This window comes from Heteronotia binoei, chromosome 21 (assembly GCF_032191835.1).
Source record: "Heteronotia binoei isolate CCM8104 ecotype False Entrance Well chromosome 21, APGP_CSIRO_Hbin_v1, whole genome shotgun sequence".
Lineage (NCBI taxonomy): Eukaryota > Metazoa > Chordata > Lepidosauria > Squamata > Gekkonidae > Heteronotia > Heteronotia binoei.
Window position 1 is genome coordinate 171,217,882 of NC_083243.1, and position 71,668 is coordinate 171,289,549.

The 71,668-nt window shown below is 43.6% G+C and overlaps 4 protein-coding genes across 5 annotated transcripts; all 4 read right to left on the bottom strand.

Moving 5' to 3' along the window:
* Positions 1-7,753: 7,753 nt before the first annotated feature.
* On the bottom strand, positions 7,754-9,105 carry LOC132589757 (olfactory receptor 9G19-like). 2 transcript variants are annotated; one of them, XM_060262481.1, is made up of 2 exons: positions 9,096-9,105; positions 7,754-8,682 (listed from the first exon to the last, which is right to left on the bottom strand). In XM_060262481.1, the coding sequence occupies exons 1-2, from the start codon at positions 9,103-9,105 to the stop codon at positions 7,754-7,756; spliced, it is 939 nt and encodes a 312-aa protein (XP_060118464.1). The 2 variants fall into 2 exon arrangements, with proteins under 2 accessions (XP_060118464.1, XP_060118465.1); XM_060262482.1 differs by lacking the exon at positions 9,096-9,105 and having other exon boundaries at positions 7,754-8,692.
* A 12,642-nt stretch (positions 9,106-21,747) lies between these two features.
* LOC132589695 (olfactory receptor 5AP2-like) lies at positions 21,748-22,704 on the bottom strand. The gene has a single exon (XM_060262425.1). It carries the CDS (start codon positions 22,687-22,689, stop codon positions 21,748-21,750), a length of 942 nt encoding a protein of 313 aa, XP_060118408.1. The 5' UTR covers positions 22,690-22,704.
* A 1,764-nt stretch (positions 22,705-24,468) lies between these two features.
* LOC132589696 (olfactory receptor 2G3-like) lies at positions 24,469-38,696 on the bottom strand. Its single transcript, XM_060262426.1, has 3 exons — positions 38,661-38,696; positions 35,575-36,522; positions 24,469-24,579 (listed from the first exon to the last, which is right to left on the bottom strand). Exons 1-3 carry the CDS (start codon positions 38,694-38,696, stop codon positions 24,469-24,471), a joined length of 1,095 nt encoding a protein of 364 aa, XP_060118409.1.
* A 10,334-nt stretch (positions 38,697-49,030) lies between these two features.
* LOC132589784 (olfactory receptor 5AR1-like) lies at positions 49,031-49,973 on the bottom strand. Its single transcript, XM_060262520.1, has one exon. It carries the CDS (start codon positions 49,967-49,969, stop codon positions 49,031-49,033), a length of 939 nt encoding a protein of 312 aa, XP_060118503.1. The 5' UTR covers positions 49,970-49,973.
* Between the last annotated feature and the right edge of the window lie 21,695 nt (positions 49,974-71,668).

The window sequence follows — 71,668 nt, forward strand, 5'->3', positions numbered from 1 at the left end:
CCACCAACGATTTATCTAGTGACCCCTGCCATAATATAAGTGTTCAGAATAACATCAGGAAGATCACCGCCGTTTAAACTATGGAATGACCCAGACATTTGGAACTGGTTTTAGATTGTTGTTTTAAATTAATGTATAATTTAAATGTTGTTTTAAATCACCTTATATTGTATATTGTATAATTTTATTGAACTGTTGTTAGCCGCCCTGAGCCTGCCTAGGCGGGGAGGGCGGGATATAAATAAAAATTATTATTATTATTATTATTATTATTATTATTATTATTATTATTAAAGTAATGTATATATTTGAAATTATATACCTGCCCATCCCCACCTACATGCATTTGGCATAATACTGAACAAGAACATTCCACCCTGGTCCCAATCTTGTTAATTTCACTGTACATGTTACTTCGGGCAATATGGCTGAGGGTATTAATGTTTTTGCCTTTTCTTCAGGCATATGGCTAAGGGCATGGCCAGTGTGTGGGAGTAGGCCAAGTAGGCGGCTGCCTAGGGTGCCACCTGGCCTAGGGGGTACTGCCAGGCATCCCCTCTCGCAGTGCGTGTGCTTCTTGGAGCCTGCCTTCCCCAATGGAAAGCAGGCTCCACGGACCACAGATGCTGCCCAGCCGGTTTTGGATTCCCCGGGTCTCTTACAGACCTGGGAAATGCAAAAGCGGATGGTGCTTGTGCAGTATGCTCCTTGGAGCCCAGCAGGGATAAATTAATCACTTGTAAAAGCTGAAGAATAGCCAATAACAGTTTCTAAAAGTTGGCTCCTGTTGAAGTTGTATGCTGCCACACATCCTTCCTTCTCTACTTTAACAGAGCCATGCAGTGGGAGCCATAGCTCAGTGGTAGAGCATCTTTCTCGCATGCACAAGGTCTTGTCACTGGCACCTCCAACTAAAAGGATCAAGTAGAAATGTTCATGTGAAGATCTTGTCCCTGGCATCTCCAACTAAAGGGATCAAGTAGTACTCTCACAATGTTTATTGCTTAATTTTACATTTTTTTTAAAAAAAAATAAAATTTAAAATAAAAACTGTAAATTAAAAACATAGTTTCAAGTTGCTTCATTTCTCTTACAATTCTCTGGGTGGGGCGCTAATGGGCAGCTTGCCTAGGGCACCAAAAACCCTAGCACCAGACCTGGCAAAGGGTATTAATGTTTTTGCTTTTTCTGAAGCAGGTAAAAATAGAATAAAATTTTCCTATTATGACTTCAAGCCATACAGAGAATAAGTCAGAATGGGCTAAATTACAACAATTTAACATAGAAAAAGTAAGCTTTTTCTTCATGCTGTGTCACTCACTGATTATGTTAAAAGCAATGGGATTACAAGAGGTCATCATTTACAACCCCAACCCCCCCCCCACACACACACTATATTTATGAACAGAATGACCAGTTTAAAAAGAAGTGGCCAGCAATAATGAATAAATAGTCATCGTGCTCAATGTTGTTCTTAATAGAACAGGCTAATGTGGAAATTGAGGCGTTAAGGGTAAAGATAATAGAAATAGAAGAAAAATTACAAAAAGATATGCCGCAAAGAGAATTTGAAAACAAAATGTCAACAATTAAAATCAACAATTAAACAAATGGACAGCAAAATTAAAGAGATCAAAAGTACTAAATCTGAAAGGGATGAAAAGGACTATTCAACAGTAGAGTATGTGGCAAAGAAAGAACAAAAAGAGTATGTGGGCTGATTCCACATACTGATAATACGGATACAGAAGATAGAGGCAGTACATCTGGGGAAGAAAGCAGAGGAGGCTGACCCTATTTAGACTGTTCCTCTAAAACAGAGGTTCCTAAACTTATTTGGCCTAACGCCCCCTTTTCAGAAAAAAAAATTACTCAGCGCCCCCCTGGAAGTCTACCTTCAAGAAGTGGACTAAAAGATGCAGTGACATATTTGCACACAGGGTAAACAAAGATGTTGTAAAGAAGACACTTTGAAGCTTGAAATTCTAAAAGTATTTTATAAAATCAACCACAGTAACATTTGCATTCACGGAGAATTTTAGAAATTTCTTTATAATTATTATCCCACCCTCCCTGTAAGTGGGCTCAGGGCAGATATCAGCAATTGAAATATAGTACACAATGCATCACTTCCATCATACAGAACAATGCAACAAAACCAATGAAGATAAAATATGAATGTATCAGTAAACAGGAAAAGCAACAGGCAGTCTGAGTTCAGTTGACCAATTAGTTCTGGCTTGCAAAACGTTGTGGTCAGTTAAGTTCCACTTCTCAGTCTTGTTCATCTACTTCTCTTTCAAAGAGATTCAGTTCCAACAAACTGGCAGCGCTGCAGTCTCCAACTTGAAAAGATATACACACAGAAAATTAAGATAACAAAGGATAATATTAAAATTAAAAATAGGGTATAATGGAGAATTGATCCATGGGTATCTGGGGCTCTGGGAGGGCTGTTTTTTGAGGCAGAGGCACCAAATGTTCAGCATAGCATCCAGTGCCACTACTCAAAACACCAAGTTTCAAACAGTCAGATCAAGGGGTCCGTTTCTATGAGGCCCCAAAGAAGGAGCCCCTAACCTTCATTGTTTCAGATGGAAGGAAAACATTTAAACAATGTGCAGTCACTATAAATGTGATTGCCAGAACTCCCTTCAGAGTTCAATTGTGCTTGTCACAACCTTGCTCCTGGCTCCACCCAAGGTCTTCTGGCTCTACCCAAAAATCTCCAGATATTTCTTGAGTCAGACTTGGGAACCCTACCCCCACATGAATAGTTGGGAAAAAGCCACCTTTGCAATTTCTTTAATTTTGAAATCATTACTTACCATCAGCAGTGCAGAGATTAGAGTAGTATTTGAAGCAGCAGCTGTTTATCTCTGTTTATCTCTTTCAGCTCCCTGGGAAGTAAGGTCAAAGCTTGGGAAACATGAAGTAATGAATGAAGAAAGCAGCCAGCAGTGGGCTCCTGGCTTTAGGCAATTCTTCTCTTAAGCCTTTATTGGCATAAAACAGATTTAGCAGTAAAATAGCAATATCAATAATATAAAATCCTAGATTATAGAATACATAGGGAGCTAAAATACATAAAATAAGTAAAATATATATGAGTCGAGTTTTGCCAAATTAAATAATTTAAACAAATAAAATGTGGTCATTCCAGAACCATTCTCTATCATATTTCCATGGCCTTTTGGAGAAATCTAGCCACCATTAAAGTTACCTCAGTGCAAGTGTCATTTAAAAGTTTGTGGACTTTGCCTGAATCAGCACAGCCCAACATATCTGCTAAGATATCTTTCAAGTATATACAACGAATATCATCATAAAGAGGACAGTTCAGTAATACATGGGAAATAGTTTCAATACACTTGGAATTACAAAGACAGTGTCTATTAGAGTACTCAATCCTGTTAAATCTACCAAATAGGATAGCAGATGGTAATGCATTACATCTCGTTAACGAGAACGCACACCATTGCTGTGGAGCTTGCAGAGAGGAGAAATACGATGCTAATTTCCCTACTGAGAGAGGAAGTTCGAAATTCAGCGAGGAGCAGGACTTGCTGACCAGGCTATATAACGTTTGCATTTCAATATCTAGAATTCTGAGCTTAAGTTTCAAAAAAAGCTTCTTTTAAGGATACCATAAGAAGTTAATCTAAATCAATGCCCATAGATTTTATTTTCCTCTCAATAAATACTAGCCAATTTGACAAATTAGATTCTGAGAGCAGTTGATATAAAAGGCTCTCTGAGTCAGAGTGGAAATGTAGCCATAGCCAGTATTTAAGTGACATTAGCCATGCTTGTGTTTCCACAAGATTCGTCCCTGTTTCTAAACACAAAACTGCATATGGTACGCACTTTGGGAATCCCAGAATTTTCTGTAGGAATTTTGATTGGACACCTTCAATGTTATTATCCAAGGCTGTGATCCACACTGGGACCCCATATAAAAGCTGCGGTATCACTTTAGCCTTAAAGATTTTTAGCGCGGCTGGGATAAACTGATTGCCTCTGCTGTAAAAGAAGTGCTGGATAGCTGCAACACTAACATTGACTGACTTAATTATACAGTTACAATGATTAGTCCAAAGTGTGTTATATTGAAAATGAATTCCTAGGTATTTGTAGTATTTTACTTGTTCTATCTCTTTGCCGCCTATTGACCATTTAGTTGGTTTCCAAGATTTGGAAAAAACAACAATTTTAGATTTGTCATAGTTCAATAGGAGCTTATTGTTGTTAAGGAAGGTGATACAGCGAACAAACAAACTCTTTAATCCAATTCTGGAACAAGATAGTAAGACTATCGTCTGCATATAACAGTAAGGGAACATGTCTGGCACCAAGTTTTGGACTATGATGGTCAGTATCTGACAAAAAGGGAGCAAGATCATTAAGAAAGAGGTTAAACAAAAAGGGGGCCAACACACAACCTTGTTTAACCCCCTTTCTTAACGGGATTTTTGACGTAAGATTTAGGCAATTCAGGAAACACTTAACTGCTTCTGGAATGACATGAAAGAATAAGGAAGTTTCTTTGAAGAGGCTTTACTACTATGGAGAGAGAGAGACTTCTTTGATGTAATGCCAATTGGTTATTGCTTACTTTTTTAATGATTGTGTCCTACAGGATTGGGTTGGGAGGGCAGACTAGACTGCCATGGTGCCCCATCCACAAGTCGCAGAAGCCTCCTGTCAAGAAATTGAGCGTTTCATCAACCATGTGTGTGTTTGTCTGCATCATTACCTGGAAAATGACAATACCCAAGTTCTAAGCGTTTGTGTGGGTTGCTATCAGCTTAAGCAAGCCTAGAGAACATGTTCTTAATGGTAAACACTTGTAAAATAGTAAATGCCTGTGAACTGTCAATTCCAACTGACAGGAGGCCATCTAGTTTGACAGGTATTTGACAGGAGAAGATCTAGATGGGCCCAGCTAAACAGGTTGTTTTGTACCAATGACTGGATGCACAGTTATGGCACTTTGACATCCAGTTAGGGATATAAGTGGATTAGTAAAATATCAAAACTCAGGAAGAGGAGCAGAAGATCAGTGCTGGCGCTAGGGGTTCCGCCGCCCTAGGCATGCCCCCCCCATGTACTCCTAAGGGGGGGGATATTCTTGGCACACCAGCGATGACATCATTGTGCCAGCCAGCAGGCAAGCTGAGAATCCCGGACAGCGCACACAAATGCTGTCGCACCGCCACTTTTCTTCACAGGGCAAATGTTGTCTGTGCTTGTCAGAGGCTTCAAAGGAAGCCTCTGAAGAGTGCCCTGTTTTACTGCTGCCTGCTGCTTTCGGGTTGAAAGTGGCTGGGTGGGCGGCACCTTTCCATTGCACTCATCAGCTTCTTTTTTTTTTAAGTTTAAATTTTTTTTATTAATTAATAAAAGAACACATTTCAACAAACATCAACTATAACACTAACAACAATAGAATCTACATCACAAGCCATCCTGTTATGAATATAATATGCAAGGTATATATCTAGTATAAAGCAAAGGTTAAGTATTTTTCCGGTAATTTACACAGAGCACTTTGTTCAGATTGTACATATGCAAAAAAGTGAAACCATTTCTCTACAAACATATTTTTATCCTTTCCTTTATCAGAGGTTTCTGAGTTTTGTATGGTATTAGCTAATTTGTCCATCAACTTTTTAGAAACCATTTTCGTTTAGAAGGTAAAATAAAAGCTTTCCATTGGTGAGCTATTAATAATTTTGCGGCTAAAATAAGCATAGAAGCCAATTCTTGCTTATGCTTTGGTATTTCCACATTTTTCCAAAGGTTAAGCAAAATGGAGTCAGGGGTGAAGGGCACCTTGTGATCAATTATATGTTCAATCGTGGGCAAATTTTTCCCCCAGAATTCCATCACAACGGGACATTCCCACCAACAATGAATAAATGAGCCCATAAGCTCTGACTAATGCAATGGGAAGGTGCTGCCGCCCAACCGCTTTCAACCTGAAAGCAGCAGGCAGCGGTAAAATGGGGCTCTCTTTGGAAGATTCCTTGGAAACCTCCGATAAGCACAGGCAACATTTGCACTGCAAAGAAAAGCAGTGGTGCAGCAGCACTTCCTGGGGCTCTCAGCTTGCCTGCTGGCTGGTGAGATCGTGCCACATGGGAAGGGGGAGTAATGGGGCACCCAGCAGCACCCCTGGCAGGGTGGTGCCCTAGGTGGTCGCCTACCCTGCCTATTCCTATGCACTGCCCCTGCAGAAGATACTCTTGTGCCTGGGGCATTGCAGTTGGCTAAAATCAACAGAAGCAACCACCTGGTAACCAGAGGACTGTAAGAAGCTTGATCCTCTGCAGAAAGCCTTGTGAGGAGAAAGCTGCAGGTTGGAACTCTTCAGAGAAGTTTGCGCAAATGCCTCAGGGCTCCCACTGTCCTGACTTAAATTGTATTGCTGAGAGAGAAACTGCAAGCAACCTTGAGAAGCTGCTAGCTGTAGCAAGTATTGGCTAGGATAGTTAGTAAGGTTTTTTGTTCCTGTGTTTCTTGTTTGTCTATTTTTTTATTCTGTGTTGTAAATAAACTGCATCCTTCTGATATTTTAAGTGGAAGGAGTTCTGGTCCTTATTACTAGTCTAATTGGGTGAATTTGCACTAAGTAGCAGACAAAAAGGAACCCTCTATTTTTGTTAATGGGATTTTTTCTCTAAATTAGAAATTCTGGATACCTCCCAGAAATGTGATGTTTTGACACCTACCACCCTCTTCTCTTCTCTTCTCTTCTCTTCTCTTCTCTTCTCTTCTCTTCTCTTCTCTTCTCTTCTCTTCTCTTCTCTTCTCTTCTCTTCTCTTCTCTTCTCTTCTCTTCTCTTCTCTTCTCCCTTTATGCTTCCACCCCCCCCCCTATTTTTATTCACTGCCCCCCAATTGCACCCAAGGCTACTACCGCCCCCGTGGATCATTCCAGCGCCCCCAAGGAGGCAATATCGCCCACTTTGGGAAACACTGCTGTAAAAGAAGGTATAAGGAGCAGTGTTTTTCTGGGTTTTACTCCACCAGGAAGTCCAAGATATAGTAGTAAATATATCTTTAAAAGAATTCACTCCAGGACAACTAATTGCATTGTCCCATATAAGATTATTTATAAACAAGAATAGACATCTTTAAATTAATCTGTCATGTTAAGAGCATTCTTTGACAATGATAATAAACAAGAATCTATGCAATTTAAGTGTCTTTTTTACCACCTATTTTGAAGAAGAAGAAAAAACAGTTTTTGGAGATATTGAAGAGTTAGAGCAGCATGTACCTAGGAAATTTAATTTAAGCAGAGAGAAGCAAAAGGCAATAGAGAAATTAAGGACTGATAATGACATAATATAAAAAGAGCAGATAAGAGAGCAGCAATAGTGATTATGGATATGGTTGACAATGAGAATGAAAATTCAAAACAACTAAGGGATGCGGATAATCACTGTGTACACAGTTATAAGAACACCCTATATTTGTATAGAACAAATGTCAGACTCCTGAAAATACATTAGATTTTATTTATCACTGTGAGTGTTATTGGTTTTTGGTTTATTCCATCACAGGCATGTTAATTTCATGCCTATATTTGCCACTTGGGGGATTTTTAAACTTGCGTTTTAAAAGTATCAGGCATTTTCATGTTATTTTGCTAAGATATTTTGGACTAGGAAAAATGCAGTAGGCCACCATTAGCACTGGAAAGGGTGTTCCCATATAGGAATGGGCACACTCCAAACCTCTCAGTTCAGAAACCTGTCCTTGTTGTGATCAGCTTCTTCACAGCATTTTTCACATCCTTGTTCCTTAAACTGTAAATCATGGGATTTAGCATGGGAAAGACCACTGTGTAGAACACGGAAGCCCATTTGTCCCTGTCCAAAGCATAGCTGGAGCTGGGGCGTGAATAGATAAAGAGGATGGAACCATAGTACAAAGTGACAGCTGTCAAGTGGGAGGCACATGTAGAAAAGGCTTTGCGCCTGCCCTCAGTAGAGCTGATCTGCAAGACGGCTGCTAGGATGAAGGCATAAGTGGCAAGAATGAAAACTGAGGGGGCAATGATGTTAGAGGTGAGGAGAAAGTACAGAACAGACTGGTAACTCTCTGTCACATTGCAGGAGAGCTTCACCAGAGGTGGCACATCACAAAAGAAGTCATCGATGATGTTGCCATCACAAAAAGTCAATGTGAAGGTTTCACTAGTGAGAACAATGGCATTGATGAATCCACCTAAATATGAGAGGGCCACAAGTCCTATGCATAGCTTTCTGGACATGGCAGTGGCATACAGCAGTGGAGTAGCAATGGCCACGTAACGATCATAAGCCATGGCTGCCAGGAGGTAGCACTCACTATATGCAAGACCAGCAGAGAAGAAAAACTGGGCAGCGCAACCCCCAAAAGAAATGCTTTTGTCCTCTGAGATACAATTCATCAAGATCTTTGGGGTGTAAACAGAGGAATACCAGATGTCCAAGAAAGACAGATTCCCAATGAAGAAATACATGGGCGTATGAAGGTGAGAACTGCTGAAGATTAGAACAATGAGTATCAGGTTTCCTGCTAAACTAACTATATATATTATCAGAAATACTACAAACAGGCTCAGCTGCAGTTTGGGATTATTTGTGAATCCTAGAAGGATGAACTCAGTCACTGTAGTATGATTTCTTCCTTCCATGAATTTCTTAGCAGTCATCTACTGGAGGACCTGGAAACCTGTAGGATAGATATTGTTTGTGATGTTAGCACCATATTTCACCAGAATGCAAGGTCTGTTTTACCAAATGTGTCCTGATTTTACAAGAAAAATAAATAGGGAAAGAGAAAAACTGAATAGGGAGCTAACTGGGCTCAGTTTTTAACATTAGTAGCTATAATTCTGGTCACATACACTGCTGCCCTTCAAAATTTGCCTGGGCTTTCAGCTTTTTAACTTGGAACAAAACCATGTTATCGATAAGGTCTTTTAAAACTAGCTTTTAATTTTTTGTCTGAATTCTTGGCTTCATTATTTTTCTTGCAATGAGCTTCTCTGTATATTTTGTAATTATCTCTCTATAAAAACAATTCAAAGCATCTAGTACCGACAGCCATTAACTTTTCTATTAATATCTCCTTCTGAAGGGTTCTGATTTCTTGAGATCAGAAAAAATAGTTCAGAGAACTGGAATGGAAACACATTGCAGCTATACTTTGAAGAGTCTGACAAGATAACTGTCCCATTATTTCTGTTCATGTATTTTGTTTTATCTAATAATAGTCACTCTGCATTGCGCAGTACTTTCTGTATAGAAAACAAATGAATCATGCCCATGCCATAGCATAACATACACAGATTTTTCACGGTATATAAGTGCCCTGGGAATTTGCCATGTCTTTCACCATTTTTGTTGTGATTTCTGATTGTCCTATTTTTCTTTTACACAATTGATATGCTACTTAAAAAGGTAAAGGTAGTCCCCTGTGCAAGCACCAGTCGTTTCCAACTCTGGGGTGACGTTGTATCATGACTTTTTCATGGCAGACTTTTAATTTTTTTACTGGGTGGTTTGCCATTGCCTTCCCCAGTCATCTACACTTTCCCTCCAGCAAGCTGGGTACTCATTTTACCAACCTCAGAAGGATGGAAGGCTGCGTGAACCTTAAGCCAGCTACCTGAACCCAACTTCCACAAGGATCAAACTTTTGTCATGAGCAGAGAGCTTGGACTGCAGTACTGCAGCTTTACCACTCTGCGCCATGGGGCAAGAGTGCTACTAGTATAATTTAAACTCACTTATACATGGATACCATTTATATGCAAGTGATGCAGCACTAACATTAGAAAATGTGCTAATTATTACAGGATAAATCTGGCATGAAGAAAGAAGAAATGGTGCAGAAAGAAAGACCTATAAACTTATTTTGAGTGGAAAAATGGAATCAAAAGAGGGATTTCTGAATTGCAACAGTTTTCAAAATTCAGTCTCATCATTCAGTGGTAAAGGATGCCAGGACTTAGTTTCATTTCTCAAAGCAAACAGCCAACAAAACCTTAGTCCTCCTTAGCCAAACTTCAGCCATGTCAATCAGGAGATGGCCTTAGTCAAGTACTAATCACACACAACTGGTAGCCTCAATTAGCAAAGGTACATCCCCACCTATATTAAAAGCAGAGATGGCCCATTCACTAGGCAGCTCTAGGTGGCTGCCTAGGGCATGAACTGGGGGGGTATCAAATTGGGCCCTCCTCTCCACCCCTGCCTCCAGGGCAATTGACACTGCACAGGAGAAGAGGGCCTGGGAGCCAGAAATAGGCTACATGGTACCTGACCTCCTCCACAGCACCCACTCCACCCCTCCACCTTCCCCATTCCGCCGCCCCTGTAGGCAAAGCTGGAGGGTGGGGAAGGAGTGTGTGGCAGCTTCCTGGCTGCTATTGCTTTGCTTCCATTTCTGGAAGGCGGAATGATGGCAAGCCGGCAATGCACAGCCTATCTGCTCCACTGTGTATGCCCTTCCCGCACTCCAGCTTTGTCCATGGGGGTGGCAGGGATGGGAGGTGCCTAAGGCCTCCCCTGATTAAAAGACACATCCCGCTAATTGCTTGGAGGCTTGAGTGCATCTGTGGTGAGAAAGAAAACTCACTTTGGTATGTGTGAATCTCCCTTGCTGAATTGAGTGTTCGTGATATGAAATTTTTAGCTGTGCTGTTGGATCTCTAATTGCTATTTTCTTCATGCAAGTAACTGATGCTGCTAGGCCCTGACCAGGATAGCCCAGGCAAGCCCAATCTTGCCAGATCTCAGAAGCTAAGGAGGGCTGACCCTGGCAAGTACTTGGATGGGAGACCTTCATGGAATACCAGGGCATGGATACAGAGGCAGGCAAGCAAGCCACCTCTCTGAAATATTCAAGCCACACTAGGGGTCACTAGAAGTCAGCTGTGACTTCCAGGCATGCATGTGTGCACAGACACTCATACACGCACATGAATACAAATACAACCCCCCCCCCCCATTTGATGCTACTGACAGGCATGAACCAGCACAATTGTACAAGGAACAGAAAATAAACTTCATGCCTTTGTGATTCTAATTTGTTTGTGCCATATCCTGTAATCATCCTTTAATTATGTAGGCTTAAAAATATACATATACAGTCAAAGCTGAATATATTTAAAGTCAACTTCAAACTTACTCTGATTCTCAAACATGTATTCACTTTGATGTCTCAGCTTTGATTGCCTTACCTTGCCAGGCCCAGCCAAAGAGAACAGAAGTTATGCATTCCAGATATTGCATATCTTTCAGAGACAGAAAACATTACAGTTGGATGAAACTGCAAGAAAACTGGATGCTGTCTTAAGGTGTGTACTGTTATGTGTGTTCTGTTGCTTGGATCAAATAGGCAACATAAATTTCAATGCAATTAAAAAAACAAACAAACCAAATATCCAATGTAATTCCTAAATGATTTTGAGTGTGTCAATATTCTCACAAGAAGCCATTTTCAGAGTACATGGGAAGAGTCCATTCCTTCTTCCATTGCTTCAAAGAATGCTGATGGGAAAGGTCTCATTATGTCTATTTATCTACAGTGTTGTGGGGGTTCTGAAGGGCTTAATCCCTGTAGCATTTCCACCTCAGATGTCTAGTGCAATTAAGACTTTACAACTGGTGATTGTTGATCTCATGTAGATCTGTAGTTATGCAATAATTTGTTTACTACTTGAGTTTTGTAGGCAGTATCTCCTGAGAACCAATTCCCTCCAGCTCATTACTTTACATTATGCATAGAACACCCTTCTACTACCATTATCTGTATTACTTTCAACTGAATTTAAGGACAGTTTGCATATTCCTTTAAGGATAGTTTGTATATTGAACATCTACATCATTTACATTGAACATCTACATCATGTCTGATATTTAGAGTTTTAAAATTTTGTTTTTGACAAATGTTTGCAAAAGTTATGTTTTATTCACAGTGCGGTTACCAGCCTCCAGGTGCAGCCTAGAGATCTCCTGCTTTTATAGCTGATCTCCAGCTGACAGAGATCAGCTCCCCTGGAGAAAGTGGCTGCTTTGAAGGGTAGACTCTATGGCATTGTATCATGCTGAGGCCCCCCTCTTCCCCAAACCCCACCCTCTCCCAGATCCACCCCCAAAGTCTCCAGATATTTTCCAACACAGACCTGGCAACCTTATTAACAAAATAACCCCCTCCCTGGCAATAATATTGTTGTTTTCAGCCATTTTGTTTGTGAATGTGACATGGCACTAGGGCTGTCAACAACAAAAATTGGTAATATCCGGATTCAGAAATATTTGGAAATAATTTTTTTTGTATTTTGGATATTACCGAATAGTAGTATTTGGATATATCCAAATATACAGATATATTCAGATATATACAGTATTCGGCTCCATTATACCCTATGGGCAATTGAAGTCAATGGCGAAATAGGGTATATTGGAAGCCGCCTGGAGGGGAGGGAGTTTGAGGAAGAGCCACCAAGTTTTCAGGGGACCTGCAGGGGACTCTCCCCTACAAAGCCTCCAAGTTACAAAAAGTTTGGGCCAGGGGGTCCCATTCCAGGGACACACAAAGAGGGTGCCCCTATCCCACCATTATACCCTATGAGCCATTGAATTCAATGGCAACATAGGGCATAATCAATTGCTGCTGGGGGACAGGGGTTTTTAGGGAGAACTCCCAAAACTGCAGGGAACTTGCAGGGGACTCTCCCCTACAAAACCCCCAAGTCCCAAAAAGATTGGGCCAGGGGGTCCCTGTCTGTGGGCTCCCCAAAAGGCCCATTGATACCAATGCTGGGGAAAACCCAATTAGCCACTTCCTCCAGTATAATTGTTTACTACTTATTTTTTTATTTTTTTAATATTTTCCAGCTCTCCTCCGAAATGACCCTGCTCTCATTGATCAGGGCATCCAGGGCTGCTATCAGCTCCACCAAGCGCTCCAGCATGGCACACGTGGAGTTCCAATGAGTGCTTACGTCCCCCATCAGGCAGTGATTGACAAGCCAATCAGTGCCTGTTTCTCCTCCAGCAAATGAGAGTCGCTATTGCTGTGGGAGAAGTGACTCACAAAGTGTTGACATTTCTGGAGCAGAAGCCGATACTTGTGAGTCGTCACGATGTAATCAGTATCCGTTTGGGATGACTGACCCAAAGCATCCTTTACCACATTGTGGAAGAGGTGGGCTGTGCAGGGAATGCATATCATGCCCTTGATCATCGCAATCATGTTCGTGCCACCATCTGTCACCATGTAGCCTGTGGTGACCCCACTGCCTACCCAGTCCTCTATTGACCTAGTGATGATGGCACTGATGTTGTCCCCCTGTCAATTGGTTTGGCAGGCAGCAAGGCCTTGCGATAGCCGGCCTGGGGGCCCTGACCCTGCCTTGCCACTTCCACCACCCACGTCCGTGGCTTGCCACCAGTGTGCAGTTAGGGACAGACACCCTTCATGAGAACTGTGGAGAGTCCACAGATCTGAGGTGAAGTGAACAGTTGCCCCGGCAGCATGGGACAAATGCTCCCTAACTACATACTTCATTGCCCTGAAAAGTTTTGGCACAATGCTCCTGCTCATTGTGGTGCGGTAAGGAACCTTGTACCGGGGGCAAAGAAATGGAGCATCCCTTGCAAGCCATTACTCTCCACGAAGGAGAAGGGACATCCTTTGGCGATCATCTTGGCAATGTACCAATTGACCATCACACTAATGCTCTTCTTCCCTGCCCTTGTTGGCATGCTAAAGCCACCCCCACCAAGTTTCCTGGTGCTCCCTCCTTATTAGTTCCGCCGGGCCTGCAAGACCATCCTCTTCCAGCTGGCTTTTTAATGTGGAATTATTGTACCATCGTCATAAAAAATTGTGTTATATCAAGATCGTAGCACCAAATTAAATTGTGGTTTTAAATTGTTAGTTTAATTGCTGTTTTAATGTAACTGTATATTTAATTAAGGAACATAACTGTTATGTAATTGGGGTATTTTATTATTGTAATGTTGTATTTTATGCTATGTAACCCGCCCTGAGCCTGCTTCGGCAGGGAGGGTGGGATATAAATTAAAAATTATTATTATTATCATGGAACTTCCTGGGAGAGCTCTGGAGGTGGATGCAGCAGGAGGACCTGAAACCCAGAAAGAAACCCCTGGACTGATATCCAGCAATGTGCTCTTGGAATACGACACAGCAATGCCCATCTGAACTGGGATGGCCTCTTTTCCACAAAAGAGAGGCAAAACTCGGTCCAATCTTTAGGCCCCTACGCAGGATGGCATGATATCAAGTCTGGTTCACAGGATTGGCAGACATTTTGGCTGTGCTGAAAGGCTAAAGAAACAACCATTTTGTGATCCTGGAAATGGAGAGATCCAAGCCCAGAAAGGACATATAGGGGGCAAAGCTGTAAAAATTCCTTCACCCTTTTAGGCAACCTCTTTCAAGTCCTTTTCTCAAAACATAAAACCTGCAACACATAAACAAATGATCTGTATGTATGGTCTGCTATTCCTCAGGAAAGACAGCAGAAAAAGAAAGGTTAAAGGTCAAGAGCCATATTGCTGTGTGAATGTGTGGTATAACTGAATGTGTGGTATAACTGTAATCTGGTCTCACATTTCTGTAATTTGGTCTCACATTTCTGCCAGGGAATCTAAGTTCTATAGAATCTCTATTTTTCTTTAATTACTGCTAAAAGCTATCAAAGTCAAACCATCTCCTGAACTCGTGATGAATGACTATCCATCCTGGCACATAGAGAGAGACCTATCACCTCTTGTGTGCTTCATAGGAACCAGTATCAGCAATAACAGGGCCATAAACCCATTTGGCCAAACTAATTAAGATTCCTCTTTTGGGGGTTTGCGCGTATGACACCCTGCTTTCTCATTGGATATTTGGTTTTGACACTCTGCTTTCTCATTGGACACTTGGACCTCTTGATGTGATGTAACTTACCCTAGAAAACAGGCCACCCTACCTGTGAAGAGTAGCTTCATGTGCATCTTTCCATCCTCCCATCCTCTTCCTGTGCATCCTTCCTGCCTCCCATCCTCCCAGCCTTCCCTCCATCCTTGCATCCTTCCTTCCATTCATCCCTTCCCGCCTTCAACACCCCCCCCCTCTCTTTCTCAGGAGAAATCTCTCTCTAGAGGTCTCTGGCATTCTCTGAACAGCCTACTCTGCAAGAACTAGGTATTGTATCAACCCCACCCCCTACTTATTCAACTAACCTCTGTAATTCCTCTAGTACCCTTGAAAATTATTTAATTGGGATGTAACCATTTGAAAATCACTTTCTATAATAAAACCCATTAATTTAACCAAAGGATTTCAGTGGTCTATCTCTGTAAACATTGACAGAGATCCTGCTTTACTCACCTCTCTGCCTTACTGCTTGCCTGCAGGTGGGTGGGTGACAGAGGAAGGGAAGGGACTCTGGGGGTGGCAGGGTTGTGGGTGCATTTGGAGGCACTCATAGCCAGGCTCCAAGAGCCTCCAAGTGCATGCGCCACCCTACTGACGTTGTTCAGCCTTCCTGGCAGCCTACCTAGGTCTGTGCTTTCGGCAGAACCACAGACCCAGGAAGGCTGAACGGGGGTGTGTGTGTGTGTGTGTGTGGTGGGTGCATTTGGAAGCCACTTGCCACCACCTTTTTTGTCCTCACCACCACAGGCATAGGGGTGGGATGGGGGGTCAGGTCCCAAGTTGCACCCTGGTGCTGCCCTTGGACAATAGAGATACACAGGAAGGAGCTTAGTGTGTGCCTGCCTGCCCTATCAACTCTGTGGTCACTTGCTTCTGGAGGCCTGAGACACAGGGATATCACACCAGGTACTTCCAACATGATCCAGCATGATTTGGATCCAACATGATCCAAAAATGTCTGCATTGTTTAATTTAGCATACTTTCCCCAATGTTATTTAAAATCTACATGCGCTTCCTCGCCCAGCTCGTGCAGAGCTTTGGGCTAGGGTGTCATCAATGACACCCAAATGTTTCTGCTGATGGGTGGCCAACCAGTCACTGCTCCCATGAATTTAGCTCAGGGTTTGGAAGCTGTGGTTAGGTGGTTAAAGCAGAGCCAGCTGAAATGGAATTTGAGTAAGACAGAGGTTCTCTTGCTGGGTGGGTGAGGAGAAGCAGTCGTAGGCTTGTCAACCTCCAGCTCTTGATGGTGTGCCCCTATCACTGGCTCCAACTGTCAAGAGTCTGGGACAGGATCCTAGATACCATCTTGTTTATGGAGGTCTAGGTCATGAAGATTGCCAAGCTGGCATTTTCTCAACTGCACCAGGTTAGGCAACTGATTCCCTACCTGTCTCATCCCGACATAGCCAAAGCAATCCACACAATAGTTACTTCAGGACAGATTATTGTAATTCACTCTATGTGGGCCTTTGTGCCTGACCCAGAAACTCCAACTGATCCAGAATGTGGTCATGCGGGTCCTTGTGGTCTCCTCAGATGGCACACATTCAACCTGTGCTGCACTACATCTAGTTCAAAGTCTTGGTTTTTATCTTTAAGGCCTTTAGCAGTCAGGGACCCACATGCCTTTTGGACTGCCTCTCTCAGTTGGCCCAGTGCCGGATTAAACCTTGTGGAGGCCCCTAGGCAATCAAAATCTTGGAGGCCCCCTCACAAATTATCTCAGAGTTGGAGCACCTGCCCCACTGCCCATGCCCCCTACTGCAGCCTGCAGGAACTGGTGGCTAAAAAGGCAAATGCAATTTTGGGTTGTATTATAGTGTCCAGATCATATGAAGTGATTGTATCGCTTTACTCTGCTCTGGTAAGACCTCACCTGGAGTATTGTGTTCAGTTTTGGGCACCACATTTTAAGAAGGATATAGACAAGCTGGAATGGGTCCAGAGGAGGGGAATGAATATGGTGAAGGGTCCGGAGACCAAGTCCTATGAGGAAAGGTTGAAGGATCTGGGCATGTTTAGCCATTAGCCAGAAGAGGAGGTGGCTGAGAGGTGATATGATCACCATCTTCAAGTACTTGAAGGGCTGTCATATAGAGGATGGTGCAGAATTGTTTTCTGTGGCCCCAGAAGATAGGACCAGAACCAACAGCTTAAAATTAAATCAAAAGAGTTTCCAGCTCAACATTAGGAAGAATTTCCTGACAGAGCGGTTCCTCAGTAGAACTGGCTTCCTCAGGAGGTGGTAGGCTCTCCTTCCTTGGAGGTTTTCAACAGAAGCCGAATGGCCATCTGTCTGCAATGCAGATCCTATGAATTTAGGGGGAGGTATTTGTGACTTTCCTGCATTGTGCAAGGGGCTGGACTAGATGATCTTGGGGGCCCCTTCCAACTCTATAACTTTATGGCTGGTAAGGACTGGGAGAGTTACTTTAAAATTTGCCATAAGCCACATATATGAGAATATCCTTACGTTTCATGTTGAAGATGAATAGTTAACATATAGTGTCTTAACACAGAACAGAATTCACAGAATCTGGCATGCACTGGAAATTAAGTGAGGAAGAGGAAGCATCAACCATTTTGTGACTCTTTAACTACTCTGATTGTCCCGCATTGGTCTTGTCAGCCACCAGCGAGCCTGCAGCAGACGTGGACTACTGCACCCTTCTTAAATCTTCGTTCGCGAAGTCAAGCCGAGAGAGAGAGAGAACTACTCTGATTGCAACTGCAAGTAGAAATCCTATTTAAAGGTAGGCATGCATACATATGCTATAGGAAGGAGGTGCTCTAAAACTGTACTGAGCATATTGGTATGGGTCACATGAGCCCAACTTCTTGTAAAGGTGCCTCATATTCACGTGAAAGTATTCTATGTTCTACAGGATACTTTCTATTTGTATTTTAAAACTACCCACAAATCAGATAGATATCATCACCCAAAATTGGTGACCAGAGAAATTCAGAGGAAGAAGAAGAAGAGCCAGAATGGCTGGTACCAGAGCAGCTGGTTGGCTTGCGCAGATTCAGCAGAGCTAGAGACTAAAGTTTGCTATCCATTATGAATACAGTATCAAGATATATTACACACATACAAAAACCTCAGATGAAGCATTCATTGAGTTTTGGACAATGACCAAGTTGTCTTCAACAGAATCTTACATAACCTTGTTAAACCAAGAAATGAACTGCTGGAACTTCCCAGAACATAACTGAACCAGAGGAAAAACAAACAGGTGACCTAACAGCAAGCATTCTGCCCATAAGCTGGAGCACAGCAGTAGCTGCAGATAACAGACTAGAGCAGGGGTGGCAAGACCTTGGCTCAGGAGCCACATGTGGCTCTTTCACACGTATTCTGTAGCTCTCAAAGCCTCCACCACTCCATCAGCCAGCTTGAGAAGGCATTTGTCTCTTTAAATCACTTCTCCAAGCCAAGCCAGCTGGCAGCTTGGAGAATGCATTAAAGGTTAAAGCCGCTTTCTTTCCACCTCCCCATCTATTTGCTTGCCTTCCTTCCTGTCTTGTAGCTCTTAAACATCTGACATTCGTGTCTTGCAGCTCTCAGACATCTGATATTTATTCTATGTGGCTCTTATGCTAAGCAAGCTTGGCCACCCCTGGGCTAGGGGAACCAATAGTTAATTAACAGCAATTTTATCCATAAATCAATCTCATGGTTACTTCTAGCCTTACAGATGAAATACCTAGGATGCTCTCTGTTGCTCCACCGCTATGTTGCTCAGCACAGCAGAGCTACCCAGCCAGGCCCGTAGTCAGAAAATTTTAGTTGGGGGGACTCAGGGAATAACATTTCAGGTGGAGGGGTCCTTGGGCCCAAAATGACATCACAAACTTTAAAAATAAATTAAAAAGAAGAGTGGCATTGGCAGCAAGGGCAGCAAGAGCAATGGGGAGTGCAGGGTGGTGGCAAAAACAGGCAGCGAAAGCAGTAGGGAGAGCGGGAGAGGCAAAAACGGGTGGCAGGGAGAGTGGGAGAGGCGAAAACGGAAAGCAGGAAGAGTGGGAGAGGCAAAAACAGGTGGCGGGGAGAGTGTGAGAAGTGAAAATGGGTGGCAGGGAGAGTGGGAAAGGCAAAAACGAGTGGCAGGGAGAGTAGGGGAAGTGAAAACGGGTGGTGGGGATAACAGGAGAGGTGAAAACAGGCGACGGGGAGAGCGGGAGAGACTGCCCGAGGCAGCTGCCTCTTTCACCTGGTGTGTGTGTGGGGGGGGGGAGCTGGCTCAGGGCTTCCAAAGATGTGAGCCCCATAGGCAGGTGCCTAGTTTGCTTTATGGTTAATCCGGCTCTGAGTTGGCCCCTGTAAGAGCGCTAAGCTCCAGCAATATGAAACTTCTGGTGGTCCCTGGCCCAAGAGAGATCCAGCTGTTCTAGACTAGGACCAGGGCATCCTGGCCCCGACCTGGTGGAATTCTCTTCTAGATCACATCCACACCCTATGGGATTTATTACCTTTGCATAGGGCTTACAAGGCAGGGATGTTCCAGCAGGCATTTGGTTGAGGACAGTAATGGTCTTGCACTCTCATACCCCTACCTCCCCCCTCATCCCTCTACATCCCCTCCACCCATGGGGCTGGTGGGAACTGAAATTCTTTCTATCATCCTGGAAAGTGTATTTTTTATTACTAATCTTTAAAGTTTTTTTATTTTTATAATCTCTTTGCCTTTGATGTAAGCTGCCCAGAGCCCTGCTTGCAGGGAAGGGTGGCCTAACACGTTGAATGTAATAAATAAATAAAGCTTTGATTCAATTACATTTTCAGAGTTCTGCAAGTCAAACCATATTTGTTTTGATTGTATTTGACTTGCATTGTTTAATTCACTTTTGAGCCATAGCAAGAAAGGCATAGTGTAAATAAAGACAATGTAAATCTCCAATGTTTTCTTACTGATGGAAGTGTTAAAAGAGCTCAATTTATGGAACAAGATTAGCATTCCAACCTCATGAAATAGCTCTTGTACAATTTTATCACAATGGGGACTCTGATTTGAATTAATCAGTCAGCCCAGTGCATATCTATTGTGTCCTTGGGCTGAGATTAGGTTTCTGCTGCCAGACTTACTATGAAAAAGAGTCAACTAAGCTTGAATGTAGGGATGGTTGTGGTTGTAAGTAGTTGATGTTCTCCAATAACTCCCCCTCCTTCCTGTAATGTTCTTGGATTCATAAACTTACATAAGAGAAATGATGACTGGCATAGAAAACATCTTTAATCAGAAGAATGGCTCAACAATTTGTACAGTGGTCTTCAGGCCTCTGCTTCCTTCAGGCCCCATGTGACCTTAGGGCAAAGGTGTTAAACTCATGAGGGCCGAATCTGACATAAGTGAGACCTTGTTGTGCCGGGCCATGTCAGGTTGAGTTGGGCCATGTCAGGCTGGGCCATGCATGTAACTATTTAAGATTAGGTAACAGAGATACAAACGTTATAAAGAACACAAACAAACACAATTAAATATATTTTTAAAAGCTTAAAAAAAGTTTAAAACATTAGCACTCTTTGGTCTTAGAAGGAACTGGGCAAAGGAAGCTGTGGCTCTTTCCTTCCTTCCCCAGGGGACTGGAGGGGGGAGCCTCAGCCAATAGAAGGAAAAGAGGCTTGGCTCAGTAGCTTTGCTGTGCAATTGAGAGAGCCTGGAAAAACAAGCTCTGCCTTCCCCCCTTCCTCCCCATGGGAGGAGCCTCAGCCAATGAAGAAAATAGAGGTTTTGCTCAGTAGCTCCTGTACAATTGAGCAAGCCTTGCAAAGCAAACTATTATGCAGAAGGAAACAAGATATAGGGAGAAGGAAGCAGATGACAGCCAGTTGCTCGAGGGCCTGATAGGACTGCATGTTTGACACCCCTGCCTTAGGGCATTTCCACATATTAGTATTTCCTTAATTAAGTTATGAAGTGCCACTTGTATGATAATGTTTCTACATCTTCCCCCTTAAGTATTAAACACAAAAACCCCACAAATAAAATAGATGTTAAAAGTAGTTACAATTTATATTACCAACATGAAGGACATAATGGTGACTAGTTTGCTAACATGTATGCAAGTCATTCTGAAGGTAATGTCTTCCAGGTAGAATGCCTCAACATAAATCATTTCTGTGGGAATCAGATAGGTCTTTCTGTTGCTGGTCAAGTTCCTCTTGGTTGGATGGATTATGATTCCATAGACTGATGGTAGGATAACTACACTATGAAGACTCAGGTGAGATTCCTGGGATAATTCTGATATTACATTTCTTACTGTGCAATAAGTTTCTATTGTCAACCTGGATAATACAAAAACACAACTATACATCTCATACTGTCTTCTATAGAAGAATCCTACCGTTTCATGCACACGCTATACCTGATTTGGGAGCAGGAAGATCCCAAAGGTTTCAACAAAATCATCAACAGATCATCAGTCATGATGCACTATGGACCTTTTACCCCAATGATTACTTGTACACACACATTTTCTCCCCCAAATGGGTGGAATAAGATAGGTCCGGAAAGACAGATGAGCGGTTAAAGAAAAGTCCTGTTATCTCTCCAGGCAAATTAGAGAGATGGGTTGAGGGACAAAGTAAGCATGCTGGGTGTATTGAAACTAGTGGAACCACTGGGTCTCCCCAGTCATGTACACTTCTTCTCATCTATTAAGTGACTGAATGCTTTGACTGGCATCCAACAAGATTTGCTTTTACCTGAAGTTATTTGTGTTTTCTTTTTTACCTAGGTAAATTATAGCTTAAGAAAACTGATATATTAAAACTTGTATTGTCACATGTGCTGGAAAACAGATCTTCCCAGAAATTTGTTGAAGGCATTCCTCACCTCAGTATTTCTCAAACTATATATCATGGGATTCAACATGGGAGTAACCACTATATAGAAGAGAGAGACTACTTTATCTAGGTTGTGAGTTTGTCTAGAGCTAGGACGTCCATACATGATACAAAAGCCTCCAAAGAAAATTATTATAACAATGAGGTGGGATGTGCAAGTGGAGAAGGTTTTCTGACGACTCTTGGAAGAACTGATTTTTAAAATGGTGATCAGGATGCAGGTGTAAGAGACGATAATGGTAAGCATGGTTAATACCAAATTGAACGCTACACACACAAACATCAACAGTTCATTGAGACTGACATCAGAACATGAAAGAGCAAACAGTGGAGGGCCCTCACAGTAAAAATGATTAATGTTATTTAGGCCACAGAAAGATAGTCTAGAAGCAGCAACCGTATGGATCAAGGCATTTGTAAACCCTGCAGCATAGGAAACAGCTATCAAGTATATACGCTTTCTTAGAGACATGATAACTAAATAGAGTAGTGGGCTACAAACAGCCACATAGCGGTCATAAGCCATCACTGCCAGAAGATAGCATTCGGTGGTGGCAAATCCGGCATAAAAGTAAAGCTGAGCGAAACAGCCAGCAGAAGAAATTAGCTTCTTCTCTTTTAAGAGATCGGTTAGCAACTTGGGGGTGACAGAAGATGAATAACAAATGTCAAGGAAAGACAAATGGCTGAGAAAAAAGTACATAGGAGTGTGGATTTGAGGACATAATCTGATTAAGGCAATCACACCCAAATTACCCACCAGGGTGATGGCATAAACAGCAATGAACACCACAAATAGGAAGATCTGTAGTTCTGGGATATCTGTCAGCCCTGTGAGCGTGAATTCAGTCACGAGTGTGTAGTTTCTCCTTTGCATTGTTAACACTGAGAAAATCAAAATTAAATACAAGTTACTATTGTATTTCCTTTTAAGAACTTGAACAGTACGTGTAATAAAGACATAATGGTCTCTTTCTATATTTATAAGTGATTTTTAGAAGAAGGAAAAAGAGTTAAGGATGCAAGTCCATCTCTGAGAATTGTGGAGGGATTAATGCACAGTGAAATGGGAGGCTTCCTCAGAAGGATATGTTACTTCTTGTAACAGTAAATGCTGTCTCCACATTGATTTTATAGCAACATTACTTCTAACAATATTATCTCCTACATATACCACAGATGTATTCATGAGGAGAAGGAAGGGTTTTAGTAATAAATGAATGCTTTAGGCAACTGATTTTACATTAATTAAAATGTACTGTCCTGGAACATGCTACCTGATTATGTTCAGAGTTAGGCTGTTATAGGAGAATCTCGGTAGTATACAATGGAAAACTCGAGTTACAAAATCACCTGAGGGTCTATTTGAACAAGGAATTCTACTAGAGAGGCACAACAAAGCAAAGAGGTTGGGAGCCTGAAGGACTAAGGAGGATCATAGCTTATTGTACCAGTGGCCTGAAACTTTGTTTTAAAAAGAACTTACGTAATGAAGATCAAAGGTTATTTTGTGTCAAGCACAACCTTCTCCAGTGGACTGCTGGAAAACTTTAACGAAAGGCAACCACCATGATTTCCTCCAGGAAGGTTTTTTTCTGGACCTCAGAGTAGACTCAGCAGATCCATCCTTCACCTGCAAAGAATAAATGGTTCTGTGAGAAACAACGATTTCCTTCATTTCTGATGCATTTTGCATGTGACACTGTCTTTGTAAAGAAATATGGTCTGTACACTTACAATCAGATATTTGTTCTGCTCTCCCTCTCATAGCAATGGACACTTTGATTTTGAATGCAAAGATAGTAGATCTCAGGCTCATGGGAGCTGTTGGTTTTTACAGAGCCGGTTTGGTGTAGTGGTGAAATGCACTAACTCTTATCTGGGAGAATTGATTCCCACTCCTCCACTTGCAGCTGCTGGAATGGCCTTGGGTCAGTCATAGCTTCTTGGAGAACTCTCTCAGCACCACCTACCTCACAGGGTGTTTGTTGTGTGGGAGGAGGGTAAAGGAGATTGTGAGCTGGTCTGACACTCTGAGATTCAGAGTGAACAGCAGGATACAAATTCAATATCTTCTTCTTTAGCACCCTGTGCTGACTTCCAGTCATATTGCTGATCTAGTCATATGCATGCCTGTCAGTTCCACTGAAGCCTGCTTCCCCCTCCCCCCACCCCCAGGAGAGACTAGCCATCAAAACATGAACTGTGCTGTGTTCATCAGTGTGTATATGGTTGGCTTCTGGAAATAATGACTGAAAGTCAGCTCTTTGCTGGCTAAAACTATATGCTTTTATGGGCTCAAGTGATTGGGAGAACTGGCCTCTGAGCTGAAAGGAGTCTCTTTTCCTGCAAATTCATTTCACCTAACAAGCCACAGACAAACTTTTATTTCATTGTTGTGTTGCAGACTTTCTCCTTTTTCTTATAATAGTAAGATCTATTCAACTGCTCTTGATTCATCAAAATAAATTTATTTCTAGTGCTGCAGTCCTTTTTATTTTCAAGCAAATCCTACCAAGGACAATGCAATTTAGTTCAAAGGAAACATATTGTATTTTCTGATTTCTGCATCATCATATTTGCCATCTTAATTACCACTGCCTAATAAGCATAAAATTAACACAAATTCATCTAAATGTTCTAAATTTCCTATCCTCTAAGTTTCCCAGCCTTGTTCCAGGAAACCTTTGGGTTCCTCAATGAGTAAGTCAGTAACATCAGCCAAGCTTATTTCTAAAACAGCTTTTCTACCACTACCTACTTTATCCTGCAATGAGAAGAGCAGGCAATTTGTGAGTTCAAAAAGTGCACAGGCGACAATAGTACAGGCCAACTGCCCTGGTTAGTGCCTTACATCAATTGGATCCCAAAATGTGCCTAGAAATTTTTCTCAGCATGCAAAGATTGAGTGGCACATATATATAGTTTCTTACCAGGCAAGCATTGTAGAAAGGTTCCCTTAAATGAAAAATATTTCAAAATGATTGCCTTAATCTTTCTCTTGTTAGTAATTAATTCCAGATACCATTGCAGGTTTTCTGATGAACTTCCGAAACTGCTTTTCTGAATGGTTCTTATTTCTTTAAATTTTTAAAAATACTTTGTCACACTATCTCTACGTAGAGGTGTGAAAGGTTCCTCCAATTAGTAATAGTGTGTTATATTTAAATCATCATATCCATAGCCGCAGTATTTTTCTCCACCCCACCACCCTGAACTGGCGAAGACTCCTTAATGTACTGTCTTTTAGATCAATAGCATAGGCAAAATTTTAGAAATATCATGTATTTTTCAAGCAGATAGAAGAATGGCTGTTCCCATTAGAAACAAATAGGAAAATCCTTCTAGTGGCATGAGGAAATCCAAGTGTATTCAGGTGACTAGCAGACAAGCTTCATTAAGAGCAATCTACGAACACACATTTATTCCACTGTCTTTGGAACTATAAAAGAAAAACCAAATCTTGTGGGAAAACATTTGAATCTGAGATCTATTCTGTGGAATATCCCAGAAATGCATCCACTCCCAGGTGCATTTACTTCTATTAATGATATACTGCAATGGGGGCCCAATTATAATCTTCAGAGTACTTAATGATTAATATAATACACAAAGCTGCAATTGGGTGACTTTCACATATAGAAATTGGAAATACATTTGAATTTATACATATACAGTTCTCAGATTTTAAAAAACTTATTTATTTCTTTTAAAAGAACAGGAAAAAAGAAGAAACTTAAAATCCAACAATTAAGCGATTTTTTTAAAAAAAATAAAAAATACATAAATACAAGACAAAATTATAACTACAATGATGGCAAATCTGTACATAGATTTCTATAAATGATTTCCAAACATCTAAAAATAAGTCTCTATGCAATTTTCTGTATGCCATGTAATCAAATGTTGATAGAATTCTAAGGATCCATGATTTACCAGATGTGGACTTTTATCTTTCCAATGTTGTCCTCCTCCTCTTGACCTCCTCCATCCTTTGCAGGTATATGCAAAGAGTGCACCCCACCATGTCACTACCAGAGGAAAGAGCGGCAGCCAGTTGGAAGAAGAAGAGGCTCAAGTCTTCTCAGCAGGGAGACGCAGAGAGGGAACAGGGGGCCCCTCCACAAAAGGCTCTGTGCAATGAGGGTGTTGTCGGTTGTGGGATGTTAAGAAGAGGTCATTTCCATGGGGAAGCCAACAGTGCCATCTAGAAAGGCTATGTGGAGAGCACAGGAAGCACTCATGTCGTTGGTGAAATGATTGCTGTGGATGGTCAACCCTACTCTCTTATGGAGATGTAGCCTTTCACAAGCTGCTTCAACACCTGGCTCTCTGGTACTCCATCCCCTTGCAGAAGACCATAAGCCAATGAGACTTGCCCACCATACACTGTTTTGTGGTGGTGATGGTCAAGGCTGAGCTCTCCAGAGTGCAAGGCAAAACAGTGTGCTTCATGGCAGACCTTTGGAGCAGCCAGCAGCATGACAAAAATATGTAATCTTTCATTAAAATCTGCCACTGTTCTTGAGGACTGGAAGGTAGCAAATGTCACCCCATTTTTAAAAAGGGTTCCAGAAGAGATCTGGGAAATTACAGGCCAGTCAGTCTGACTTCAATATCAGGAAAGGTGGTGGAAGCTGTTATTAAAGAGAGAATTAGTAGTCACATTGATGAACAAAAGTTATTGAGGATGACTCTGCATGGGTTCTGTAAGGGAAGATCTTGTCTCACTAACCTATTAGAGTTCTTTGAGGGGGTGAACAAACATGTGGAAAAAGGAGACCCAATAGATGTTATCTACCTTGACTTCCAGAAAGCTTTTGATAAAGTTCCTCATCAAAGGCTTCTTAGTAAGGGAGGGGTCAGTACATTGAACATCATTTGCCACTTTGACACCCACTCGCCCAGCCTTGACAGATCCCTTTGGAGTACCTCATAATCCTCTCTTGTTCTTACCACCCTGAACAATTTAGTGTCATCCACAACCTTAGGCACTTCACTGCTTCCTCCCAACTCCAAATCATTAATGAACAAGTTAAAAAGCATTGGACCCAATACTGAGCCCTGTGGTACCCCACTGCTTGTCACCCTCCACTGCAAAAACTGTGCGTATATACTCATTCTCTGTTTCCTATTAATTAGTCAATTTTTGATCCACAAGAGGATTTGTCCTTTTACTCCATGACTATTGAGCTTGCTTAGGAGCCTTTGATGAGGAACTTTATCAAAAGCTTTCTGGAAGTCAGGGTAAACAACATATATTGGGTCTGCTTTGTTCACCTCCTCAAAGAACTCCAACTTAGATATGGGTGCTGGGGTGCTAGCCATTTCACACACACACACAAATACAATATGGGTTTTAATTCAAGGACATTCAGTCATGAGGGGGGGATGGGACCTACTACTCCCCTTTTCAAATTCCAATTGGGCCTCAGTGCTTTGTGGGGGGGAGGGAGTGGAAAGAAACTGTGGGATGTCTTCTACCCAGCAGCTAACCTATCTCATTCACTTTTTGAAGATTCACCCACACCTATTGGTTCTGGTTATTCAGCTGGGCAAGAATGATTTTGTAGGTTTGGCCTTTAATTTGCAAGCATGGGAGGACATTTAGCTAATTACCATAATTAGGCTCCTGAGATCACCATTACCTGGCTGCATATGGCCCTGAAATATACTGGCTCCGATGCATTGGTAGATCACACAGAACTACTTTATTGATGACTACATACTACAAAGACAACATAGCGGGGCTGAGACCCTGCTTATATACATCCCCAATAATGCCCCCCCCCCCGAGTCCATACCAAATCACAGCGTTCAAGCTTCGCACCATAACCGCTCATTGGTTGTTGTATGGAGTTCAAATCATCTGAGTTGTTAGGCAGACACACAGTTTCCCGGATGCCCGCAAAACTACTGTGGAGCAGTAAATTCAGTGCAGTCATTTCATGTTGCCACTCCAGTACATAACAGGCCCACAAATAAGAGACATATACACAGTGAAATAAATGACAATAAAAGGTAAGGTCGAGAAGGCTGAGTTCAAAATGAACTGGAATTTACAGTGGGCATATAGGAGACCTTATGTCATAGGGCCTTTTCACATTGGCTTGTTGCTCCAGTTCGACTCCTGAGGAGAGCTAATCCCGTGTCCACCCCTAAGTCTCTCCATTTTTATACATGGCTTGAGTCACACTAAACTGCTCTGGTTTCCTTTGTTTTCAATTTACATTGTGAGGTAGTAACCCACATTTCAACCAAGCTGCATAACATTCTTCTTGAGCAACGTATGGTGGTGCTGTTTTACTCGTCTATTTTGTGTTTGTTGATTGACTTCATCTGTTTCCCAGCCTCTAAAATCTTCCTGCCTCTGGGAGAACAAAAGCTCAATCATGATATGTCCTTCTTTACCCTTGCTGCTTTACAAACATTCCCAGTTTTTGTTTTAAATTTTGAAACAGATTTGTGGAATGTGTATGTGGAATATGTGGGTCATTTGTTGTTTTGGGTTGATCTCCCAGCTGGGAGACCAAAACCAGGGATCGTAAATCCATCCCAAGTAATCAACTGAGACCATCCCAGGCAGGCAAGGCCTGCTAACTCAGCCTGGATTAACAGACTCAGTGTTTACATGTGCTTGGGTGAAAGGCTAGCCTGCAGACCATAGCATTGGGGGGGGGGGGGGCGTGTGTGTGGAGGATCCTCCTATTATAGGGAAAAGGGAGCACTGTTTTCTGCATAGGTGAGGGAGGGAGGGTGGAGAATGCAAATTTGTTGCTAACATTGTCATGTTCACTCTCTTCCCAGTTTATATTGTGTCCTGCACTCGTGAACTGCATTGATGTGAACTGCTGCTGTTCTAGTAGGTTTGTTGAAAGATTTCAGTATAGTCTGCCATTGTAAATCTCAGTAAGTGCAAGATGCTGCCCCCTCCCTGGACCATGCTATTTCACAATCCCACAAAAGTTCCTGACATCTACTCTTTAACTTAAAGGATAGCAAAGGAAGGAGGGGGGGGGGAGGAGACAAAAAGGCTAATCAGTTTTGAACAAATTGGGAGTCCAGTAGCGCCTTTAAGACCAATAAAGTTTTATTCAGGATGGAAGCAAGGAGATGTGCTTTTAGCACGATAGCTAGCATCCTGAATAAAACCTTGTTGATCTTAAAGGTGCTTCTGAACTCTAGATTTGTTCTATTGCTTCAGCCCAGCATGGCTGCCCGCCAGGATCCTGCTCCACTTGCGTCCGCAAGGTGAGAACATCCAAAGCTGTAACCTCGCAAGAAAGCTAGCTTTTGCTTTGAAACAACTTATGGGGGGCAAGCCAAATGGTAAAAGTTTCAGCCTCTTCTCCTTTGGAATCTTTTCTAGTTTGGAATGCTAATACAACAAAGCAGGGAACTGAGTTCTGAGTGGTGAAATTGGGTGGGAGTTGAGGTTCAGCCCCCTTTCCCTTCCCTGCAAGGAACAACATATAAACTTAGGCTGCAGAGAGCCTGCAATTTGCATTGTATGGTCAGACCCAGATTGTTATCTGGACTCTGACTTGTTTGAGCTCCTATTTCAACATCCCTGTACTAGGGTACTAGTAGGTTCAGTCAGTTTCAGCATGAAAGTGGCCAGTAACAGCTTCTGGAGGGGAGGGACCTCAGCACAGTACAATGCCATAGAGTCCACTCTTGGAAGCAGCCATTTTCTCCAGGGGAGCTGATCAGTTGGAAAAGCTGGAGATCACCAGGACCCACCTGGAGACTGACAACCCCATCACTGTGGACAATTGTCAGCCACCAGTGGCAGAGGCTTGAGTGAGTGCTGGCAAGTACTGTGGCCAAACACACAGATGGGCTAACAATGGATGGCACAAAAAGAACAGGGGGTAAAGAAAGCTTGGCAACAAAGCACCAGCCATGCACACATGTACTGTCATTTTTCATGGGGGAGGGAAGGACTGGCTGTGAGCTGGAAGTGCCCTGAACTCAGAAAACACTGAAAGTAGTAGTGCCACACTTATAGCAATATCTGTTGAACCATAGAGCCGGAAATAAAATGGGGGGGGGGGCAGCACTGCAATCGGGCTACCTGATGAGCATATCACCATCACACTTACCCAAAATTTGAAATGTTCTGAAAGGGTCAAGGGTGCAAACCACTCACAAATATCAGCCAGCAGTGGCAGCAGCTACAATTATTGCTGTTGCGTACAGCAGCCAAATGGGGAGAAGGGCTATCAGTGGTGTGATGAGAACAAAGAAGAGGAGGGAGGGTCCAGATTTTATTTATGGGGACTCAAGACATGGGAGAATCACCGGTTCATGCGCCAACAAGCAATGGATCATCAAAATGCAGGATAGTTGGCAGGAGGAAATGGAACATTAAACCCCCGTATGATTTCACATTCAGTTAATCCCGACTCAAGGCAAAGGTGGGCAACTAACCCCTAGAAAACCAGCATCGAGATATCCTGATATAATGGGGATGCGATATTGGATCTGCCACGAGTTGGTGTAAAAGCAAATTTTTGCTCTGGGATAAATGCAGGGACAACAGTGGTTTCAGTATAAAATAACTACTGTTTTCGCACACAGCTTACCTTGCAGTCACAATCCTGTTCCCTCCACAGTGTCTGTCGGATTTCCCACCATCTGCGCCGGAGTTACAGGAAGTTCCACGGCTTTTGTGTAGCAAACGTAAACTGGGTTTTAGCGGTTTATGTTTGCTACACAAAAGCTGCGGCACTTCCTGTAACTTCGGAGCAGATGGTGGGAAATCTGACCAGACGCTGCGGAGGGAACAGGATTGTGACTGCGAGGTGAGCTGTGTGCGAAAACGGTCAACATTTCAGGACCAGGAGTCACCCAGGAGCATCTTGCAAATGTGAAAAGGGTCATAACTGAGTGACTTATATCAGCAGTACAGAGATGATGGAGTCCAGGGCTTTTTTTGTAGAAAAAGCCCAGAAGGAACTCATTTGAATATTAGGCCTCACCCCCTGACATCAAGCAGCTAAAACTACATTCCTGTGTTTTCATGCTCCAAAAAAAAAAAGCCCTGATGGGGTCTGCCTCTCTCCTGAGCAATATGATTAGTTTTTAGGGCTCAGCAACTGGACCTGCCTGACTTTATTGCTGGCAGAAGGGGAGAGTGGATCTAAGTTAGGCTGGCTGGGCTCCCTCTTGTGGCAGGCATGTGCAAGTTAAAATGATAGGAAGGGAAATGTGGAGACCACTAGAGACATCTAAGGATAAAGGGAGTTTGCTCCAAACAGCGGCTTATCGGGGAGGGGGCTCTGTGACATTACTCTGAACCACAGCTGCTGTATGACATGGGGGTGGGGAGGATCAGTATCTCTGAGCAAAGATTTTTGTTCAGGCAATGAAAATAAGGGATAACAGGAATAACTGAGCTGAATTTTGAGCCAGGGCAGAGTTGCCCCTCATGCAGCTTACAGTGGGCTAGTTTACACTTGACTCACATGTTGGAGGGGTATAAGTTAAAACAGGATTCAAGGTTCCTGTGCATCAATTTAATAAATGTAGTTTAACACAAATATATGTGTCTTGAGCAGTGTTCCCTCTAAGCTGAATTAGTGGGAGCTAGCTCACAGGTTTTTAGCCTCCAGCTCACACATTTTTGTCTTAGATCAGGAAGGATGACCCAAGAACTCCCTAATTTATGCAGTAGCTCACAAAGTAGAATTTTTGCTCACAAGACTCTGCAGCTTAGAGGGAACATTGGTCTTGAGTTTTCATTCTGGGATGGGTAGGCAATTCCTTTTGTTGTGGTAGTATCAAGAAATGATTTTTTAAAGTCCTATTGTCAATTAAATGAACATGTCAGAGAAAGTTACATGCTCTTGTTGATGAGCAAATGTGTTGCTACAACATTTCCTAGGACTTGTCAAATACATGATGAATGAAGAAAAGTCTATGCTGTGCAGTTGACACCAACTGTGCTGAGGTAGTTGTATGTATATATCATACTATCATGTTTCAAACTTAATATAAATACAGTTCGCATGCTACCACAAGCACAGTTTATAAACATTTGCTCTTGGTCTGTCAAAAGCCAATTCATACCATATTCTGGCCATAATAGCAGTGTGAACACGGCTGCTTTGTCCTAGGCTGAAACTTAGCATAGGATGGAGATTTTTTTCTCACCCCAATACTAATGAGAAAGCAGGTTCTCAATTTCTTATGGGGGGCAAGAGAGTGTTACATTCACCAGAAGGCTGAATCCTACAGAAGACTCAGTCCTTGACTAATAACAGACATCATGCAGAACATTTTCGAACATTGATTTTCAAATGAGAAATGAACAGGTAAAGCTTCTCACAGCACAGGCGATAACCTGCAAACTGGTGCAAATGAAACCATTTTAAAGGTTCTAGATACAAAACATATTTAATGGGAAGGCCAATATGCATAAAATGAGGAATGAATGCCCTGCATCAGCTACTCAGACCAAAGTCTGCTGGCCTCTTCCCTGACCACATGCATTCCATGCTTACATGTGTCAAAGCTACAGAAGACTCTACCTCTGTGAATGAAACCACTCATTCCCTATTATTTCCACTTATGGGAACTGAACCTTTGCATCTGTATGCACATGTGTGCTGTGTCCATTTGCAACAAAAGCATATAGGTAGGGGTTGAGTAATGTGCTTACTCCTCCCTGGAATTAGCACTGGCCTTCCCATGTATATGCCATCTGTACAGGGCTAATTATATAGTTACAGTGTCAGTTTCATAAGATGGCAACCCTAGTAGCGGAGGAGTGTCAAAGATTGGGTGCCATGCCTGCATTAGAAATTGTTCATTGATTTTGGATCCGGTGCTGATACCAGAGTGTCCTGGAACCCATATAAGAAACCCAGGAGTACCGGTGATTAGTACGCACATGAGTTGGAAGGGCAGATGGTTGGAAAGTGGCAATGGTGAATGTTTGGCTTTCAGTTTCTGACCACCTGTAGAGATGCATCTTCATAACAGACCGTTCTTAACGGACACCAGAATCTTGTGCTCTGAAACTTCAGCGTGAATTATTTCAGTGCGCTGTGCCCAATGAAACTAATAATAATAATATAATAATAATAACTTTTATTTCTATCCCGCCCTCCCCGCCTAGGCGGCTCAGGGCGGCTAACAACAACTTAGACATTAACATAAATGATAAAACTTTAAATTTAACAATTAAAATTAAGCATAAAAACCAGTCAGTTAAGTTAAAATACATGATTTTCGTTAGCCTAGATATATATGAGTGTATCTGGCAGCGATTGAGCTGTTATGGCGCTGGTTCTGCCAGTTTAGGTAGTCTTATAGATGGCGGTTCTTACACCAGGCAACTCAGCAGTCAGTGTCGTTATAAGCTTGCCTAAAAAGGGCGGTCTTGCAGGCCCTGCGGAACTGGCCGAGGTCCCGCAGGGCCCGCACCTCCTCCGGAAGCTGGTTCCACAATGCCGGTGCAGCCGCTGAAAAGGCCCGTACTCTAGTATGTTGGAGTTTGACCTCTCTCGGCCCAGGGATGGTCATTTTGTTTTTACCCACTGACCTCAGTGCCCTCTGGGGTTCATATGGGGAGAGACGGTCCCTTAGGTAGGCTGGTCCTCGGCCATATAGGGCTTTAAAGGTGATAACCAACACTTTGTACTGGACTCGGTAGATAATTGGTAGCCAGTGCAGTCCGCGCAGCCCCGGCCGTATGTGCTCCCATTTCGAGAGCCCTAACAGTAGCCTGGCCGACGCGTTCTGCACCAGCTGTAGCTTCCGAGTCCGGCACAGAGGTAGCCCCAAGTAGAGGGCATTACAGTAGTCCAATCTTGAGGTGACCGTTGCATGGATCACTGTTGCGAGGTCCCGGCGCTCCAGGAAGGGGGCCAACTGCCTTGCCCGCTTCAGATGGAAGAATGCTGACTTGGCAGTGGCTGCTATCTGGGCCTCCATTGATAATGAAGGCTCCAGTAAAACACCCAAACTTTTTACCTGGCGCGCTGGTTCCAATGGTGCGCCATCGAAAGTTGGGAGAGCTATTTCCCCTCCCCGAGCGCCACGACCCACACAAAGGACCTCTGTCTTCGCTGGATTCAACTTCAATCCACTCAATCTGAGCCACGTCGCCACAGCCTGTAAGGCCCGATCCAGGTTCCCCGGGGCGGAGCCAGGCCGGCCATCCATTAGCAGATAGAGCTGGGTGTCATCCGCATATTGATGGCAACCCAGCCCAAACCTCCGGACAATCTGGGCAAGGGGGCGCATATTTTGCGTCTGCATGCCCTGTAAGGCAGGCACATGTTCTCAAAGCCCACATTCATTGCTAATAATTTAATTTTCAATAGTAGTGAAATAGTACAATTTCATTAATGACTGAATAGGATTCATGGATATATTCACACATTATTTTAAGCGCTCCCTCCTAATGCTCCACAAAGAATGTTGGTTAAAATCTTATAGCAAATGATTTCTATTTTTGGAACCCTTGACTTTCTCTCTTAATAGAATGTTTATGTTGATGTATTTTATTTATTAGTAGAACATTGTGACTCATGAACATTTAATGCCCCTTTGGTACATTGATTAATTTTTAAAAAGATAAATGTCAAGGCTCAGACAGATGGGGCTAGGGACGAGGTTAAGAGGACAACTAGCGCAGCATTTTGCTAAAAAGAAGTGCTGAGATACAACCATTTATTTATTTATTACTTTAAGGCTGCCCTCTCCTGAAAAACAGGGTTCAGGGTAGCATACAACAGTGATAAAAATTACAAAATTTTACAAAATGTTGAATTAAAATAATTCATAAAATACATTTCACAGCAGCCTAAGCAAGTCTGACGGTGATATTTCCTGTTATTGCCTCATTGGAGGAGGGGGGGGAGGAAGAGAAGTGCTGGACTAGATGGAGGACCATCGTGGTCGTCAACCAACCTGGTGGAACATCTCTGCCTGCGGAACACCAACAAGTCCTGCAGGGCATGGATATTATCCAACAAAGAGTTCCACCAGACGGTTGAGGACAGCTGGATGTCTCTCAGACTGAGGACTACCAGTTTATTAGCAAAATTCAAAACCAAATCAGAAACTGTGTTTAAAAAATGAAATTTAATCTATGTTAGATCGATTTGATGGTTCTGAGGCACATAATAAACAACAGTAAAGCAAAGCTTTCAATATACTGACCAAAAGCTAGAATGACCTCATAAGAATTTTATAGATCTTTCAATGTCAAAATCTACTAATAAATACACTCATTGAGGAACTTATAATATTTTTTGTACCACATGTTTTTCTAATGTAATATATTTTAGTGAAATATATCGTAAAGAAGAAACCTTGGAGATCTCCAGGAAGCACTGCGGGGGCTGCTTGTTTGAATGGCAGGCTTTTTTTAAAGAGGTGGAGAAATATATGGGGTTTGCTCTTTATTATTTTAACTGAAAAAGTTTTAAACAATTGTTGTAAGCTGCCTTAAACCACAAGGAAAGGAAGGATATAAATGTTTTAATAAAATAATAAAATAAAGGAAATGGCCAACTGAGGCAGTGGTCATTCCATGTTTCCTGAATAAAATATTTCTCTCTGACATTCAGCCAAAAGGAGTCTCTCAGAGTGCCACAAGAGATAGGATTCTCAGCCCATTTGAAGTTACTTTATAGAAGTTTGGAATAATTGATGCCCTTCTCTCCACTGTTAGGGAGAGGATCTGCCAGACTTGTGTCATCCCAAAGGAGCAAAACTATTCACAGGACTGTGGTCACAAACTCACATGAACTCGTTTGCTGGCACCAGAACTTCTTAATAATGTAAGTGATCTTCTCAGGCTACTCTTCACATCCTTGTTTCGCAGACTATATATCAGAGGGTTGAGCATTGGCATTATAATAGTATAAAATACTGCACTCACTTTATCCCTGTCTTGTGCAGATTTTAAACTTGGTCGCATATAAGTGAAAATTGCTGTCCCAAAAAATATGACTACTACAATGAGATGGGAGGCACAGGTAGAGAATGCTTTAGTCCTTCCTTTGGCAGTTTGTATCTGGAGAACAGCTCTGAAAATGTAGCCATAGGAGACAATGATCAGCAGGAAGGGGACGAAGACTATAATTATACTGAAAACAAAGACAACCATCTCAGTAAGGAAAGTGTCAGCGCAAACCAAGGTCAGCACAGCTGGTACCTCACAGAAGTAATGGTTCAAGATGTTTAGACCACAGAAAGGTAATTGTAAAGTGAAAGTGTTTATTATCATTGAGCTCACTAAACTGCTACTCCAGCAAAAGGAAGCCAACCGAATGCAGATCTTCCCATTCATGATGACTGTGTATTGCAAAGGCTGACAGATGGCCACATATCGGTCATAAGCCATGACTCCAAGCAGAAAGCACTCTGTCATTCCAAAAGCCAGAGAAAAATACATCTGGGTTGCACAGCCCCAAAATGAGATAGTTTTCCTTCTGGTCAGAAGGTTTATGAGCATCTGTGGGACATTGGTGGAGGTATAAGAAATGTCTAGGATGGACAAATTGATTAGGAAAAAGTACATGGGGGTATGAAGTCGAAAGTCAGTTCCAACAACTAAGATGATGATGATATTTCCAAACATTGAGAACAAATAAAAAGCCAGAAACACAAAAAAGAGAATCATCTGGACCCTTGGTTGACTGGAGAGGCCCAGAAATATGAACTCAGTCACAAATGTTTCATTTTTGTTAACCATTTCCATGTGTATTATTTAATCTGTGAGGATAAAGAGAAAAAAACTGATTAAATGAACAGCAGAATCAGTAACTAATTATCCATCATGTCTGAGAGGAGGAGAAGGAGGAGCTTGGATTTATACCCTGCCCTTCACTCGGAGTCTCAGAGCAGCTTACAATCTCTTTTCTCCTCCCCTCCCCACAACAGACACCCTGTGAAGTAGTTGGGGTGAGAGAGCTCTTTTGAGAACTGCCCTTGAGAGAACAGCTCTGTGAGAACTTGTGACTGACCGAAGGTCACACCAGCAGCTGCATATGGAGGACTAGGGAATCAAATATGCTTCTCCCAAATGAGAGTCTATGTTCTTAACCACTACACCAAACTGGCTTTTGTATATATGTATGTATGTTAATTGGTGCTGAAAAAGCAATCTCATTCAACTTTGTACTCCATGGTTGTTCCTTTCTACAGAACACAGTTGTTTGGTGTGAAAAATGAAAACTATCACCACATTAATGAAAACTGTCACTACAATGGGATAAAAGCAATAGAGTTTAGTAAAAGGCAAAGTCTTAAATGGATCTTGGTCCCAGAAGTGGGTTTTAACTGTAAGGATTTAAACAAAATGGATCTGAAAAGTGGAAAGGATGAGATCCTATTCTGAATTCTCTTGCTGTTCTCTTAAATGAAATGGCTAAAGAATATTCACCTTAATAATTAACTTTTAGGTACTAGGCTACTCTCATGTAATTTCTAAATTTATATTTAAATATTTGCATCCTACATTTTGTCTTGACCTGGATCGTTTAAGCTAGCCTGATCTCATCATGGAAGCTTAGCAGGGTTGGACCTGGTTAGTACTTGAATTGGAGACCATCAATGAAGTCCAGGGTTGCTGCAGAGAGGCAGGCAATGGAACACCACCTCAGTTTCTCATTTTGAAAACCTTACAGGGTCACCATAATCACCTATGACTTGATGACGCTTTCCACTATCGCATCCCACTTTTCTCCCTGAAAGAAAAATACATCCTGGTTGCACAGCCCGCAGATGAGAGAGTTTTCCTTCTGGTCAGGTTTATGAGCATCTGTGGGACATTGGTGAAGTCAATATAAAAACTATGCATTGAGCTTGTCTGGGATTCGGTAGCTGGCTCTTTAAAGACACTGTTTGCAAACCATGGACTTTTATTCAAAGGCTCATACCTCTGGCCACACCAAGCTAGTGTCTGGAAGAGACTAAAAAAGATACTTCAGATGGCCAAGATACTCTTCCCACTCTTTTATTCCCTGGTTTTCTGAATGTTTAGATTAAAAAAGAAGAAACAACTAATGAAATGTTAGTTCTGTTTTCAGTATGAAAGCTTGCAAAAAAAAAGAAAGAAAAGGACAATCACTTTGCAACTTAATAGTGGCTAAGCAACTGGAAACAGTTTTTATTTACACTAGATCTCTGTGATGTGCCACTGTGTGTGGAATGAATGACTTTCAAGACATTTTCCTACTCCAGCTAACTTCTCTTGAGATCTAAGGTCCAGCCAGTACACTACATGGAGTTCAAATGCAATTTCATTCCAGTTCTTGTGAACATTCTTGAAATCTGTGGCTCTTCTTACACAAAACCTTATGGACACCACTACAATTAATGACTCCAAATAATATTGTTGGTAAAATATACATCATAATATCAATGCTTTGCCATTTCTCTGTCATCTATAAGCAACAATGTCTCAACTGGAGAAGAGGACACAGACAATGCTGACATTACGGCCTTTCATCTCATGCTTTTTCTTGTTGGAGAAACAGGGGATGGTGATACTCATGAATATCTCTGTAACGCACAGTTCTGGTAGTATTCTTGTGGGAGGTGATTATATGATACTATGACTAAGAGACCCCTAATTTCAGTTATATACGGACATCGTAATCACCCATTTTGGTTGCCAGAGTGTCTGGAGATTCGACTTACACACATCTGCTATAGAATGTGGGTTTTTATCTACCAGGTTACAAGAGACTTATGTGAGTACTAACAGTCCCAGCATTACAACAGCACTCTATATCTCCGGAAGAATGCTAGCCACAAGTACAGATGGGTTTCTAGCCGCTTCATGCATACACCATCTCGGTCGTTGCAGTGGAAGACGTTGCGCTGCCAGGAACTGTCCGGGCAAGAGGCTTTCAGCATCAATCACGAAAGCCACTGTGGTAAGCTAACACCACCAGCAACCATCTTCCTGCAATACCAGACTCCATGACAGCGAAGCGAAAGGCTCACGTACGCAACAGCTGTGGCGTTTGCATAAGGCAATCAAGCTTTTCTTAAGCACAGACCCTGCCAGACTGTTTAAGCTTTTATTTAACAGAACTCAAGACAATAGATGGTGCCAGTATGGAAGTAAAGAAGAGGAAGAACATCTTCATCTAGAGCCAGAATTCTTTGTATAAATCGGGTGTCACCTTAGGCAACAATTAGGCCCTCTATTGTTACCTTTAGATAAGTCTTGATAGCTTGTTAATCACTTCCATCCCAATATCCTCACCCATGCATTGCCCTAATTGTCATCCTGGAGCCTCTCCCTTTTTGCACATTGTTACCTGGAAACCCAATCAGGTAACCAGGACCAGGTCCGCTCATTGGCCAGGTATGGGTATCCAATCAGGTGCCTCTAATAAACTGGCTATTGGCTACCGTACAAGTCCAGCTCTTATGGTCATTGCGAAGCCTCCCCTTTCTCTGAGGTCATGTACCAGCTGACCCCTGCACCTCCTACCCCCTAAGGGCCTCTGACCCAACTCCCCACACGTGTTCATCTGACAGTACCTCATACCCCGATACCTGATCAGTTAAGGGTTCATCCCCCATCTCATTTTTGTCACCATTGGAGTTTTCCTTGAAGACTACAATAGGTAATTATTACCCTGTTTGTCAATCCTTGTATGTACTCCTGTCTATTTCTATCTTACTTTTATTAGGACTGTATGTGCGTTGTGTGACTTTATACTCTTGTATGTTTGTCTTTATTTCATAATAAACCTTTATTATTATATTATATTGTGTCATTATTGGGTAAGTTCCAAAGCAGACACCTTCTGTATAAACAGGTTTTTGATCTCACTATAAGGCAGATTGCCCTCCACGCTAAATTCCCCAGAACCCTATTTTTAAGGCAGTTTGCTTAACAACACTCGCTATTGTCATAGTACACTATTTACAGCATTTGGATCACAGCTAAGAGATTGATGTAGGTTATAATACTATTTAATTCAATCATTACAATTAGGGAAACTGAACTAAGCCCCAGGTGTTTGGATAACCTGAATCTCCTCTGTGGATCAATCCCTTACTTATATAGTGAGATTGTCATAACTCTTTTAATTCAGGCTACTGAAGTAAAGATAGCACTATATTCCAGGAACTAGATGCAAATGCTACTACACAATCAGGCCTGGAGATAAAGACTGTATGGAGAAGACTCCCACATAGTTCTGTTTCTAGTCAACTGTGTATAATGAGATCACCGGTACTATATTAAAAAAAAGCCCATACATTCAGAGTTTTCCTTTAATTACAGAAAGTGCCATCAGTCCCCACTTTCAAAGTGATAGTCCATTGCTTGCTATTTTGTTCTAAAAAAGTAAGCAGAAGCTTTTTGTTAAATGTATGGTAGCCTACTGTTAGTTCTGTCTGCTATTTCTGTGTCCTGTGTGACCACCAAAAATTACAGTTGGGAGGGATGGAGTCAATGAAAGCATAACAAATGGGAATTGCAAGCAGAGCAGAACCAAAAGGAGGGTAACCATACTTTGGGTGCATTCACACTACACTATATAAGGCATTTTGCAACTGGATTTTTATTGTGTAAGAACAGCAAAAATACATTATTTAGTGTCGTGTGAATGCACCCCTTGACTTCTTGGCATGCTAAATGTATATATGTAAGAGTCGTTTAAACTAATGGAACAGTGTGCTGTGTGATATAGCAAAGGAAAGCTGCACCATGATATTATTAATTGTAGCTGATTCTCAGATATTGTGATGGTAACATGAACACTCATTCAGTCAGCTACTTGCTGCCAGAAATTCATGTTATATATCAGATATGTGTCTTGTGTGCTATACATGAACTGAGTGATGACATAGTAAACACAACACAACAAATAGGGATTCATTTGTCACTAGTACACGTTATAAAGCATTCTGAAAACTTCTGTGCATTAATCCATTGAACAAATGTTCTTCATTTGCCTTTTTGGTTGTGCAAAGTAGTTGTTGACTGGCATTTGAATTGTACAAATTGAGAAACGTTTTTCAATGTTGACTTCCAACTTCCCCTCTAAAATGGACTAGGAAAACCCACTACATCTTTCCCCCATGGTCTTAACTCAAGTAATAAAAAAGTATTATTTTTACCTGGAGTTCTGCAAATACCTGATAATTCAAAAGACAAATCCATTCAGATCTGGTGGCTGGAGCTGAAACACTACTGTCAAAGGTAATTTTTACTCCTTCTTTATGGGTGAGAATAAGAAGGAGGAACAGAGTTTAGAATAGTAGGAGAAGCACTTGGGAATTTGGTGTCTCCAAAGGATCAGCCTTAATTTTATATTTTAAGATCTCAGTGTGGATTCTGACTTCTCTGGCTTTAAGAATTACTCCCTTGTCGAGACTGAAATTTCTTGGGCACTGAGCTCAAGTGGAAGCATAGAGAGACCAGAAATGTTTATTTCCAAACCTAACAGAATCAGGTCAGAATCCAGGTGGTTGCAAGTGGTAGAGAAATCTATGTGGGTCTACATACTTGTACACAAGTCATTGCAGGATTGCAGAGTAAACTAAATTGCACAACTCAGTGAACTGAGCATAGAATATATGCTGAAGAATGTGGGAGAGAATGTTTGGGCATGGTTGCTTGCTCAAAGGAAGCAACTGCATCACAGGCAAACCTGTGTATACAGAAATGAATAAAGATCAGTTCATCTTCATGACTTCTGTGCAGTCCCACATGGGACTGCGTTATTGCAGGCCAGCTATGAAGAAAAGCTAGCAAGCTATTTCAATAGGAATTTTCTAGATTCCCATGAGGGATGGCCCCTCCCTTATCCAGACCCTTCCCATTTGAATAGTCATGTGATGTGGGAGGAGCCAGCACTCAACCCTCAGTTCCTTTTTTGCCACCATTGTGAGCATTGCTTAACAGCTTATCTGCACTTAAGATGTCCATTAAATAATGGTTTCTGAGGTAGAAAAATCCTAAATTGAGACATGGCCCTTTTAAAGAAATGTATTGAATGTAGGGCAAAGATGGCACAATTAGATGAGCATACATTGTGCCTTCTCTGCCTTGGTGAAGCACAGGGATTTTTTTGTAGCAGGAACTCCTTTGCATATTTGGCCGCACCCCTGATGTAGCTAATCCTCCTGAAGCATACAGTAGGCCCTGCATTAAAAGCCTTGTAAGCTCTTGGAGGATTGGCTACATCAGGGGTGTGTGACCTAATATGTAAAGGAGTTCCTGCTACAAAAAAATCCCTGGTGAAGCACATAACACTGTATCCTGTGAGGCATGTCGACACTTGACTCCAAAGTCCAGAGAGGGGAGGTGGCTTGTATTAAGGCTAATCTTTAGGGAAAAGCCCTTCGGGCTCCCTCTGAACTGGCTTTGGTTACTGCCAAATCTGCCAAACAATAGCCTCCAGTTCCCTTAGGGGATGCAATGGCTGCATCAGAACCCCTCCAAAAGAGACAGAAAAGACCAAACATTTATCTTGTTCACTGAAAGCTTTGAAGTTGGCAAAGAAGTGGCTGAATGAATGCCACACATCTGTTTCTCCCAACCAGGGACCGCCACACCAGGAACACTGGCCACAGTTCAGAAGCATTGAACACAGTCCAGGACATGGAAGCATAAAACAGTGAAACCATCCACGCCACTTCAAAAGTCCTGATCAAGGTAGCTTTTGACTGACTATCGTGATGCCAAAGAAACTTAACACTCCATCCTCAAGATGGCACCATTGCAGCAGAGCCATTCGACATTGAGTTATCCCATGCTGATGATGGTGCCATCGTCTTGGAAACACCGGGACAACCCTGGTTTGGGTTCATGGCATCCCGCTTCTTGTTTCTCCTTGGATGAGAGTCATAGACCTCCCAAATGCTGTAGATGATGGGATTCTGACTTGATCGTTGCGGCCTCAGATGTTGATGCTGATAAAGTCTCCCAACTGGGCTTCAAACTGACATCAAGGGCTTTGCCTGATGATGGAGTTGGGGACCCTCAAGCAGTATCGCCTATTGATACCAAGAAACCTTATGTGGAACAACTCATCTGTATGGCAAAGGCTTCCAATTTAGAATACTTACAGTCAGAACCTCAAACAAAGAACCCTCTGATGAAGGTGCTGTTTGAACCTGACTCTGGCTCAGTAGCCTTGCTTCTTCTTCAGGGCATTCAGGAAGTAGTGATGCAAGCCTTGACGGTGACCAGCATCCATTCCAGCTTCCTCTAGAAAATTGGAAAACCTCTACCATGTGAAATAATCTGTGTCTACTTGTTCCGATACCTGAAGCCTAACTCCATGATGACTGAAGTTCTTCTGCCTAAGGGCTGGTATGGATCTTATTCTTCCTCTTCTGATAACTAAGGGAGGAAGACAGACTTGTTGGGAGGGAAAGTCTACTCTTTGGCAGCAACTGGCCTGAAAGTAGTCAATCATCTATCACTAATGAGCAGTTATCAGATGTTCCTTTGGGATAAAATGACCCAATACTTGGAATTTCTCTTTGCAGAAATGCTGCCGGTTGCTGCCAGCTCTCCTAATGAGAGCATGAATAGACCCATGTTGAAAAAATTGAGCTGAGGTTCCATGTAACATCAGGAGAAGGAGGCTGATGAAGTGATCGAAACCATGAGGCGTCCATTCATAAGCGGTACTTTCCTTACTCTCTCCACATCGTTAGGAGTCAGGCACTGAGGAAAAAAGCATTCACCCACAACTAAATCTACTCGAAGGAAGCCGATTTACAGGGTTACTGAAAGACTGTGTGGGAAAATACATATGTTGAAAGCTCAGTGTTCCTTAGTTTTGTTTAAGTTTCATTTAAGCTTGCACTAAAACATATTTATACACATTTCCATGTAAATTTCATTGCTTCAGGTGGTTTTTCTGTTGTTTGCACTTCATGGCATGGCTGATTCAGCCACATCGATAATGAACTCAGAGTGGAGGAGGTCTTGTGTTCTGCACTCAGTGCAAAAATCATATTGGTAAAAATTCCCAGCTGAGTGGCCATTGGCCGCTAAGGCTGGGGGCCATCCATTGCCCCCTCGGAAGTTGGGGGTGTTTTTGCCTACCCTGTAATGGTATGGATGGGTGCTGGCAATTGGCTAGGGCAGTGCTGTGAATTAGGTTGGTCACTGGCTGTTTACTGTTGGGCACCTGTTGTTGGATATTGGTGAGCACCCGTGGCACCACACCTTTGTGGTGTGTGGCCTCCCTGGAGCAACCCTTAAGCTGTAAGGCCCAGGGCCAAATCCAGGGGGCCTAGGGATCCCGTCACATGGTGAGTTGTCCACATCCCAGGCTGTACGGTTTGGAGGAGGGTGGAGCTCAGGTGAGTGGGGATCATGTGGCCTTGCCGGCCGGGTCTGAGCCACATAAGACGGCTCACACCCGGGGCATTGGGGCTCGCCCAAGCACAGGTCAAGGAGGTGGCCTGACAAGTACCCCTGGCTTGTCCTGACCCATGTTTGCCCTTGCCTTTATGTTGTAATGAATAAAAGTGGCCCTTTCATCCATAAGACCTGTGTCTATCTCATTATTCCGACTGGGGGTGGGGCAATGGTTTTGCTCATGGTGTCAGACTCAAGGGAGTAACCATTCTTCCTGTCCTTTAGCAACTGTTTTTGAATTTTTGCTTAGTCTTAAATATAATGGTCTTGCTGCTTCTTCCATTAAGGTTTACCTCACAGCTATTTCATGTTACCATGACTAGATACAGGGTTCTTCTGTGTTGTCATGCAGACTCTAAGCATTTTCTGAAGGGGAAATATAATTTGTATCTGCCAGCTGTATACCCCATGCAGCAATGGTGTTGGTTCTAAATGCTCTTACACATAAACCATTTGAGCCTTTGGACACTACTGATGTCTCCTGGATTTATTTCAAGATGGTTTTCTTAGTGGTGATTACATCAACTCGATGGGTGGGAGAGTTGGGGCCCTGTCCTGAAATCCCCTGTATGTGAAGTTTCACAAGGATAAAGCAGTTCTTAGAACTAATGTTGACTTCCTCTCTAAGGCTGTCCCTAGGTTTCATATGAAGCAAAACATAGTGTTGCCTGCTTTCTTCCCAACCCTCAAACGACAGCCGACTATATGCTGCATACTTTGGACATGAAGAGAGTCCTGCTATGTTATTTGAGATGCACACACTCATTTAGACTTGGTAGGCATGTTTATTTATTTTGGGGGTTCTAACAAAAGGTGCCAGACTTTGGTCCAGACCATCTCCAGGTAGATTGTATCCACAATTAAAACAGCTTATATTCACACAGATGTTCAATGTCCTCTAGACATCTCAGCACACACTAGTAGGGGACAAGCCTCATTCACAGCTTTCATGGCATCACTGCCTCTGGAGGATGTTTGCAAGGCTGCTACATGGTCTACACCAATGATCTTTGTCAAGCACTATGAAATGGACATCCAATCTTGGAGTGATGCAGCTGTGGGAACAGTGGTGCTGCAATCAATTCTTTGCTAAGTCTGACCATTCCCTCTTCCGGTGAGTACACAATTATTTTTGCTAATCTCCCATGTGAAACTGCACAAAAGCCATGAATATGAAAACAGGGTTGTTCTTACCTGTAACTGCTGTTCATCAAGTGGTCTTCTGGGCAGGCACACATTCCTCTTTCCTTTCCCCACTGTGGTCTACCTTATATTTACCTGCATATTTATATTCATGGTGGCTTAGGAGAACTGAGGGATGAGTGCTTCCCCCTCCCACACTACATGACCATTTGAACAGGAAGGGTCTTGGTAAGGGGGGGGGGCATCCTTCATGGGAATCTAGAAAATTTCTATTGAAAAAGCTAGCTCTTCTCCATGGCTGGCCTGCAACAACACAGTCCTATGTGCGCCTGCACAGAAGACCACAGCAGTTACAGGTAAGTGCAACTCTGTTTTATTTATGCTATTGGAATGAGGTAATAGTTTTGTTGCTCTGACCTGGATGGCCCAGTCTAGCCTGATCTCATTAGATCCTGGAAGCTAAGCAGAGTCATCTCAGTTTAGTTGGACAGAAGACCACCAAGGAAGTCCAAGGTTACTAAGTAGAAGTAGGCAATGGAAAATCATCTCATCTCTTGCCTTGACAACCTCATGAGGGTTCACCATACCTCGACTACAACTTGATAGTACTTTACACACACAATCACTGTGTTGGGTTATTTAGTTCTGCAGTTACTTATCCAGTAAAAGATATTCTTTGATTCTATTGGTTTGTCACAAGCACAATAAAGGAAAAGCAGATAGGTGTATTTACTGATTGCAGGAGGATGCATACCTCTGATGTTCAAGTCTGGCCACCTGCCCATTGTTCTGTTCACAGGTGGATGTTAACAGGGAGAAGGGAGGCCCATTTTTAGGCTTTTGGCTGTTGTCCACTGCCACTTACTTCCCCTCTCCTTCTGGTCAGCTTTCCAAAGTGGGCCACTCTGGGAGATGGCCCATTTCTTTCTGGGTCATCTCTGTTTTATGAAAGAGGGGGAGGTGGAGGCAGACCAAACACTTTGGGAAAGACCATTGGCTCAGATAAGATAGGATGATGAAAACAAGAGAGAATTTAAAATCCTAGAAGTAGCTGAAATCATTAGAACTGAAATCTCTAGATTCAAAGTTCACAGCCAACCTCATTCTCTACTTCTGCCCACCTCTTGACTATTGTCACTTTCCTATTTCTTCTCATGAGTGGTGGGGGTGATTGTGCAGATGTAAAAGGGAGAGTATTTAATCCATGGTTGTATCTTTCCATTGACTATCACTGTTATGTGTGTATTAGGTCCAAAGGGGTTGGAAAGGTGGCCTCAGGTGCAGACATGATGGCATCTGACTGTGGAATATCTATCTTTACTCTCAAGTATGGCTTTTTTCCCTGGCTGTCAGATAATGTGTGGGGCATCAGTTTGCTGACCTGCACCCTTATAGGCCTTTAGGACTCCATGCTTTGTTAGGTAGTTAACCCAATGGAAGAGTAGCCCAGTATTTATAGAAAGGGTTTTAGAATTAACTACTGTGCCTTATCAGTGATCTCTGGTACCTGGCTTCCTCTGAAGCAGGTTGTGTGTCTAGCAGCACTTTCACTCAGTTTTAATTGGGATGCTCAGATTTCCAGATCTGCCTTAATTCATTTAAGGGATAGCTAGTAACACAAATGTGTCTGAGCAAAGAATCTTCATAAGTTTCCTAGCAACTGCAAGTGCAATGTAACCTTAGTGTGAAAATGTCTATTGTGTTTCATAACGTCTATTTGCCAGGACAAGAAAACCATTACAAAGGGCGTTATGAGATTAAAATGGTTTTATTATGTATTTACTTAGGATAACCAGGTAAGGAAAGGTCAGGTAAGGTTGCTTAGTTTTCTGCCTTTTCTTAAAAGTCAGTCTTTGACACTGATGGATTTGAAGAGGGAAGGGAGCAGCCAGAAACTAGACCCTTTTCACAATGTACCTTTAGGATCAGTTTTCCCAGGCAAGCTTCTGGTCAATGTTTGATGGCACATATCCCATGTGACTGTAGGACCTAATTTGATCCTATTTGCAGACTAAGGAAGAGTCTAGAGTGAGTGACCCTATGAGATGCTAAGAAAGAAGGTTGCCTGCCATCACTTTTCCAAGGTACCAGACTGGTCCTTCGGAGGGAGGAGGGATCAGGGGCCTGGGCATAACACTAGTTTGGGAAATTCCTGAAGATTTGAGGATGGAGCCTGGAAAAGGTTTGGGGAGGGGAGGGACCTCAGAGGGGTACAATGCCCTAGAATCCACCCCACCACACACACACACAAAGCAGCCATTTTCTCCAGTGGAACAGATCTCTGTAGTATGGAGGAGATATCCAGGCCTCAACTGGAGATTGGTAACCCTGAATAGCAGTGTTACATCTGCTATCCTGATGTTTTCCAATCAACTCAAAGTATTTCTATCTGGCTTCTGGTCATGGGACCACTGATACATTGACAAAATCACCCAAATGGGATGTTCAGTTGTGTGCATTGCCTTTGGAACTTTAAGTTCATTCTTAGAATGGGCTTCAACTCAGCAGATGGTGATTGAAATGTCAGCTGTTATCTTGATGACATGAAGGACACCAAATTCCCCAGCCATTTGTCACCTTGGATAATAATGGAAGCATTCAGCTGGCTCAGAAGAAGACAGAATAACCAACCACTAGACAGCAATTGTTTGCACCTTTGCCATTTCTGCTTCAGGTATAATCAATGGCTCATTCTTCCCCATCATTCCAGGAGTTAGGACGGACATAAGATAGTAGAGGGGTGAGTGTGTAGATCAGACTGCTGCCCAGAAAAGAGTGCTTTCAGCTAATACCCTCCCTCTCCAAGCACTCTTCCTTCTGTAACTGCCACCTACCCAGTGAGCTTTATCTCTGAGAAGCAATCTTCCCATCTTAGTCTGATCCCACCAAATTACAGTTGTTCTCCTTCAAGCCTTCCACTCTATAGTTCTCAGAACAGCATTTTTTAAAGCCTGTTCTATCCTGGTAGACTTTTTTCTGATACATGATAATTGATTACAGCTGCGGATAATTTGGGACTGGAGGGTAGATAACGCTCAAATCAGTCCAGCTTCTCCATAGCTATTTAGTCCTATCTGGCTTAGTCCTCAGAACTTTAATACTTTTTTCATTTTTTTAATGGATTGACAAGTTTAGGATCTAGCATGATGGGTCTCAGACATACCTACAACCTTGGTCACAATGTCTCGATAGCTGTTCCTTACAGCAGAAGCCCCCTTCTGAGTTACTAGGTAGATGCTGGCTTCATTTGGACATGCTTCTTCCATTCCTTCCCCTTTTCTGTTGCTTCTGACTCACTTTTAAACTTCAGAAAGCTGTGGGGATGTTTTCCACCCTTCCAAAACTAGTGATGTGCCATTTCCAATCAATTGTTAGCCTTTTTAATTTAAAAGATCATAACCTTTGCAATTTTTTTAAATAAAAAACATTTAAAAGGAAATGTTGACTTGCTTTAAAATTTGGGCTACACTCAAAAATCCGCATATCTGGGAACAGAGAGTACTCTCCTTCATGAGAATGATGCTTCGTCCCTCTTCTTAATCTGTCTTATATTACAAAAAAACCCACAGCTTTATCATTTTTTCTTTAACATATTAAATTTTACATAGATTTCGATGAGAATATTCTTGCACCATTATATAATATACGTACCATAACAAAAAAGCAAATGCGGTATTTCTTTGCACATAGCGGAGAAGAGATGTTACTGAGATAAAACTTTCTTGCTGATAACTCTTACAAAAGCTTCCTTCACATCTTTGTTCCTTAGGCTATAGATCAGGGGGTTCAGCATTGGGATCACAACTGTGTAGAACACAGAGGCCCATTTGTCCTGATCTAACGAATAGCTGGATGTTGGCCTCAGATACATAAACATAACTGTTCCATAAAACAGTGTGACCCCCGTGAGATGGGAAGCACAGGTGGAGAAGGCTTTGTGTCTGCCCTCAGCAGAACGGATCCTCAAGATGGCAACAAAAATGAAGAGATAGGAGATCAGGATAATGAGGATGGTGCTGAACTCAATGAAGCCACAGAGGCTGAAGAGGAGGATCTCACTCACATAGGTGTCAGAGCAAGACAATGCTAGGAGAGGCGGAATCTCACAGAAGAAATGGTTGATGACATTGGAGCCGCAGAAATTCAAGCTGAAAGTTAAACTTGTATGGGATACCAAGCTTATAAGGCCTATTACATAGGAACCGATCACCAGTACCAGACAGACTTGCTTTGACATGACTGTGGTATAATGCAGAGGGCGGCAGATGGCCACATAGCGATCATATGCCATAGCAGCTAAGACATAGCATTCAGCATCCACAAAGCCCACAAAAAAGGCAAATTGTGTAGCACAGCTAGAGAAAGAGATGACTTTGTGTTGACGCAGGAAGTCAGCCAGCATGCGTGGGGCAATGGCAGTGGAGTAACCCAAGTCCACTAAAGAGAGGTGGCAAAGAAAAAAATACATGGGTGTGTGGAGCTGCTCATCAACGATGATCAGGAGAATCATGCCCACATTTCCTACAACATTTCCCAGGTAAATGAAGAAAAATACCACAAAGAGGGCCATTTCTAGCCGTGGATTGTCCGTGAAGCCCAAGAAAATGAACTCTGTTACCGTGGTCTGATTGTCCTTATACATCTTCAGATAAAGAGATTAAATGTGAAGGGACTGAGGTGTGAAGATAAAAGCAAAATCACCTCTTTGGAGGAAATGTGGAGGACTAGAGTAGACTGCACTGCTTGATAGAGACAACAGAATCCTTCTTTTGATGTGTTCCCTTATACCGGGGTGTCTCCTGTCAACTGATTAATAATCAGATGGAGGCATAAACCACTGTATTCTGTGACTCTTCCTAAAAAACAACAAAAGCAGTTCCTATGTTAAATATAACTGTAGAAGGTTAATCAGAATTAAAATAATTAAAAGTAAGCATTCCTTGTAACCATTTTATGTGTTATTTTTAAAATGAGAGCCAGCATCATACAGTGGCCAAGAGTAGCAAACTCTGATCTGGAGAATTGGGCTTGATTCCCCACTCCGCCATTTGAAGCTTGCTGGGTGGCTTTGAGCCAGTCACAGCTCTCTCAGAACTCTCTCAGACCCCCTACCTCATAAGATGCCTGTTCTAGGGAGACAAAGGGAAAGTGATTGTAAGCAACCTTGAAACCCCTTAAGGTAGAGAAAAGCAGGGTATAAAAACCCACTGTTCAAATGTGAATGAAAAATGCACCATTAAAAGCACACAAAGGGGGATCCTGCTTTAAAAGTCCAGATCTTTCTCACTCTGCAGTACTGTTTCATTTCTTACCAAAACCCCAAGACAATAACTCCTATCCCATACATTTTGTTTGAATAGACAGTCACACTGCATTCTAGAGCAACTGGGGTTCGATGTGCAGATGAAGAATGAGAGACTAGTATGCCTTTTTAGCCTTGTGTAAACAACTTCCTGGATGGTGTACACTTTTCAGGTACAAAGTTTGAGTTCAGTGGCACTTTAAAGATGAACAAAGTTTTATTTAAGGTACGAGTTTTCATGTGTTAACACAATTCTTCAGATACAATGAAATGAAAATAGAAAGAATAGTCATACACATAGAAGGTGGGAAGTTTGTGTTTGTACACAAAATCTCATACCTTGAATAAAACTTGGTTGGTCTTAAAGGTGCCACTGAACTCAGACTTTGTTCCACTGCTTCAGACCAACACAGCTACCCATCTGGATCCACTTTTCAGATACAACCTAGACCAATTTGATCCAGATAATTGTAAGAGCTCTGCTGTATCAGATGAATGTTCCATCTAATCTAGCATACTGTTTCACACAGTAACCCCCAGTTGTTCTAGAAGACCAATAAGTGGATGCATAGATGCCAAGGCCTTCCCTTCATGCTGCCTTTAGCATTAGTATTCAGAGGTCTGGTGCCTTTGTATTTGGAGATTCCCTTTTCTTACCATGGCTAGTAGCCATTGATGAACTTATCCTCTATGTTTGTGTCTGATTCTCTTTTAAAACCATCTGTGCTCATGGCTATCACCACATGCATTGGCAGAGAATCTCACAATTTAATTAATTGTCAAGTAAAAAATTATTTTCTTTCTGTCTGTTGTGAACCTATTTTCTATTAACTTATTGGATGCCCCTGTGTTCTATTACTATTGGGAGAAGGAGAAAAAGCTCTCTATAAGCACCTTCTTCACTTCATGCATTATTTTGTAAATATCTATTAGCTAACTATTTTCTAGACTGAAAAGTCTAGAAATTAGCAAAGCAAAGGTGCTCCAACCCCTTAATCATCTTGTCCTTTGGGTCACCATGTATGGTGACCCAAAGGCCAAGGGAAGTGAGGATTGCTGGAGATTGAAAGACATTATATATGTCTTTATACCAATGCTAGAAGTCTCTGAACCAAGATGGGGGAGCTGGAGTGCTTGGTGCTCAATGAACATTTAGATATACTAAGTATCTCAGACACATGGTGGAATGGGGAAAATCTATGGGATATAGCTAGAAAGTAGGGGTGTGCATTCGGTTCGCCTGAACCGAATAGGCCACCGAATACCCCCTGATTCGGAAGTATACGGCGCTGTATACTTCCGAATCCAATTGGAAGGCATTATACGGGAGCCGTATAAGGCTCCCCGTATACTTCCGAATCAATATTTGGAAGTATACGGAACTCCATGGAAAAGGTGGGAAAAGAGCTTTTGCAGCCTCAGGGAAGCTGCTTGCCTCCTTTCCCGCCTTTGGAAGCCTTTTCCTGCCTCTCCCATAACCTCCCTGGGATCAGGGAGGGAGGGGGAGAGGCGCCCCAGCAGCCAATCCAAAGCATGCATTTGCAAAATGCATTGCAAATGCATGCTTTGCAGGGCTGTTGTGTAGCTGATGGCTGGGCTAATCCCCCAGCCATCAGCAACATTGTTGTTCTTTTGTTTACTTGGGTATCCAAATAAACACTGTTCTCTGGCCAGTCACAGAGCAGTGGTATTTTTTGAAACTGCTCTGCTTAAGGCCAGAGAACCTTTTTAAGGAGTCTGCCTGGCTGGACTCCATTCCAATGCTGCTGTGTTGGTGTGAGAGATTGTGCTGTGCTGGCCCTTGGCCTCAGCTGCTGCTGCTCTCTCTCAGCCCTGCCTGATATGTCTGGAGAAGACATATAAGGTAAGACAGTCTTGGGGTTCTTCTTTTTATTTTAGTTGGGATAAAAGTAAAAGGACTTTTTAAGACTCAGAGTCCCATTACTTATCCAGATTTGAATGGGTGGGTAGCTTATTTGGGGTTAGGGGGTTCTGCTGGGGGTGCGGGGTTTGCCAATTTGCCTATATCTAACTTTAGTGAGAGGACTTTTAAAAGTGCAGTGTCCTTTTACTTTTCCAGATTTGGGTGGGTTGGATTTCTTGGGGTTAGGGTGCAGGTTTTTTTGGGGGGATGGGTTGGTTAAATTCCTATATTGTTAAAAGTCAAGTTTTTTACAGTTTTAAAAGGACTTTGTGTTTGATCTGTTGCTGCTGTGTTGTGCTGCTGTTGTTCCTTTTCTCTTCTGGTTCTGGTTCTTGTCGGGGGGCACTTTTTGACCTAATTTTTATTGTTTAAAAGTTCCATTTTTTAACGGTTGAGTTCGTTGACATTTTCTCAGTTGGATTTGTTTGGATCTGTTGTTTTTGGCTTTGCATCCTGTCCTGTTGTCCCTTTTCCTGGTGTGGCAAATGAACGTCAATGTTGGTAAGTGTAAGGTGATGCACACTGGGACAAAAAAAAAATATTCCCAACTTCAAGTATAGCTAATAGGGGTTTGAACTTGCTGAGACTGAGGGGGAAAAAGATCTTGGAGTCATAGTGGATAGCTCAATGAAAGTATCAACCTAGTGTGCTGCAGCAGTGAGTAAGGCAAACTCTACATTAGGGATTATCAGGAAAGGGATTGAAGAATAAAATGGCTGTATAGATTTATGGTTTGGTCTCATTTGTAATACTGTGTACTGTTCACTATATGTATATGAATGGTTTTATTTAAATTGTCAGCTTATTATATTTTGATGTCTGATATTGCTGGTAATGTCTGTATGAATTTCGATAATATACTGGCTGATACGAGATCTTTTGATCCTCTTTTATATATCTGGTCAATGACTGTAGAATAAATTTTATATATATATATACACACACACATACATACACACACACACACATTGCAGAGCTGGAAAAAATACAAAGGAGGATGACCAAAATGATTAGGGGGTTGGAGCACCTTAATGAGGAAAGGCTGAAGTTGGGACTTTTCAGATTACAGAAGAGATGACTAAGAGGGACATGATAGAGGTTTATAGAATTATGCATGATGATGTACAGAGATAAATTTTTTCTCTCTCTCTGCCCAAATACTAGACCTCGAGGGCATCCAGTGATGCTGATGGGCAGTAGAGTCAGGACAGACAACAGGAAATATTCACACAAAGAGTGATTAAAATGAGGGATTTGGTGCCAAGGGCTGTAGTGATGTCCACAGGAATAAACAGCTGAACAGGGTATTAGATTCATGGAGGATGGTTCTATCAGTGGCTACTAGCCATGGTGACTGGGGGAGCCTCCACATTCAGAGGCACTAAACCACTGAATCCCAGAGTCAGGAGGCAATATCAGGGAGGTTCTCAGCTTCTATACTATGTTGTTGGTCCTCCAGAGGAACCGGTTGGCTGCTGAGTGAAACAGAATGCTGGACTAGATGGACCATTGGTCTGAGCCAGCAGAGCTCTTCTTATGAGCTCCTTGATCCCTGGACTAGGACCATAGTTTTTATAGCACCTTGTTTACCTGCCATATTTCAACTTCTATTTTGGCTGTATTGCTGAAACAAATACTTCCTGTGATGAATCCCTGTGTTATTCACTCCGTCAGCTAATAAAGAGTCAGTTAGTCTACTAATATTGGATTATCCTGCTTTGAAGTATATTAAACATTAGGTGGTCATATTCATTACACTGTCCTTGGAAAAGCACTGTTCTATAGCTTGTCAAAAACGACTGTGCTACTCTACTGCCCACTTCTCTTGCATGCATCATTCAAGAAATTATTGTTTGATTCCAGGGTGGAACTGAATGCATATTGAAAGGAAGGTATCATTTCTAGCTGCAGCTGTCTCCTCCTGGTTCAATTCTGGTTAAGGATATCCTTATATTCTCTAGATTCTTAAGGATATCCTTATATTCTCTAGATTATTGAAGAACAATCCCACTGATCCTGGCTTCATAAGTTCTGGTTTCTTTAAAATTGTTCTCACCTGAAAGTTGTAGATGGAATCTTCATTTCTTGCTCTGGATCTGTTAGATGCTCAATGGAGATCTCACTTCATCGGCTTGTTATGTCTGTGTGGTGACATTTATTTATCCTGTTCAGAGTCCCTGTTCAGAGTCCCATTGAATTGATGCAAGGTTTGCACTGCTCACAGAGGGCAATTTCCCCCAAAGGCTTTCCATTTAGTGTTCTGTCTTGTTTATCCTTACAGACTTAATTAAAGCTTTCATCGAAGTCCGGCTTCTCCTGAAACTCTGTTCCCTGTAGAGTAAACTATGTACTAGTACCCAGGGCTTTTTTTGAGCTAGAGCGCACTGGAGTGTTGCTCTGGCTAGCTTGGCCAGGACTCCGGCTCAAAAAGAGGCAGCCACGTGCTCTCAGGTTGGCAACACTCACCAGTCAGGCTTGTAGGGCTGAGACACACTGTGGTGCGGCTTCCTGAAGCTCCTGCTGGGCTTTTATTAGGAAAAAAAAGCCCTGCTAGCACCCCAAAAGTCATTTGTGGCGCTGACATACCCCTCAAAGAAAGCCCATCAAAGCACAGGAGGCAGAGACAATGATCAAAGGAGAGGGGCTGCTGTTCTTGTATGCAGAGGTGGAAGGAGCTTTCTGTTCCATGTTTGTTGAGGGGAGACTTGTGACCTCAATGCAGAATCTTGGAGTGCCTCCTGCCCCCTTTTCCTCTGTACTTTTTCAGCAGAGGTAATGGGGGACAGGACCAGCCTCTGTACTAAATTAAGCCCCTTCTCCCTGCTGCACCATCAAGCTAATGATGCCTCAGGGCTTCTAACCTGAAGGCAGACACACAAGGACACAAGGTGTGAGCTGTGGACATTATCTGGGACTTTGGGGGTGGAGTCAGGAAGCTTTGGGGGTGGAGCCAGGAGCAAGGTTGTGAAAAGAATAATTGAACTCCAAAGGGAGTCCTGGTAGGGTTGCCAGGTCCAATTCAAAAAATATCTGGGGACTTCAGGGGTGGAGCCAGAAGACATTGAGGTGGAGCCAGGAGCAAGGATGTGACAAGCACAATTGAACTCCAAAGGGAGTCCTGGCCATCACATTTAAAGGGACCGCACACCCTTTAAATGCCTTCCTTTCCCTTGGAAATAATGAAGGATAGGGGCACCTTCTTTTGAGGCTCATAGAATTGGACCCCCAGGATCCAATCCTTTTGAAGCTTGGAGGGTGTTTTGAAGAGAGGCACTGGATGCTATGCTTGAAATTTGGTGCACATACCTCAAAAAATAGCCCCCCCCAGCCCGAGATACCATTATACCCTATGGGAATCAGTCTCCATAGGGAATAATGGAGTGCCCAGCAAACATCCCCACCTACTTCCTTGATGACCCTGAAGCGGGGGGAGGGCCTCCAACCCGGGGGATACCCTGTCTCCACCTGGGGATTGGCAACCTGACTGCCAGGAAGTATCCCAGGATGCATTTGGGACCTGGGTGGACCAGGTAACAAAGGGTGGAGAATGACGTAAAATGGGTGGAGTCAGAAGTTCATTAAAAGTGCTTCCCCCAAAGCTGTATCTTGGAGCTGGGCCTTAGAAGAGAGCAGATTGCTGCATTCTGGTCAGCAGCTGGCAGCCATATTGATCATGTGGCTGGGCCTGGATGGATGCTGGAAGCTGGAGGTAATGAGACAGATTTAGAACTTTTGGTAATTTACTAAGTTTAGGATTGCCTGCTCTACTCCAACATCTCACAGGACATGTTTTTCAACCAAGGGGAAGAGGAATAGAATTAAGACCACCTTTTATTTATTCTTCTGGTCGCTGATTGTGTGCTGCACTAACAGAATGTTTGTAACCTTTTCCTCTTTTTTAATAATCATTTTACTATTTTGAATGCTGTCAGTAAAGCTCTGTGCCACATAGTTCCCCAACCACCTTAGATCACACTATTTTAAGAGGGAAGTCCCAGGAAGGGGAAAGGCACAGAGTTGGCAACTCCCATGAGTAAATTGCTCCACTGAGATTACAAAAGTGTGGGTTTGCAAACCATTTGTTTTGGCTGCTTTGTGTGTGTGTGTGTTTACTTTCTGCTTAGAGAACCCTTTGAAGGCAGAAAAGAGGAGGAAATGAAGAATATATTCAAGCGAACTGCACAGCTGTATTATTTATGTATTTTAGGAAATATGAAAGTCTCCAGGCTCCACCCCAAAGTCTCGTGGCTCTACCCCCAAAGTCCCCAGGTATTTCCTGAGTTGGACCTGGCAACTCTAGGCACTGGGTAGCAGAGAACCTTTAGGCCAGGCCTCAGAACTGGAAAGGGGAACTTAGAGTCATGTTCCTCTCGGACAGGGCCCCTAAACTGAACAGGTTAGACTAAGGGGGTCTGATTGGCCCAATGTCATTCAATAAGCTTCATGCAGAGTGACAGTTTGAACCCAAATCTCCCACATCATTATCACACACTCTCATCATTGCTATCTCATACTATGTAAAGAAGCTTTAGCTCCTAATTTTTATTTTTCTCCTTCCCAGCGGCCTTCCCCCAAATTGTCAGGACTTTCCTAACCTGGAATTATATAAGGATGCCAGACCCGCCCCCCCCCCCCTCCCTGTGGAGGCGAGGGCCTCTCACAGTCAGGCCTCACCTCTTCTCTGCCAGCCAGCTGGCCAGTGAGGGGACTTACTCCCCCCCCCCGGAAGAATATCTGGAATTTTGGTGACATGCCTACATGACCCGGAAGTGATGCAGGCAAAATTGGGGATGTCAGGGACAATGCTCTGTATTTGATCAAAAACTCTATGGTAGATGTTAATTTTACCATAGAGTTTTGCAGTTTTGCAGAATAACCAGACTTACCTAATTGTTTTAATTGTTTACTTTTATTTATGATCTGTTGACCTGATGAATTGTTATATGTAACTAATATGGTTGAATTGTTTTATTGTTTATGGTTGAATTGTTTTATTTTACTGGTTGTGAGTCATCCTGAGCCTGCTTCGGTGGGGATGGCAGGATATAAATCTAATATAATAATATAATAATAATAATGTGTCATAGAACAGCCAGACACTAGATACAGCTCTGACTCCTCTGATGAAGAACAACAAGATTCCATGCCTATGAGCTACTAGCAAGCAGTTGAGCAATCAAATGAGGAATCACAGTTAGGAGACTATGAGGTGAATGTTTAATCCCCCCACCTGAAGCTGAGAGTTCAACCAAAATTTAAACACTGCAATCCAGGCTTTTGTCTCCACCAAAGACTGACCCACTTCAGAGCAGAGAGCAAATAGGATGCACATTTTGGCATACCAAGAATTCATCTAAAGAATGAGGCTTGAATGCCCTCCACTTTCCTGGTAAATGCTGAGATCCATATAGGGATACCATAGAAAATTTGGGCTAGCGTTTTAGCTTTGAACACCTTAATTGCTGCTGGAACTAATTGGTTGCCCCTTGCAAAGAAAACTGTTTAATTTGAGCAGCCAAACATTTAGCCAAGTTGACGATGTTGTTACGATGTGAAACCCAACTTAACTTGTGATTAAAAGTGTTCCCCAAGTATTAAAAAAAAATTGTTTGCTCAATTGTTGAGTTGCCAATAAACCATCTCTGTGGGAGCCAGCATATAGGGTGGCCAGACCGTCCCGGTCTCCCGGGACTTTCCCGGTTCTGGCCCCCAATTCCCGGCTCCCGGGCTGGCTATACAGGGACCATTAAAAGTCCCGGTATAGCCAGCGGGGAGCCAGCAGGCCGCGCGCGCGGGCGGGGAAGGCGGGGAGTGAGGGAGCCAGCGTCCCTGTGCGTGCGCACACCGCCGTGCACACGCGCAGGGACGCTGGCTCCCTCACTCCCCGCCTTCCCCGCCTGCGCGCGGGGCCTGGCGGCGGTGGCGGAGGCCGGGGAGGCCGGGGAGAGGCCGGCGCTGGTCCCTGGAGGCCCTCCAGAGGCCCGCGGAGGCCGGGGAGAGGCCGGCGCTGGTCCCTGGAGGCCCTCCAGAGGCCCGCGGAGGCCGTGGAGAGGCCGGCGCTGGTCCCTGGAGGGCCTCCAGAGGCCCGCGGAGGCCGCGGAGAGGCCGGCGCTGGTCCCTGGAGGGCCTCCAGAGGCCCGCGGAGGCCGCGGAGAGGCCGGCGCTGGTCCCTGGAGGGCCTCCAGAGGCCCGCGGAGGCCGCGGAGAGGCCGGCGCTGGTCCCTGGAGGGCCTCCAGAGGCCCGCGGAGGCCGCGGAGAGGCCGGCGCTGGTCCCTGGAGGGCCTCCAGAGGCCCGCGGAGGCCGCGGAGAGGCCGGTGCTGGTCCCTGGAGGGCCTCCAGAGGCCCGTGGAGGCCGCGGAGAGGCCGGCACTGGTCCCTGGAGGGCCTCCAGAGGCCAGCGGAGGCCGCGGAGAGGCCGGCACTGGTCCCTGGAGGCTCTCCAGAGGCCAGCGGAGGCCGCGGAGAGGCCGGCGCTGGTCCCTGGAGGGCCTCCAGAGGCCAGCGGAGGCCGCGAAGAGGCCGGCGCTGGTCCCTGGAGGGCCTTCAGAGGCCAGCGGAGGCCGCGGAGAGGCCGGCGCTGGTCCCTGGAGGGCCTCCAGAGGCCAGCGGAGGCCGCGGAGAGGCCGGCGCTGGTCCCTGGAGGCCCTCCAGAGACCAGCGCCGGCCTCTCCGCCGCCTCCCCGGCCTCTGCAGCCGCCGCCAGCCCCGCCAGCAGCACCAGCCGCCCGGAGGAGAGGCCGCCACCCGCCCTGAAACAAGGTAAGCGGGGGGGGGGGTGGTTGGCGGGAGGGGGCGGCCGGCCTTCCTTCCTTCCCTCCCTCCTTCCCTCCTTCCTCCCTCCCTCCTTCCTTTCTTCCTTCCTTCCCTTCCTCTCTCCCTCCTCCCTTCCTTCCTTCCCTCCTTCCTTCCCTCCCTCCCTCCTTCCTTCCTTCCTTCCCTCCTCCCTTCCTTCCCTCCCTCTCTTCCTCCCTCCCTTCCTTCCTTCCCTCCTTCCTTCCCTCCCTCCTTCCTTCCCTCCTCCCTTCCCTCCCTCCCTCCTTCCCTCCTTCCTCCCTCCCTCCTTCCTTCCTTTCTTCCTTCCTTCCCTCCTTCCTCCCTCCCTCCTTCCTTTCTTCCTTCCTTCCCTCCCTCCCTCCTCCCTTCCTTTCTTCCTTCCCTCCTTCCTTCCTTCCCTCCCTTCCCTCCCTCCTTCCTCCCTCCTTCCTTTCTTTCTTCCTTCCTTCCCTCCCTCCTCCCTTCCTTCCTTTCTTCCTTCTCTCCCTCCTCCCTCCCTTCCCTCCCTCCTCCCTTCCTTCCTTCCCTCCTTCCTCATCCCTCCCTCGCTCCTTCCTTCCTTCCCTCCCTCCTCCCTTCCTTCCTTTCTTCTTTCCCTCCTTCCCTCCCTTCCTTCCTTCCCTCCTTCCCTCCCTTCCCTCCCTCCTTCCTCCCTCCCTCCTTCCTTCCTTCCTTCCCTCCTTCCCTCCCTCCCTCCTCCCTTCCTCCTTCCTTCCTTCCCTCCCTCCCTCTGGCCACCCCTGGAGTAGACAATACTGACTTTGGTGGACCCAAGCACTGATTCAGTGTAAGGGAGCTTTGTGTTTGTGACTGGAGTAGACAATACTGACTTTGGTGGACCCAAGCACTGATTCAGTGTAAGGGAGCTTTGTGTTTGTGACTGGACTAGACAATGCTGATTTTGGTGGACCCAAGCACTGATTCAGTGTAAGGGAGCTTTGTGTTTGTGACTGGAGTAGACAATACTGACTTTGGTGGACCCAAGCACTGATTCAGTGTAAGGGAGCTTTGTGTTTGTGTCTTCTGGTGCAATTTTGTTCTCAGATCCTGTATTTACTTCATCAGTATATGGGATAAGGCACTTTCTCAACTGTGCTGCATAATGCAGCCTATTTCTTTTGTCCTGTTTGCTCTGTTGGCTCTATCTGCGCCACCTTCATCACTTTCGGGGTGTGGATCCCCCAGTGGGGTGGTCTCCCGACTCCCTCCACCGGCTGTTTCTTATAGCCCTGCGCCCCCTCTTTCATTTGATATGTGTCCCGTGCGGGTGCCACCCTCCTGCCGGGAGATGCCGCAAAATGAGCCCCCTTGAGGCTTATGGCGGCAGGGCTCGGGGGAAGCGAGCTAGACTGCTGTTCTTTTGAGGGGTTATAGAGTGTTTCGAGCCCGTCCCTGTGGCATCGGTCCCATCGTTGTGGGACCCAGGGGGCCGGCGCAGCGGCACGCTGAAGCAGCCTGTCGGTCACTTCCGGGTTCCTGTCCTGCATCTCGACCTGTGTTATTAGTGACAGGCTGCTTCGGCACACCCCTACCTTCCCCCCAAAAAAGGTGTCCCTGGCTGGCCTTCAGACATTATGGCCACCCTAAGACAGAGTGGGACAGAAAGTCTTTTATAAATACATTCATTTACACGTTGTTGTTCAGTTGCACAGTCGAGTCGACTCTTTTGCAAGATTACACTTTTATAAATACACTCGTTTACACACTACTGGGGTTACTCAGTTACAGCAGGGAACTAAAAAGAAAAGAGTGAGGAAAGTGACGGGTCAGTCATAGAGGAGTGTGAACAGCTCCTGTGGTGTTATCAGAGTTTTTTCCTACAGGCTGGGAGGGAGGAAGTCTGTCAATGGTTTTTGTGCTGTCCCTAACAGAGTTTAGTAAAGCAGTCTGTAGTCTGTAATAAATTAGTAAATTGTTTTGTACCTTTAAGATGAAGCCTCATGGGAAATATACTTTTGTAGGTCATGGGGTGTTATGTTAGCTCATTCATTGGCTCAAGTTAGAAACCGGGAAAAACTCAGTTTATTGACCTTTTCCTGTTTCTTTGGGCATTTTCGCACTGACCTTAATCGGCAGCGACGCCCCTCTTCACTGCGCAGGATCTGCGCGGATTTCGCACCAATTGCCGCGGAGCACCCGGAAGAGCGGCAAAGTCCCGCGGCTTTTGCGGCGAAAACGCCCTTTGTTTCTGATCTCTCCATGGGCAGGAAGATGCACAAAAGCAAAATCTTTCCACTTCAAGGTCTAAGAAAATAAACTCTACCCTAATGCAAAACAAACTGTATCACCCAGCCTGCTGACAGAATGTGAATTCTAACGTCTAACCTTCTGCAGTAGAATAAAATCATTTTTCTTTTTCTGTGAGTTACTTTATGGGACTTCTTTGTTGGCTCTATCTGGCAAAATAGACTTGATCCACTCTGGTCTTGAACCAGAATAGTTTTCCAGTCACACCTCTAAAGAAATGGTGATGGGACTAGCTAAAGATAATGGGAGGTTCAAATTTCCCCCTTCCTTTTCTTCCAGCAAAAAGCAGAAGTTTGGAGGTGTAGAATGTTAGATGATCTTCAGGAAGCAGCTTCCTGGAGACAACAGGAAAAGACGATTTGATCTAGGCTGACTGGTGTCAAGTGGGTGGAGACACATAGTTTATAAAACTTCCTTGCCAGAGGAAGTTGCTTTCTTTCTCTGGAATGCTGAGGATGAGAAAGGACATAGAAACTCTTCTCTAAGCAAGCAGCCATCTTTGAGCATGCAACTAGAATGGAGAGCTGGAGCAGGTCCGAAAGCAATGGACATTCTGTAGGCAACTAGAACACCTAAGCTAAAGAGCTTGTTCTAGATTTTACCATCAGCTAGGGCATTTATAGAGAAGGATGTGTGTTTTCACCAGTTTATTTTGTTTTCCTTGTTCAAATCTGGTACTGTTCTAGAACTATGCTTGTAAACATTTTCTTTTAAATAAATACTTTAAACTGTTGATGCTAGGAGTCATTCTTTGTACCACATAGACCTTCACCGTTCAGACAAGCTATTTTAAAAGGGGGCTCCAAGGGGGTTGGCAAGTGGCTAGTCTTCCAAGGGTGCCCAAGACATTAAACAGTGCTCAGTGCTGGCGCTGGAGTGCCAGCACAAGGCTGGCACCCCAGGCACAGTGCCCCTACCCACCCCTACCCAGCGCATTCCTCCTCCCCCCACCCTTGCCCCCAGTGAGGGCGAGCTCAGCCAGTAGCGGTGCGGTTAGCACAGCATGCCCCATCACTGACTGCTGTAACTCCCCCTCCCACCTCTTCTGTGCTTCAAGCTTCAAGTACAGATGTGGCACAAAGGTGGAGCTACAGAAGTTGGTGGTGGGGCATACTGTGTGAACCATGCAGCTGCCGCCACGCTTGTAAATTTCTCTCACCAGGGGCGAGGGTAGGAGGGAGGACCAAAACTGGTGCCCTCCCCCAAAGACTGTGTTCCAGGCAACTGCCTAAGGCTGCCTAATGGACTTGCCAGCCATGACTGTGCCCATAGAATCCAGGCACTGAGCAGCAGGAGCCACAGAGGCAAGGTCTCAGAACTGGGAAGGGGAGCTGGGAGTCCTGCCTCTCCCAATGGGAAATTCCTACAAAAGGGGAAGGTGATAGCTGCAGATTACCCTAGAAAGAGAGACAAATCTCTCCAGGGAGTTGAGAACCCCTAGGAGGGCAAGGCAGAAATGGGACTGCAGGCCAGAGCACGCCATACCGATAACTAGCAGCAGCAGAGGATTGGTGTGTGTACTAGGTAAGGTGACACATCAGTGCAGAGAGGGTGGACTTGGCAATTAACTTCTAACTCTGAGGCAATGTGATTTTCTTTGCTCCTACTACATATAGTACTACAAGGAGGAGAAGGAGAAATAGGCAAGGGAGTGCCACCTTTTTGACAGTCTAGTCACTGTCCTAACACCCCAGTTTTCACCATTCTGGGGGAGAAATGCATTCGCTAAATTAGATTATCCTTTGATTCCATGATATATATTCTTGAGTATGTGTTAAATGACAAAATTATAAGAGAAAGTAATGAAATTGTGAAAGCTGGTATTAGGTCAAAATACTAATACTGAGAATCGTTTTACCTCCATGCACATATGCTTCCTTAGAAACCATACCTGACATGAGTTAACATTTGGCACTGATCCAAGCTCTACATATATATACTATTCATTTTATATCATCATTCCACTGTGTGGAAAATACTCTCAGAATCACTTTGTTATGAGGTAAACAAACTGCTTGGGGAATAATTATAAAGTGTATTGCAGAGTTGTGTATGTTGCAATTAAAAATAATGGGACTTGGTAAATAGAGTGTGCCAACATTTACATTTTGCTAACAATGTCCTCTGTACACAATTATTTATTAATTTGCTTCTCTTCTCTTGGGTGCTGCATAGATGCAATCATATATTTATTTTAATAAAATCTCACTGGGCCATTGGAGAAGTTGCTAATTAGACTTAGAACTGTTTCTTGATCAGAGTTCCTACAAATGGCCTCTGATCACAACTGTAGTCAATCAGGTTGCTGTATTTGTAGACTTCAATATCCTGATTATTGTTACACACAATACAATATGGCCTGTGCTTTGAGATCTTATAGGCCTAAACCCATGTAGAAAATGACATTTATACTCAAAACAGACTATGGTTATACTATGCACCAACATTTTCTAGTTATTTGTCACCTCATCTTCATTAGGGAGGGCTGCCTATCTTTCCTATTGTGTTTTAGTATCACACACACACCTTACCTCTAAATGTGGGTAAGGCCCTGAAATGAATATCTTGCATTTTTGTGTGTAGATCAGCCTCATGGGCCTACTACATGCCAAAATGTTGTTGTATTTAAATTGTCCATTTACTGAGAATCTGCATAATGAAAGGATAGACTATGGCAGTTAGCCAACATGATGTGATGAAGGGGAATAGCAGGAAAGTTGGACTGAGCTGAGGCATCTGGACCATCTACTACACCAGTGCTTAGGACTGTCAACTCTTATTTTTAAAAAAAATCCGGTGCCCTGGTTGAGGCCTGTTGCAGTGTTCTCTGCATCACCGTCAGAACCCAGAATGGTTAGAGATGGGGATGTAAAATCTTTTTGGGGGGTGGGGGGGACGTGTATCAGTTCAGGAGAAGACCCCGTAAAAGAGCTGTCTTCTTAAGATGTATAGCCGAAGAAAAAGCCAGTTAGGAAAGTGGTGAGTGAAGGAGTGGGGGAAGAGAAGCAAACAGATTTGGCCTTTGTTTTTCTGGCACCTGGGAACACATTTTGCTTACTGTGATGGTTCCTCGTGGGCCACTGCCCTGAAGGATTTCTAGAGGCCAGGAGCAAGCCAAGATGAACTTTAGCAACACTGGCAGAGCCACAGGGTCCACTCAACTTGGATCTGACCAGTGGTGACAGGCTCACTTGTTTAGGGTTGCCAAGTCCAATTCAAGAAATATCTGGGGACTTTGGGGGTGGGGCCAGGAGACTTTGGGGGTGGAGCCAGGAGACATTGGGGGCGGAGCCAGGAGCACAGGTGTGATAAGCAGAATTGAACTCCAAGGGAGTTCTGGCCATCACATTTAAAGGGACAGCACACCTTTTAAAATGCCTTCCTTCCATAGAAAATAATGAAGGATAGGGGCACCTTCTTTTGGGGCTCGTAGAATTGGACCCCCTGGTCCAATACTTTTGAAACTTGGGGGGCATTTTGGGAAGAGGCACTACATGCTATACTGAAAATTTGGCACATCTACCTCAAAAAACAGCCCCCCCAGAGCCCCCGATACCCGCGGATCAATTCCCCATCATTCCTTATGGGAATTGTTCATGGAGGTGCATAATGGCTGTGGGGGTGGGGCTTCCCCCGCCAGCCAGCTGGCTGGGGGAGGGGGGAAGCCTGTAAAACCGGGGGATCCCCCGCTGGGACCTGGGGATTGGGAAGCCTACACTTGTTGCATGTTCCCATGCCAGTAAACACTGGGTCTAAGCAGAGCAGCCCAGAGGTGATAGTTGGGCCTATACTGCCTGTGACTACTAGCTGGTTCCAAGCCAAACTGTAGTGTCTGCATCTAGCTTGTTTTTAGGTGTTGCAGAACTTATTCCTAACTACTGACAGTGATCATTATGGTTTCCATTTTTTAAATTGATGATTATATTTGTTGTCTTTATTGACAGAATAATAAACCATCTTGAATATTCAGTAGAAATGTGGCACTTTCCTATTAAATTATCATTAAATCTAGGCTTCCCAACCCTCCCGCTCTGGCGGGAGTCCCCTGGGTTTGCAGCCTCATCTCCCGGTCTTCAAGAAGTGAGAAGCGGGGGGTGGGGGGTGGAGGGGGGGGAGAACATACCTGTAGGCTTCATTATAGAGCTCCTGAGCCGTTTGTAAAATGTCTGCCGCTTTAAGGCTGGGCAGGGAGCAGGAAGGGCTTGGGAGAACAGCCCCGCCCTTTCTTTTGCTTTCACTTTCACAGCAAGAGTTTTCCGGAAGAAGATCTGGTAAGTGTGTGTGTGTGTGTGAGGGAGGGAGGGGGCAGGGGATTCCCTGGTTTGGAGGCCCTCCCCCCTTTTAGAAAGCGCGTGGGGGGGGAGGGAAATGTCTACTGGGCATTCTATTATTCCCTATGGAGAACGATTCCCATAGGGAATAATAGGGAATTCATCCGTTGGTATTGGGGGCTCTGGGGGGCTATTTTTTGAGGTAGAGGCACCAAATTTTTAGTATAACATCTAGTGCCTCTCCCCAAAATACCCCCCAAGTTTCAAAACGATTGGACCAGAGGGTCCAATTCTATGAGCCCCAAAAGATGGTGCCCCTATACTTCATTATTTCCTATGGAAGAAAGGAATTTTATAAGGTGTGCTGTCCCTTTAAATGTGATGGCCAGAACTCCCTTGGAGTTCAATTATGCTTGTCACATCCTTGTTCTTGGCTCCACCCCCAAAGTCTCCTGGCTCCACCCCCAAAGTCCCCAGATTTTTCTTTAATTGGACTTGGCAACCCTAATTAAATCACAAAGTGAATAAAGCAAGCATTGTCCTGCTGCCCGCCATTCCTGCAAAATTGTATTGCAGTTCTTACTTTCCCCCACTTTCAGCAGGGCTGTCAACAGGCCTAGAGAAAAATGCCCTGTCCTTTTAGGGTAGTCTTAACGGCTGGTGCCAGATGGGTGGCTTAAGCCACCCCAGGGATGGCAGGCAAGTGGATAAAAAAAAGCATGTCCAAATGTTCCCATCTGCCTGCCATCCTGCTCCCATACTCAACCTGTCCCCACCTGACTGAGAGCCAGCTCAAAAAGGTACCACATCCAAAGTAGTACCTAATCGCTGAGGCACTTCTGCGGCCATCTGGATTGCCAGGAAGTGTCCTAGAAGTGACCAGGGAGTGGGGAATGGATGCATGAGTGCTCTGGAAGCTCCTCCAGGGAGCCCATGGCCCATCCCTATTCCAGGGGTAGGCCATGTGCTGTCTAGATGCTCCAGGGCACTCTTGTTTCTGTTGGCTCACTTCCAGGACAGTGTGCTGCTTCTCTGAGCTGGCAGTGTGGAACCAGCCAATGCCATGAACAATTTAAGCTGCTCATTCTCACACATTAAGCTTCTATTAAAGGGACAGTACTTTTCTTCTCCAAGCCTTTAGCAACCCCAACTCTCAGTGGCTGGAAGAACTAGAAGAAATAACCAGTAGCAATAATTAAAATTAGCACTGAACATTGAAACATGAGGAGGGGGTAAGGTAAGGTGATCAGGGAGGGACAAATAATTTTTTTTTTGCACTTCCTTGATTTGCCGGAGAGTTTACATAGTTATGTGATTGTAGAGGAAGCTTAAAGGCTTGGATGATAGCATATTGATTATGGTTTCCTAGATGCCAATATCCATGGGAAAGAACATTAAGTCTCCTGGAATAAGTTGACAAAGAAGGTATAACGGGTCTGGTTTCTAGCACATTTAATGAGCTGACCAGAAACTCAACAAAAAGGAATTAGATGATAAGCTGCTTATTTTCAGGGGTCATTTTGTAGAAAAAGCTTTCCAGGAACTCATTAGCATAACTTATTTGCATAAGTTATTTGCATATGCCACACCCCCTAACATCACCGGAAGTGTGTCAGAAGGCAACGCCCACCGCTCAGGCTCCACTCCAAAATCTCCAGTTATTTCCCAACTCAGAGATGGCAATCCGGAGAAAAATTACATCAAAAACACAAAGTGAACAGACGAGATGTGAAATGATTTCAGTACCACAAACATTTATCAGAGGGCATGCATGGCCTGTCAAGTACTTTGGGGGGAAAGAAAGATGGGGGACAGATGACAGGGAGAGATAGAGAAAGAAAGGAGAGGTGAGGGGGGTGAGAGAGAGAGAAGAGGGGAGAGAGGCTTCTCAGTCTCCACTCCACACACATGGAAATTATCTGGCTGCTGAGTTCGCAACAGCTCTTGAAACGAACCCTTTTCTGGACAGTTTTTTTAGTAGTGGCTGGGACTTGCCACTTCTTTCTGACTTACACCATTTTTCTTTCATAGTTAATTTTATTTTGCACTGATTGATTGGCCAAGCAAAAGGCCTTACATTGATTTTATACTTGTTTCTGTAATTTTATTTTTCCAGTAACAAGACTGGGCTTTTTTAGTCTGCCCTTTTCTCATACTGATCATCATAGGGTGTTTTCGCACTTACCTTTTACTGGCGCGAGTACCCTCCTGACGCCGGCGAATCTGCAGGGATTTCGCACCAGAAGCGCCGGCGCACCCAGAAGCGCCGGCAACTTCCGTCGCTAAGCCAGCGCAAACGTTTTCCTGCATCTTTGCGATTTCCGTTTGCGCTGGCTTAGCGACGGAAGTTGCCGGCGCTTCTGGGTGCGCCGGCGCTTCTGGTGCGAAATCCCTGCAGATTCGCCAGCGTCAGGAGGATGGTCGCGCCAGTAAAAGGTAAGTGCGAAAACACCCATAGTGTTTTTTTCCTGCTCCTCTTATTGTTTCTGCTTTTCCATTTCACATTGCTTCAATAGCTGTTTCGTTAGCTCTGGGTACCCTATGCTGAAGGGCACTATATGCCCTTCCCATCCTATCTCTTGGAGAGACAGGGCAGCCCACTTCCTCCATAAAGGGGGGGGGGAAAGCCCTCCATCCTCTCTCCTGGGGAACTGAACCTGATTTGTGAGGAAATTTCCAGGAAAGACTCGGAGACTGGCTCCTTTGCTGAGAGAGGGGTGGGGGTGGGGGTGGGAAAAGAAGATATAGAACCCCCCTCTGCCTCCAACAGAAGACTCCCACTCACCCAGTAGCCCAGGACGGCTAGGCAGGCCTTGCATGGCTGGGCAACTCTCCTGCGTGCCCCATGTGAAAGGTGAAAGACCTCCCCCTGAGATGTCTGCTTGTTCGGCAAGGTGTAGGCTGAAGGTGCCCAACCACCAACCACCAATGCTGCCTCAGCCAATGCCCGCTTGACAGGGCAGGCCCCAGCCTTGTCCTGCTGTGGAGGCACAATGCACTTGCCTTCAGCAGAGGAGCACTCCTCCCCCGAGGGCAAGTGCACTCAGTCAAGCCAAGCAAGACAAGGAAGGCCAGGCCTGCAATGGAGGCCAGAGATCACCCTCCCCCACCTTGCCTGCTGCCCTTCCCTTGAGGACTAGTGCATCTATCCAAGCAAGGCAAGGAAGGTCGGGCCTGCAATGGAGGCCAGAGATCACCTCTCCTGCTGCAGTCCTTCACTCGAGGGCAAGTGCGCCCAGCCGAGCAAGGCATGGAAGACCAGGCCTGCAATGGAGGACAGAGATCATCCCCCACCCCCGCTGCTGCTGCCCTTCCCTCGAGGGCCAGTGAACCCAGCTGAGCAAGCCAAGGAAGGCCAGGCCTGCAATGGAGGCCAGAGATTGCCCTCCTCCTGCCACCACCCTTCCCTCAAGGTCAAGTGCACCCAGCCAAGCAGGGCAAGCGAGGCCAAGGCTTGCCCTTTAGTGTGGATTGAAGACCACCCTCCCCCATTCAGAGAAGTCCATCCCCTCTCCTCACAATTTATCGAGCAGTAGCCAGTCCAGCAGGATCGCCAGATAGGCAGTAACTCCAAGCAAGGCCTCAACCTCTCCCCTTGCAGGGCTGAGGGGGTGAGGCCAGATTTCCAAAGAGCCTATACTGCCTTTGAAACTCCAGCTGACTTCAAGAGAAGCAGAGCTGGAGCAGAGACAGGCACAGAGAACTTCTCCATGTGCTGGTGCCTTATAAGGTAAAAATTAAATAAATACTTTGTTTCTTCTCTCCCGGAACATTGTTCCTGTGTGTTCCTGCTGGAAATGAGCCCTGCTTATTTTTAATGAGATGTCAAAATGGGACTAATAAGATTTAGACTACCAACACCACAAATTTAAACCCTGGTCTTTTTTCTGAATCAGAGTCTCAGAACGGCTTACAATCTCCTTTTATCTTCTTTCCCCACAACAGACACCCTGTGAGGTAGATAGCTGAGAGAGTTCTTACAGCAGCTGCCCTTCAAGGACAACTCCTACGAGAGCTATGGCTGACCCAAGGCCATTCCAACAGGTGCAGGTGGAAGAGTGGGGAATCAAACCCAGTTAAGAGTCCACACACTTAACCACTACACCAAACTGGGTTTTATTGAGCAGGATACAGTTGAAATCTTTGTAAAAGAGAAAAAGATTTGGCAGATCCCTCTCTTGTTTGTTAATTACTTCTGTAGTTAATTACAGCTTTTGATATTTTGTTTACAGCCTTTTAATATTATGTTAATAGGTGTAAAATAACTGCTGTTTAAGGGATTAAGGCATGGATCCTTAAAATTCCTAAAGATTTATGGAAAATATATATTTAAGTCACAAAGAATACCCAATTAAGAAATACCTTACTAAGTAAGACTATCTCTTATCTCAGGAAGTCTTCCCCAGTAGCCAAAGAAAATGACAGATTTATTGATACAAAGCTGTGAATAAGGATTTAAAATTAAACTCTTTTTCTCTTCTTTATGTTTAAAAATGCTTTATATTTAAAATGCTTATATTGAATCACTGAGAAACATATTTAGTCAATAAAATATAAAAAGTAGTTTAAGCAAAGCCTAATAATTTAAAATTTACAGGCTTTTTGTTTAATACAAAGGCTACTATGAAGTAATTAAACTGCTGCAATATGCATTATTTTTTAACAAACCAGAGGTAATCTGAATTAACAAAAGTATTTTCAGCCAACTAAAGCCAAGGCTATAACAAGACTGAAAGATAGCCAAGATATTAATGAACAGATGTTCAGTACCAGTAATTGCTATCTCAGATACTTGCATTAGGCAAAAGTACTTTAATGAGAAATAAATCATAAGAACATGACAACTTAATTGGAGAAGCAGAAGTTATATTTTTCAATACAGAGAGGGCCCTCAAGTGGCTAAAAGAAGAATGGTTTATTTACCAATTTTTACCAAAAAAATATGAAAATTTAATATTTTTTAAAAAAATCAATAAGAGTTTCCTGCTGAGTTAAATGGAAAACAAAAGTATGTATTCAAGAAAGGAAAAGAACTTCTATGCCATGAGCTACTTTGAAACTGGAAAATGCATGCAAGAAGTTTGATTTTTCTAAGAAATGGTTGAAATAGGATTATTGCTGTTTTTCACATATATCTGATAGGAATACTTTATAAAAAAGTATTTTTATGTCTTATATAAGCATGTACTAATATAAAGAAAAACAATACCAGAGATAGTTAATTTTTGCTTATAATATGAATTTAAGCTTGTAAATTCATAAAAATGGAAAGTCTGAGAAAACAGCCAACAAAAGATAGCATGAAGGTCTTTGTCTAGAAAGGTACCATATTTCATTTTTAACACAGAGATTTTGATAAGGCAACTGTGGATCAAAGGACAGTAAAAGTTGAAAGAAAGCCAGCAACATCTTATTTGTCAAATGTAAAATTAATGGATGTTAGAAACAAAGAAAAGCGAAATACCCATGTGCAAATGATGTCAAAGTTGATGTAAAACTGGAAGAAAAAATCAAGAGTATAAAAATTGGAACACAACTGTTGCTCAGTGGACATCTGAGCTAAACTTTTAGCTGCATGTTGTCCCTTATTCAAATAAAACTTTTTTTACCCTCTTGTTACCTGGATTTTATCTCACTGTGTGATTTCAATTGGCTAGCCACACAAGTCAAAGAACCTTAGCACCCTGAGGGCATTGCTTTCATGATCAACATTTATAGTGGTTTTTTTTTCCTTTTAGACATCACTACAACCCCAGTGGTATTAAACAGTGACCATCCTATGTTCTCCTGAAGAACGCTGCTGAACTGGATTTATTTTTTA

Coding starts and splice junctions, on each gene's coding strand:
- LOC132589695 (XM_060262425.1), bottom strand. CDS start 22,689: ATGCAAAGGAGAAACTACACACTCGTGACTGAATTCACGCTCACAGGG.
- LOC132589696 (XM_060262426.1), bottom strand. CDS start 38,696: ATGCTGAAAGCCTCTTGCCCGGACAGTTCCTGGCAG. Junction 36,523..38,660: donor GCCCGGACAGTTCCTGGCAG/CGCAACGTCTTC, acceptor ATGGAAATGGTT/AACAAAAATGAAACATTTGT. Junction 24,580..35,574: donor GTGCCAGCAAACGAGTTCAT/GTGAGTTTGTGA, acceptor TTCTCATTGCAG/GATAAAGTAGGTAGTGGTAG.
- LOC132589784 (XM_060262520.1), bottom strand. CDS start 49,969: ATGTATAAGGACAATCAGACCACGGTAACAGAGTTCATTTTCTTGGGC.